Below are 72,089 nucleotides of genomic sequence, written 5' to 3'. Positions count from 1 at the left end.
CATTTTTTAACTAAATCAACATATTCTATGTCACCTAACAATTTAACATTATGTTTCCAGTAGCCCTTCCCTCTCTGACTATTATCAAGATTGATATCTAACAAAATACATGAATGGTCTGTTCGATAGCCTGGAAGAATTGATGATGATTTGGTCTTAGTAAATATGTCATTTGTTACCAAAAATAGTCTAACCTGCTTTGTTATAATTATATTATCTTGTACGGTAAATTATATCATCTTGTACGGTGAATTATGTTATCTTGTACGGTAAACTATATTATCTTGTACGGTAAATCAAATTATCTTATACGGTTTATAATATTATCTTATAGGTTGATTATATTATCTTATACGGTAAATAGTATTATCTTCTACGGTTAATTGTATTTTATCTTATAAGGTAAGTCGTCTTGTACAATAAGTCGTCTTGCATGGTATACTGTTATTCAAATCGGTTATAGTTCATCGCCCTTCTCATTTTCTTTGTTACTCATATTATTTTCCTTTTCTTTCCTGTCACTGACAGTAAATTCGCCTGTATTTGTCATTGCATAAGCATACACTTAAGAAACCTTGTGCGCGATACTGTATAAGGTGCTTGTATATTGTTACCTTCCGTTATTGATCGCCCACAGATGTGTAAATGAGGCAATTTCTATTTAGTTGGCGCTTTGTCTACGACATATTGCATATATATGTATATCTTTGTCATTATAATATTACATATGTCACAATCTGCAAAATCTAAGTTTAATTTAATGTGCAATCTTCAAACTGAAATGTGGTGGTTAACGCGTTCCTGTTCTGCTGTCTGACCACATATACTTCTCCTCTTCTTCCTTTTCTGACTACTTACCTACCCTACGTCTCTTTTCAAACCCTTCCTCTTCCTTATCCCCCATCTTTGGGTAAATACATCCTTCACATTTTAATATTCATATGTTAGGTCTCGATCAATACCGATCTACGATTGGCATTTGGGGCTCTCATGTCTATATTAATTACACCAAAAGATGCAAATCACGCTTCAACTCCTTAGATACTCTTACTCGCCCCGTATGTTCTTGCTTAATACTTTGCATATGTCATCTACTTTTCCTCCTTCTCCTCATGATCACTTGTTATGTGGAGATATTCATCCAACGCCCGGTCAACAAAATCACAAATATCTATCGTTTGGCCACATAAACACTAGAAGTATAATGGCGACTACAGATGAGACGAATAGTCGTTATTATAAGTTAGACGAAATTGAGAGCGTTCTTTGTAATTATTTCATGTACGACATTATAGCTATCTCTGAGACATGGTTATGTAAAGAAATAGAAAATTCATATTCGTTACTCTATGATGTTAACGTCGGCCAAATCTAGAATCACAAACATAGAAAGTCTAAATAACTCATCAGACAGAATGTTTTATTTAGTACAATGAATCGTCCTCCAAACCAAATTACCCGCACTAAAATGAATTCCTTACATACTTTTTTCAAACCATCCAATCCATACACGCCGAAAATCCATTAAATGTTATAATCACTGGTGATTTTAATGATAGATCCACTACCAGGCCAGAGTGCCACCAGTGAGCTTAGACGTAGTCTACTTGATATTGCCTTTCAAAATAACTTGTCACAATTAATCAATGAACCTACTCATGTAACTGAAAATTCATCATATATACTTGATCTTATTTTTGTCGATAGAACCCATTTTGTTGCAAGTATTGATGTTAAATCGCCTCTTTGTGACATTGACTATAACACAATTTCCGTTATGGAGATAAGCTGAATATGTTGAAGAAAGAACAGTATCGAGGCCCGTCAGGGCCAAGATCTGTTCTTTCTTCAACATATTTGTACAGTTTGAGGCTTATCTTTAACTTAAAACATAGCAAGTCTTTGTGTTAATAAAGTACACTTTTATTTCTAATATAAGCCAGTTTTTTTGCCTTTTTCTATGAGCTCAGGTAACTCTATTAATGTTCATTCAACCATGACAAATCCAATATAGACAATGGCAAAATAGAATTACCTTTGCCTGTGTTATATGTGATGAATAGCATTCATGAACGGAATACAAGAAGCATGCTTTTGGGTTGGACAACTATCTGTAATGTAAATTCACTTTAACCATGTCCACCGACAGTGATGGAGGGATATTACTTTCTTATATTAATTTAAGTGATATAATAAGGTGGCTTAAGTGACTTTTATTACTAAAAGGACATTTCTGTCCAATGTCTGATGTGGTCAAGAAATGACATATGAAACTAGACTTGCAATTTAGGCGTTTGTTTGAAAGCGTCTTGCTAAAATGATCGCATATAATAGTGATTTTCCAGGCTAGTTCAAAACAGTCGGTGCCCCCAGAACTTACATTGAATTCAGAGGATTTAAAATTTCGACCTCTCTAGGGACAATCTTGGATTTATTTATACCATGTGCAATTTCATTCAACAAGCCAATGGGATTTAGGTGAAATTCTGAAATATTGTTGAAACCAAATCAAAATAAGTGTAAAACTACAGTGTAGATGATTTGGAAATTTAAAAAAATCAAAAGTGGTGTACAAAAACAAGGTTTTCAGAAAGCGGAAATTGGAGTTAATGCTATAGATAAGTGTTAAATGGTGAATTCATAATAAGGAGGAAAACTCGATATTGGCTATATACAGAAATTCAGTGAATGTGTTTAATTCTGCATCAATAGAGGATTAAATTCTCTTCATATTCATTGTGTGGGATTTTATTCGTAATTTGGATTTAAAAATTATAGGTTGTGTGTTGTGTGTTAACATAATTATGAGATTATGCCCGGAGACATATACTCACCCTCATTGTGTAACTCTCCCATAAGTTACCTTTTACTGTCTTATAAGTGACTGTCTTATATTAGAGTCATATATAAGACTGTAAAAGGTAATATATAGGACAGTTACAGGTAATGATCCCATGATCCCGGAGTTAAAGTACAGAAACAACAATAGATGACATCACAACTATGTTTTAATGTTAGTTAAAATATCATGTTCCAAAACCTCATGCATAACTGCTGAAATTGACGGTTTGAACAACGCTTTTAACTATGCTCATATCGATATTTTTCTCTGGCTTATTTAATCTTTTAGATGATTTTATTGCAACTATTAACAAGTTTTGCATATGTGTGTTGAAACAGTTGACTAGTTCACAATGACCTTTTGGTATCATATTGAAGCTTAACATACTAAATTAATAGCTGCCAGCTGTTAACCGCGTAGATATCACATTTAAAAACGTGTTGACGGAACACTAATATATGTACATGTATAAATTTAATACGTTTATATTACTGCAAAAGAATAAAACAATCAATATGATGTCACATGATAAAATCATTGTTGGAGGTGTCAGTCATGAACTGTTTCTGGAAAGGCGTGGACAGCATATTACAAACCAAGGACTCAGAAAAACAGAAACTCTTAGGCGGAGCACACAAGTAATTTATTTTTTATTTATTTCTTACTGTTCTAGATTATATCATCCATTACTTAGCGTATTATCTCTTACTGTTGTTATGTGTACGGTATACTGATCATTGGATATCGAACTACAATATATTACATGTACGGTCTAGGAGTAAAAAACTTACTATATCCCGGATATTTCACTTAGTTTTATGTCTGATTTTACTGTTTATTTTATTATTTTCAACCAATTCCGGATAATGGTATCCAATTATTGTTTTTCTTAGTAGGATGCATCCTCAATAATACAGGGGTTACTCACTGACGTCATATCCATCCATGGACTACCTCATTATGCCTTTTTTCATGTCTTATCAGGGCCCAGGTTCATGATCATTCCTTAATTCTAAGGAATTCCTTTTAAAACTTAAAATTCTCCATAGGAACGCATTACACAAGACAAGGAAAATATCATAAGTTAGGGAGCCTTTTGCTTTCCTATTTAGAGCCTTTTGCTTTCCTATTTAGAATTTCAAGTTAAGGAATTCCTTAAAGATGCTCCACCACTGACAAATGGTATTTTTTTCACTATCAAAAACAGGAGCAAACGATTTAGTACTTTTTTAGTTGTAAAAGTTATTTACTTTACACCATTAGTAAATTGGCTTAATGTTCGTGAATTAGGCCCAGTCCACAGAAGGAGACATGCCGTGATTTTATTTTGGCCAGATCACCACAAGACAAACCCTTTCGCGAGGTTTTGGGCCACAGACCCCAAGAAGCTGTTTATTGAGGCAGAGGCCAAGGTAAATAGTCCCTAGGCTTGGTCCCAACACCGTTTGTTACCCAACTGTTTTGTTACCTGAATAGACCAAAAACATATGGTTATACCCCTATGAAATAGTTCCTATATAAACTCTATTGCCAAAAATGCCATAAATCGAGCGATCCAAAGAACTGTTAAAATCGACTGTTAAAATGTGCTGTTGGACCGGAGTGACGTCACACCTACAATTCGTGAGGTCAATGCATTGTTGTGAGTCAATGGGTATAACAAAACAGTTATCGACTGGGTTTTCGGGCAACAGATGATTTTTTGGACCCTTACACAAACTGTTACCCTCGGTCTTCGGGTTCAACAAATCATCTGTTGCCCTCAACCCCAGTCAACAACTGTATAATGATAAAGTGACCAATAAAGCTAGAAATGAACTTGACCCGAAGACAAGCTGTTGCCTGTGGCCGAATTCCGAAGGCAATCCAACGAATCATTTGTTACACGAAAAGTAGTCGATGACTGTTTTGTTATACCCATTGGCTCAAAACAATACATTGACGTCACAAATTGTAGGTGTGACGTCACTCCGGTTCAACATCACATTTTAACAGTCGATTTTGACAGGTCTTTGGACAGCTCGACAGAACAGTTCATTTACTAACATTTTAATTAATAAAGTTTATAAAGAAAGTGTTTTATAAGAGTATAACAATTTCTGATAATTTGCACATTGGTTATGATTTCCTGACGATTTCTTGTGAAGACAGTCGAAAATATTTTATTTACATTTATAAGGAGAGTCAAGTAACGAAAATGAAGACAACAGAAGACAAAGGTAATTTGATCTTTTGATGTACATGTACAACAAAGTAATTGTATTACAGTACACTTTGTTGCTTTGAAGTTTGGCGTAGCTCTATCTGTAAGCTTCAAAGGAAGTTTCTGCAGGCCTTTGATTGGTCAATTATTTTTTCCTGAACTGCCTTCAGTATTAATATGAGATAGTCCAGGGGTGGGTATAACGTCAGTGATAGCAACCCTTTGAGTATGGAGGATGAGTAGTTTAGAAACGAGAATAAAAATAGACGTCGAAAGACACCGTTTTTTTTATTGATATCTTCCTCTCACAGCTAAATGTTTTAGACTACACCTTCCATTACAAAACCATGAACCATAAGGCACCGATTCTTTGTAGCATAATGAATAGATATATAAAGGATTTTTATTACTGATACAAACTAAATGGCCTGATAACAGCCAAGGTAATTAAATAACTGAATTTCCTTTGTGCAATATGTTGCAAATGGTGTGTGTTTTAGGTCAACTAATCCATTTTATTTTTCTCTTGACATACAAAGCGTGTGTAACAGGAGGTCAAATATAAATTCAGTTTATTTTAGTGCAATGAAGAATGTACAATATAATTACATTAACGGTTTTCTCAAAGAAGTTGCATTATATGCTATTTACTCATCAGATTAAGTTCCTTTATCTTGGCCGTACTTTAAAGTTTGATTAATCTAACTACATAAGGCATTTTCCAATATTATTTCTTTTTAGATATCTTTCTAATATCTTGGTAAGTTGAACAATGAGGATCACAAATCGTACAAACGCTTCCATTTCTTTCTATATTTGAATAACATCCAGATTAAATACATAGACCATGTGCCCATAACCTTTTTTTTGTCAATAAATATTTTTTATTTTGGGATATATTTTGTCCAATAAATTTGTACAATAACTTTATTCACGAGGTGTTGATATAAATGGCACTAAGAAGAGTTTTCTTACATAGATGACAATTCTTAAAGGACTATATCATTATTTCATTTTGATTAATTATCTACCCAAACATCACCAAAATCGTGACTGTACAATGCAGTATATCTTTAATAAATTTTACACAATTAAATATATTGTTCGGAATACAATTAATTGAATTTATAATGTCCAACCAGAATTTTATCATACGATATCATGTGGTATAGGAAAGAGGGAAACATCAGAGTACACAGCAAACCATTACATTGCACGTGGATTTTATTTCAAAAATGTAATATCCTTTTATAGAATTCAAGCTGTATCTTTTCATTATCTAGAGCTTTACTGCCACCACAGACTTCAGATGTATAACTGAATACACTGTTAACTTAAGTTTCAAATAAATTCAAAAGAATAACAAAATTCATTTGCATAGACTTACTTTTTGAAATCAGGACAAAAACAGCCTTTCGTCATTGCTCCGACAATGTTTTTGTAATGCAATAAACTTGTTAGTAAATCTAAAAACAACTCGTAAACATGTAAATTGGTCTACAACTGCTTGCCATCATAACACCAACAATCATCGATTTGTCACAGTTAGATTCAATCAACCAGGAGATACCATGTTTGCTCCTCGTATCTGGTGTTTCCTTGCAATAGTGGAATTATGGCCCATTTCGTAGTGATGCCAACAATACCAAACAGATCGTCTTTCATATGATATAAACATCACATTGACCGCATCTAAATTGATTGTCCCACACTCTTCATGCTAAGCATCAATAGGATCAGAAACAACAAATGTACCACCTTATTGGAATATGTTGCGTCTTGCGCAAAGGCCTCCCTGTTATCATTTATCTTTTTTCACTGCAAAATGAAAAATGATAACAAACCCTGTAATAAATCATGTAGTGTTGATAGCAATTCCTATGGAGAAGTAGCTATCACACTTGTCACTATGTGGCAGGAGACCCGGGTTCGATTCCCAGTGAAAATTTCAACACAGTTGTTTTATCATAGACTTTTTACTCGTAAAGTCATATTCTCGAGTCATAAACAAAAACACCATCCTCACATAAGCGAGATGAAACTACGTAATACTGTTTTTTTGTTTTAGTCATGGAGAGATTCCCGTAAACGAGGTCGGACTTTTATCATATACAACAATACAATGGTTGACCCCTCTTATCCTGAGACTATTTAAAGACAGAGAAAAAGAAATCCGAGAGAATCATGTTTGGACTTGCTCAGAATTGGAAACCTGTTTTTTCAACACAGAACGGTAGTTAAAAATAGCTATTTAAAAACAAGAGTTCAAACATAACAGTACTGCGCAATATAAAATGTAAAATGAAAGGACTATGTATGGTTTGTACCCTCAGATTCGTCATTTGTTCGAACCTGTTATCATTAAGAGAATAAATAAATTGTTGAATGTCAAATATCTAGTACATTTTTTATCAATTCTGCAGATAAAGTTGCTATGATAACCTACTTTAATATGCACAGATTATAAAAGTGTTTAAAAATTGTAAATATTGATCGTTTTCGTTGCAAACTTCTTCGTCTAAAACACGGCATCCTTGAGTAGTACGGAAACGAGAATAAATTCACATATTCCTCCCGAAGCTAAATGTTTTAGTCTACACCCTCAATTACAAAACCTTGAACCAAAAGGCACTAATTCTTTGTAGCATAATGAATCGATATTTAAAAGTTTTTTTTACTGATATGTACTTAATGGCCTGGTAACAGCTAAAATAATGAACGAACTGCCTTTCCTTTGTGCAATATGTTGCAAATGGTGTTGTTTCAGATCAGATCAGTTTTACTATGAATAGTCCATGGGTGGATGTAACGTCAGCGATATTAATAGTCTTTATATTTTCATAATGTCAAAGATGTATCTTAAGTGCCTACATATTCTCAGTAAATATTAAGTTTATTATTACGCTTGACTGTTTCTTAGACTAAACTTGTCAAAGAAAAGGCAAAAAATAGCAAAAGGGTTGAAACTCTCTTAGCGATTTTGATGATTGTTATTGTAACTTAAGCTGCAAAATTTGAAATTTCCTCACAATTAAATCAAGGATGTACTAAATACTTCAACAACTGAAGTTTTAAAAGTTATTGATTTTGGGGGAGAAAAAGGGCACACACCATACAAAGTCCTTTCTCTTGATTTTTCGGTTATAAACATCAATTGTACATGATTAATATAATAATCAAACCATCGAGCCATTTGTTTTGATGATGACGAGGGAAATTATTTATCAGAAGATGCCACTTTGCTTTCAATATCGAATATCTATATTGATTTAATGTCTTATTTTTTATGTTTATTAAATTATAATTATAAATGTTCATATTTCTTCGATATATTTGTATTGTAAATACTGCAATCTGCTGAAAATCAATATTTCGCAAATGTTATCCCGAACTTTTTATTAGACTTGAGCCATTGTGGATTGCCGAATTACAAACTCACGGACCTAACAAGTGTTCGGTCACCAGGCTTTGGTTGAAGTTCATATGGTTTCGACTCCTTGTTGTGATAATTGGCCTGTGTTTCAATGCTGTTGTGACCTTTCTAATGACGGTATGTTTATAATTATGTAAACTGTTATTGTGATGGAGTCTTATGCTTTACATTTTACAAAACATCCAACTATTATATAAAAATAAGAGAATCCGGGAAAAATCAATGTGATTCAAAGGGGAGCTTATTCCGATGGAGACGGTAGGATGGAGCAATTAAGAAAGAGGCTAATTATTCCTAAATATATTTTTGGCTCTTACAATCATGCAATTGATAGATCACCAGAGAGTGTGTAGTCAATCCAAGTTTTATACAGGGACTGGCACGATTTTTTAAACTAAGTATTTTTATAATATATAGTTGATGAATGTCTCACGTGCAGGTCATTCTCGCACTGTCGCAGTGTGGCATGTGACGAATAGTTGTACTGTCGCTCTTCGCTGCCATACTGACGACCAATGAAGCTAACGACGCCACTCGTTTCGCCAGGGCTATATCACCGATGTTATTTCGCACTACCTGGAGGACCCAGATACCTCTATACCTTACGCCGTGGTACTGGTGCTAGCCGTGGCTTTGGGACAAATGTTAAGGTGTGCCTCCTACACATTTCTACGGACATACGGGACTCAGACAGGTACGCTGGTTCATGTGCATTTCGATAAAAATGAATGGTATGCCCAAAGTATGCGTATGTGAACCCTAAAATTCCCCAATTTTAGAGATTATACAAATAACTATCGGTATAAATCAGTTTATTTTTAGTTTTTGAACTCTCATTTTTAAAGCAGAAATTGTATTTCATGTGCATGTCGCTAATTCCCATTCCACACTGAATAGAATATGTGTAATTGTCTTCTAATATAGCTGGGAACAATAACGCCCTATCTTCATAGTGCTAGCACATTGAACCATCAGTCCTAAACATACATCCTCACTATATGACATGCTGGTATCTATCAAAATGCACGCCTGACATCGCAAACACAAACATGTCTTTTTCAACTGATGTAAAAATACATTTTTATTCATGTTCACTAACGTAATACAGTACCTTTAGAAAATCGTGTTTTCAGTAAAGCAACTATCAGCATATTTTTCTATGAATCTAAAGCCCCTCGGTTGGAATAACAAATTGTTTACAATTATTGTTATCACGTGTATCTAGATATATGGCCAACCATTCGATTGTTTTGCTTTTCATTATCTGTTTACAATCGTATTATCTTATAGTTATTACATTACACTTAATATATCTAAATATAGATGAAATACCAATCTTATTTTAGATATCTTATCCCATGTATCGCATCTAACAGTCAGTACTTAGCTAAAACGGCCATTCATTATGATGTAATTAAAGGCAATTGACAATCTAATTAAAATTAGACTTGTAATTCCGCTCCCACTACGAAAATCTACGTTACGCTTCAATACAAGCGTAACGTAGAGTATCGTAGTGGGAGCGGAATTACAAGTCTGATTTTAATTAGATTGAGGCAATTGATGTAAACAAAGTGTATCGTTATACTGCATCAAGGAATTGGATTGAACGGTAAGCTTCCATGTTCTCAGATTGAACTAACAGTGCGTTTGGTTTGATCTCCTATACGCTTCCAAGAGAGGGAACAGATCACATTCGCTTTACAAAGTGGATAATGCCGATGATCATAATGCATTTTATTTTAAATCCAGGAATAAGATTTCGGTCTGGTATGCTGGGAATGGTGTACAAGAAACTTTTAAAACTGAAGGATATGAATGGAAAGATTGCTTCTGAGGTATGTTTAACCCACTTCCATCAATCGATCGAATCTTTTAGATTGATTTTTTTTATTAATATTTGGAATTCTGATAAACAGACAAAAACAATGTCAAATTATAAGTAAATGTAGTGACATTACATGTACATATTGAGTCATCAGTGATATGTCAGTGTGACATTAGATAGCAGTGCGATTGGTCTGTTGAAATGTTGTAATGGTTGTTTCAGATAGTCACGATATTCGCGTCGGATTCCCTGAGGGTGTTTATGAACACCCAATTGTTGATCTACATTCTGTCGATGCCGATATATCTCATTATTGGAATATCCTACACCTACTACCTGATAGGAGTCTGGTGTTTCGTAGCACTTGGAACGTTTGCCATATTTTTCATCATACAGGTATTGTAGCGTTTACTTACTTATCGTATAGCCGGTTCCAGATAAATAAGTTCAAGCGATCAGAATTGGCTTTCGGATCGTTCAAATCACAAATCACATGACTAGGTTCAACCAGTCGTATGCGCGTTTATTGGCTGTGGAATCCTGTCAGTCAAAATGTGGGCGGAGTTAAGTTAATAGCGATAGTCTAACTGAGGGCAGAACTTACCTCTTTTGACTTCAAAAACTTGTGTACGGTTGTAATTTCAATCATTGTTACACAACTTATGGCAAAGGTTTGGTATATAAAAATTAAATAAAACAACAACATAATTTATAGTTATAATCTACATAAGTGTATTGTAATTTGCGTTTTGCTATCCTAACTATGCATACTAAGTAATGCATACTAAGTATTGAAATTCTCAAAACGGCGGTGTTTTTGGGTGGTGAATAAAATATTTAAAGCTCTTCTTGGTTCGTGAATATGAATCTTACGGCGCATAAAGCTTCAAACCACAATGGTTATTTTTGCAGACGGTTCTTATTGAAATAATGTCCATTTTACGTCACCAGACGCTGAGATGGACTGATAGAAGGGTAAGTTTCTGTTTCACACGCTGACATTCATTGTTATCGGATTCCTCAAACTTGTACGTGTTCTTAAACTAAGGGATTGATTTTCTCAAAACTAGGAACATATTATGGTTATCAATACAAGTATAACTATTTGTGTATTTCATTGCCAAAAGCAATCATAATTACTGCTTACAACTTCATTTATTCCAATAACTATACAAACAAAACAGGCACATGTAAAAAATGCCCAGGGTTTTTGTTTATCAAAAACTTCCAAGCTTTTATGAAATATCATAAATAGTTATGAAAGTATCTATAGTTCTTGGATGTACATTGTACCGATTAACTTCAATCTTAAACAAGATAAAACATACATTACAGTATTTTAGTCATTTGCGAGTCTCAAGAAATTTATGGTTTAAAAAGTAACATTTAATATGCATGCTTTCATTGATTAGATACGAAAAATGACTGAGGTGCTGACGAGTATCAAGTTGATAAAAATGTATGCATGGGAGGAAACGTTCAGAACATCTATAATGGGTAAGTTTATCTCTAAAGCACAGTTATAATGCAAAATATGCAACTACATGATGGCCAACAAATCTTTGCTCTCTCTCTCTCTCCTTGCTTACAATAGTTCTGCCTAACGTCTCCCCGACACCGCCTTACTTTTCACACTGAAGTTTAAGCCCCCGTGGAAAAGACTGTGCTGGGTTGTGCCCCCTGGCCGGGACACGTTGATCGTATTATTGCATGAAGTGTTTCTGCCCCTGCATGATACTCAGCATAAAATATTTTGGAAGGCTGAATAAAAGCCATATAATATTTAATATCATGGGTTAAGATGGCATACGTAATATGAGATAAGAATGTAAACAGATCAAGGGTCCAACTATTCCATACGAGTGACACGAAAAATACAGATCTGCTAAGCAGGAGCAGAACTACCAACTATAATCTATGGTGTGTCTCAGCCTGGGGACAGAACCGATATACCTCCTCACAGTGGCAAGGGCTCATCTCAATGCTTAGAGTATGCTGTGTCAATGGAGACGTTATGAAGAAGAAAATAAGTAAAGGCGTAAATATAAGATCTTTAGTCACCACTTACGGTCTTGCTATGGGACAGTAGACATGTATGCCATAAGAACAGCTATCTATGGTTTTCTATAGTCATATTTACGGCTCTCTGTGCAATAGGTTTTGATCGTAATTTGTGCCTGTAATTTGAGAGACTGCGGTGCGTTCGTGGTGTGATTTTTTGAAATCTAATCATTTTATTAAATCATTTCACTGAAGCAAACTGCCCAAGATACCGAAATGTATTTCTTAAATGTAAAGCTCTAAGTTTTTTTTATTTAAATGATTAATAATTAATTTGAAGACAGAAACGTGACTTCACAAAAGCTTCATGATTATGTATTACGACAATACTGTTAATGTATGCAATACCAAAATAATACTATTGCAATTAAAAAAGAAAGGCATTGACGTAAGATTACACTAGCTTGAAAATAAACCAAGATTGTCAATACATTTCAGTTTGATTACGCAATAAGAAAACATTATGTTTTACTCTTTTCATACTTGGAATAGATATTCGAAGCCAAGAAACGAAGCCGCTGATATGGTCTTCCATATTGAATTTAATTTTCAATGCTATTATGCCAATCACTCCATCAATTGCTTCTGTGGTCACCATAGCGCTGTATGTCCACGCTGGCAATGACCTGACAGTTTCAAAAGTAAGTGTCAGCACATGTTATTCTCCTATATACATTCTTGTAAACATAAATTTGAAAAAAAAATGTTGCGAATTAATTTCATGCTTTTACATTCCGCTCAACGACTGTGTTACGATAATTTAATAAGGCATAAACAACAAGGGAAATTTAATAACGATCTTCCATATAGGCAATGTGTTGTGAGTATGAATGTTTATATGATTTGGAAGGTTGTGGTATATTCATATCGTGTCTTCGTGTAGTAGTGGGACAATTTTGATACATTGTTATCTCAATGAAGCATACCGACAGCGGGAAAACCAGTCGGACCATTCCTCAAATTATACTGGTAGCAGAAACTACCACGTTCTTCACGATATTTTGAATTCATTTCTCTTGTCATATATTGTAGAACTTGAAAAATATATCTTATTGTTTCAAGTAGTATTATGCATTACATAATAGGTATTCTATATTACAGGGGTTTTCGGTTGTTGCAACCCTTGGGTTCATACGGAATGGATTGTTCTATGCTCCTTATGCTGCCAGAGTATTTGGAGAAGCCATAATAAGCTTTCAAAGAATAAGGGTGAGAATTATTTTTGCATCTACTTATGTCTACCTGTATTATAATAACAATTTTAGTTTGGATTGAACTCTATTAATAGCACCGAGGTTGCTGTAGACATGACTTCACATTTGAGCGATTTTACAAGACTTTAAAAACATAATTTTAATTTTTGTTCATAACACAGAGTTTTCTGTTGAAAGAGGAGTTCGAGCTGCCAACTAAGAATGTGGAAAATATTGGAAATGCAATTGAACTCCGAAATACAGTATTTATGTGGGAATCCAACTCAACTTTTGGAGACAACAGTTGTACAGCTAACAATACCAAAGGTAAGTATAGTTATTGTGATGATTATAACCAAGTTTTAGGATATTTGAAATTAATGATGTCATTATGTAAGATTTATTACGTCATAGATTGCCTTCTAGGCTATGATATATGTTATTGGACTAGCAGTAACATTCACTATAATGTTTACGGGATAAAATTCAGGTGTTGGGGCAGTTTCTGTTCCGGGCCACTGTTACTAGTCACAGTACGCTATTAGATATACATGTTTCCATGTTTTAATTGGTAACTGATTTATGTGACATAATGGTCGACAATAATTTCATTTATAGAAACGATAGATGATTCACCAATATCGACCATTATACTGCGACATGACAACATAGATATAGAAAAGGTAAAAGATTAAAGACACATGTAATATTTATAGTTCTATTATTCTGGCTTAAGATGATATAATAATACAGTGTCCTATATATATTCTGAAGTGTCTTCGACGAAAAAGAGACAATAAGGTTTAAAACACTGTTTAAACTAGTACTTGAACATATCTTGGTTGCAGAACGTATCAATGTGTCGGGCCTAACCTGAAATATTACTGTTGACTCGTACCGGTAGATTGTTGTGATGTTTTGCAAATGCAGCAGTTGAACATTTTTTCTCAAAACTAGTCTTCGTTTCATGTTCAGTGTTCCTTAAATTATATAATAGAAGTACTTGAGATTATTAAAATGTGTTCCTGATATATAGGCATAAAAAAATATCATATATTATAGTTTAAACAGGGACAAAAACATGCAAAAGTAAGATTGATATCTTTCATAATATCTGATGAAACTGAATTATTATAGTTATTATTACTACAAATCAAGTTTATATAGCGAATAATGCCCATTCATCTGTAATTATCTTGTTTAAATAGGGAAACCACATTGGAGTTTGTGGAACTGTCGGCTGCGGAAAATCGTCATTTTTGCAAGCACTTATTGGACGGGTAAATTCAATTTCTCATCAGTTTGGCAATCACAAAATACGCCTTTGGTTGTATGGTTAATACGGGGGTAACGAGATCCCAATACGACGCGGGTAAAGTACAAATTACCGTGGATTAGTCGCACTATCCGGTGATTATGACGTCATTATTTGGCGTGATTTTTATTACGTTATAAACACCGGATGGTACATATCAAACACCTCATTAGGAAATTATGACTTTAATATCTCGTGTATATGGTCAAAACGGTAAAATTCCCATAAAATCGAATACTTTGTCAATTAGGTATAGGAGTGACAATAGCTCAGAAACAAGCACACGAACATATGTTTTTTCCTCCATTTTCTTTAATGGTATAAACTCCTATTTCCAAACATCTATATGAGAAAAAAAGTTTAATACAAGAAAATTTTGACTTCTCAGAGGTGCTTAAATTTAATGCACCAAACCATCATGAAGAATATTGAGGCAAACAAATCTTGCTGGAGCACGTTGTCCCAGCTGAATCCTAGATACTTCAACTGTTGCAAATCTGTATACACACTATATACATATATGTTTTAATGAATATCTAAATCAATAGAATATGACCTTTAGGGCAACGACCTATCGGTGCATATTTCTAATGTTATATTTTAAACGGGGAGATTATTTATACGAGGTGAAAAATTATATGTCTTTGAATAATTTAACGTGTGTCAGTTATTGGACACGGAGAATGATTTCATATAAGATGTTTTAATCCCAGATTGAAAAAAAAGTATCATTCCGATATCGTTTTTCAATTTCCAAAACCACCCGAGAAGCTAAACTGCAAATGGTAAAATCACGATGAGCGGCCCTCTTTTGTCAAATCATAACAACAACGCTCACAGTTTTGCCATTTAGAGGCGGTTGTATGAAATGACGTATTCTTACTTTATTGTAAATTTATTTTCGAGTGCGATTACATTTCAAGTAGCTATAACATGATAAAATCCGCTAAAATGAAAACCACCAGAAATTAGTTGATACCATTGACCGGTCGCCGTGTACTTATGTGGTTCCCGCATGGACACGCGAGTGCATATGGTTATCCTTATGTATTTGTTTCTGTTCTCCAATGTTGTAGAAGGAAGTGTAGAATTATCATAATATTGGTATGGCAGCAAATGGGGTATTCTAAAATAGGTTGGGATGATTCCATGCTGTCTAACTATTTAGGCAAACTGGATTCAAAATAGCTACTCAGTAGTCATCTTAGATTTTAAAGGAGGAAAATTAGTTTTGTACATAACCAATACATGCTGCATGATGATTAGGATTTTCTTACTGTAGAGTCTAATTTCTGGGTGGGTAAGTCAGTATTCTAGTTTTTACATTGGAGCAATTGTCGTATCATAGACGATGCAAATTGAAAAATTACGAGCGGTACCAAATTGTTTTGAAGGACAGATGCTGGTGAAACGTAAAAGGGACTGAACAAAATCAACATGGAAAAAGTTATAGTAGAAAAAAAAACCCAAGAAAACAATCAATCATAAACTGTCTTACAATTGGTTTTATTTTAGATGCCGCTGATGTCTGGTCATTTCGCTGTGAATGGTTCAGTAGCATATACAGCACAACAAGCCTGGATATTTAATGGGACACTAAGGGAAAATATTCTCTTCGGACAGCCGTATAAACAGGAGTGGTAACCAATCATTCGTTACTTTAATTCATCCATCCATCCATCCATCCATCAATCCATCTATCCATCCATCTAATTGTCATTTCATTCTTCCATCCATCCATCCATCCATCCATCCATTCATTCACACATACATTCATTGATAAACATAAAAGAATATATACCATAGTTGATAGATAGATAGCTACCAACAATTTATTTTGCAAATATTAATCATTAATGAATGAAACTCGGAATGTATTAATGAATGAAACTCGTTTGCTGACTTTTTCATGTTTCTGTCACAGCATTCCAAAATCGAAAACACTCTTAATGTTCAGAAAATATAAATAACAAATAATGCTATTAAACAAAGATGGCACAAAGTCGTCAAGCTGATACACTCAATCTCAATAAAGTTCTTTTGCTGATTTCGTAATGGATCTGTTCAGGTACACAAAGGTGTTGCATGCTTGTAATCTAGGACCAGATCTTCGCACGCTACCAAACAGCGACAGAACAGAGGTAACTTAAAGATGCTCCACCACTGACAAATGGTATTTTTTCACTATCAAAAACAGGAGTAGACGATTAAGTATTTTTCTTAAGTTACAAAAGTTACTTACTTTACATCGTTACCACCACTGAAAAGTTTGAGCTTTCAATTTGACTTCAAGTTAAAAATATGAAAAATAATTAATTGCATCCCGAAAAAATTCCATGGCACTATATCCTATATGGAATGAAGTACTGGTTGCGCATGCACCAAAGGCGAAATAAATCATTTTATATTATTTTTTGGTTTAATTAGACATATATATATATACACAATTAAACACCAATTGTTCAAATGATGAATATCATTTATGCTCTGTTGGCGATGGAGCATCTTTAAGTGAAGAATTCTTACCCATTTTTCTATTAATAACGATTATTTGCCTCCTCAAAATCTCATCTCATAGTTAACATTTTTGCCGAAGATTACAAAATGTGAATATATTGCTCAATGCAATATACTATGATTTATAACATTTTTTTGTATATTCTTACACATGAGGAACTTTATTTTTGCATAATTGACTCCAGCCCGACCTTAATCATAAGTCATATAATGATGTCCTCACCACTGGGTAACTGTAAACAAAAATAATGTTTATCGATCATGGCCGCCAGAAGACCCAAATTGACACCCCTCTTTTTCATCTTTGCTTCGCATCATTTTTGAAGTATATGTAATTATACGTTGGTGTGTTTGCAAATAAGTGTAATTTAATAACTCAGACGATTAGACATGTACTGTATCCAAATTTTTGGCACTTTGGAAAGTAGGATTATGGTGCAATGGGGATTGAGCTTACTGAATGCTTTCAGAGTGATAATCGCTAAATAATAATTCGAATGGGATGATTATGAAATCGAGTTATGATATCTAAATTCTTCAGATTGGTGATCGAGGAGCTAATCTCAGCGGTGGTCAGAAACAGCGCGTGAGCCTTGCACGTGCCGTCTATAGCGACAGCGACATCTATCTCTTGGATGACCCACTGTCTGCTGTCGACGGACATGTTGGACGACATTTGTTCCACGAATGTATTAATACGCTGTTGAAAGATAAGACTGTTGTTCTTGTTACTCACCAACTTCAGGTAGATACTATTACGTTTCTAATTGATTACCTGCTGTGGTATTATATCTTTATTTTAAAGTCAATATTAACCCTTTTACCTCGAAATAACTGAGGTACCGTACATTGGGATATTTTATCGTCGGAAAATTTTGGCGTTTTTATATAAAAACCGAACATTTCAAATTTTGTTGCGTTTCAACGCGTTTCCCTATACTGCGTAAATCGCTAAGCTTGATCTGAACGAAAGATAAACATTATGAAGATTTACTTTGTCTACACACATAGATTACCCAACAATGAAAACCGACGTGATTCGTTTTGAAAACATATCGATACAAAGACAATCCAATGAAATACATGTACACTGTATTGATCTTCCACAGAAGTGTTTAATAGTTCAATATGTATTATATACATGCACGTATTTGCACAAACGATAGACTCCCACAGGTATCGTTGTTTTATCGGTTGCAGAACATACATCAAATTATGTTATGGAAAATTGTGTCGTTTTCATGCCAAATAGGCAAAAATATGACAACATCCAACATATCCCAATTTACGTTATTGTATGAGATGGTACAAATGCCGCGGAACGCTTACACTGTAGACTTACATATAGAGAAATTATGCAATAATCCAAGCTTAAACGTTATCCACATGGGAACAGAAATATTTTGTTTTGTTTATTTTATTTCAAATGCCACCCCCCCTAAGCCTGATGCACACATCCTAATCCATATTATTTACTTTTTATGGTCTGCGTTTAACATAATTAGGATAAAGACAAAACAAGTTATATTTAGAAATATGACAAACAATTGGCTGTATTGTTGACATTTGTGTGTTTATGCACTGCAGTATTTAGAGCATTGTGATGAGGTTTTCGTCATGGATGCTGGTGAACTAGTCCAGCATGGAACACACGAGGCATTGATGACTACCAAAGGGCATTACCAAAGTCTGATGAAACAGTTCAGTTCCAACAAAGATACAAAAGGCGTCATGGGTAACGTTATTCCTTAGCTGTGTATTATAGGCAACGTACACGTATATATGCATTTAGTAATTGTAATTTAATGCTAATGATACGTAAATAATCTATACCTTATTAACTGTAATAAAAATGCAAGTAAAAAAATCGATATGAACAATTGATGAATACGCATGTCGCCCATCTGGCAATCTTTTATTTTTCAGACATCTGTTTCTAATGACAAAGCCTTTGTGTAAATATGTATAACTGTTAAAAATTAATAATAAATGTAATAATGATACGTAATACATCTATATGCTAATGTAATTACAATGCTTAATGTTGATATGGATTCTGAAACACCATACATATATAATGACCTTTATAGATAATATATATGTAATGGATTTTTTTATTGCAGACGGCAAAAGCATTGATCGAGAGTTTGCTGTAAATTGTATCCCAACGTCACAGGATTCGACAAGCAGTTATGCTGATAAATATACAAAAGGTTTCATTCAGTTACTTTTTGGTAGGAAAAAACCTGATGCATAATGCCATTTTAATCTATACTGCTTTTAATTAATATCATAGAATTTACCATGTTCAACACCTATCTATTTAATTGAAACCTATAGACACATCTGTCACCGTCGTGTTTCGTCGATTATTCTGACCTCCAGTTCGCCACTCGTATAAAACTGCAAAACACCAAAAAAAAACTTTCTTCGACCGACATATGACAAATGTACGCAATCATCATATAATGATATGTAATTGTAAGCTGTCACTGACAACACGGGGTTGATTATCACAATCGTTCATGCCGATTGGGTACATACGGCTTCGCCTTAAATTGTTAGCTTTGTTTTCGATAATCCTCAATTCTATTTCTTGTTTATTTTTATTTTCAGTATCGAATCACTTTAAGCTGGTGCTTTTAACCAGTATTCCAATAGCAATTAACAGAATTCACTATAAATTGCTTGTTAATAGGTTCAACCCTCTCTCTCCCTCTCTTTATTTTGTTACAAATTTATGCATCCTCGATACTCCAGGGGTTTCTATTACTGACGTTACATTTACTCCTGGACTATCTCATAGAAAAGCTGAAGGCATTTCAGAAAAAAAAACTGACTCTGCCTGCAGAGACTACCTTTGAAGACTACAGAGAGAGTGACGCTCATGTTCAAAGTCACACAGCCAACTGCAGTGTACCGTTACGGTTCATTAGATGTACATTAAGGGACTACATCACATGTTCTAGTGCCTCCAGGTTTACTATGAGATAGTCCAGGGGTTGGATAAAACGTCAGTGATAGTAACCCATGGAGTATCGAGGATGATATTGATGAGGATATGCAGAAATTGAATATATATATATATATTTCGACAGGCGTTTTAACAGACAGAGAGACTTCGAAAGTAGGTGACATCAGTTTTGCAGCATACATGAGCTACATCCGTGCATCAGGTGGTACAATAGTGTGTTCATGTGTACTCCTACTATACATATGTGCACTGTCGGCAGTTGCTTTCACAGAATGGTGGTTTGGACTTTGGATAAAGCGAATGGTAGGTTTATTAATAACTTAAACTTAATGCATTTAAAGATGCACACCGCCGACAGCGCAAAGACGATACTCATCATTTGGAAAATAATTGGTGTTTTATCGTGTAAAAATATGCTTTTGGTGATTTTTTATCAGTACATTCCGCACGGGACAGAGTGTCGCCTTAAAGACGGTATGAAAAGAAAAGCGCTAAAATAAAAATACCATCAAAATAAAACTACCACTGAAATAAGTACGTTTACAGTAATTATTTTTGATACTTTTATCATATCATTTTTAAGTAAAATGTGAAGCTGAAACATTTCAATGGTAGCAATGGTGCAAAATAAATAACTTTTGCTAAATCGTCTGCTCTTGTTTTTGAAAAATAAAATTGTCAGCAGTGGAGCATCTTTAATGTACAGAAAATTAACGCTAAAATGTTTTCTCAGTTGAACATCTACCCCCTCGGTTGAATCACAAAATATAGGTTAATACTAACACACTTAAAAAGTTAAGAAAATATTAGGGACAGAGGAAGTGTAATGGTATTCTCTGCTGGAGAACTTGAAACGTACTGTTTTACTGGTTTGTTTATAAATGCATTATGGTTTACAATATTACTTTTCGCGACGATTTCTTTTCGCGAATTCTAAATCCGCGAAAGTCGCTCGCGAAAAACTTGTATTGCAGTTATTTCTATAATAGATTATCCATTACATCGTTTAATAAAATGTAGACTGATGTTTGTCATCTAGCGTTGGCATTCATAATATGCCTTACGCTAATGTGGCATTGTTGTACCTTGAAACGGGACATACATGTATTTGAATTCCATTGTTCCGACAATTTATCAAGACTATACCGTATTGTGAAATTGTTTATTCCAATGAAACATAACGGCTTTAAATTTCCTAAATTGTGAAAGTTTATATCTTTACAGAACGCCCCAGTACTAGATTCTTTTCCGTCTAATGACACCACAGTAGCCATTAAGAATATTGCATTCCCTGGCCAGTCGTATAACGTAACAACCAGCCCTCGGATGCTGAAAGAGGAAGAAGAAACTAATTGGTATTTGAGTATATATATTTATTCCACTCTTGGGATCCTTGGACTAGCAGTGTTGAAAGGAGTGGTTGCTGGGTCGGTGAGTAATATCTTGTAGACCCTTACTAAGATGTTTTCGGGTAGACAACTTTCAGTTTTTGAATGTATGTACTTTATAACGTTTCCGACAATTTTAGCGTTCAGTTTTTATGAATATCAATTTGATGCTTACGATGTATGAGATCGAGACACTTATTCGGCAAATACACACCTTTTATGCAATAATTTCAAAGTATTCTAATTTATGAATACATTCCCAAAGATCCAAGTCTAATGAATATATATTTGAGCTAGAAATTGTTTGAAATGTATCATAGACGTTGGATAGAAGGACAAAATCAATGTAGAACTTTGTTGCGCTCCGGAAATTGACACAGTTTCCCGCAAAACTGGATATGTCGTTACATTATTGAAATAGTTCTTAAGTATGTTCCAAACATGCGTATAACGTCGAAGAATATTACATATGTCATTGCGATTAAAAGAGTTGTTATAAAATTGTTGAAAACTAATGTTAATATTTGTTTTTCACTGGTGTATGAACGACATTTCATCATGACGTGCTGACGCGCGATATTTAATATATCTATGATAACAAGCGTGTTCATTTAAGGATTTAATATTGCTTTGGTCGCTTTCATGGGGTGATGAATTGAGTTGCTCTTGAAACAAATTGAATGAACTGTGAAGCAGTTAGAAGTTCATGTTGAATTTGTTTCAAGAGCAACTCTAAGCTTATATGTCTCGCCCTCCTTTGCTGACGACGTGAACAAAACTAATGCTTAAAAATGCAAATTGAGATTTCATGAATATGTTCTTAAAAATAAATTGTAGAAATATGTATCATTTGCACTTAAACAAAAAAAAAAAAAAAAAAAAACTGTTTAGATATGTGCAAGCCTACTGTAAGGCAAAGAGTAGGTCAAGAATATTCTTACGCGAAGACCGGTGTTAAAAGATACCAAAGTTCATGAGCAAATAAAATAGGATTTTCAAGTAGTTTCATTAAGTCCAACTTCAGTGAGAATTCAAATATATACCAGTGGACAGCATAAAATAACAATTATTTCTTAAATAAAGAATTTGTAAAATGCAAATTGTTAGCAATTAATGTTTGGAGTAGTTTCTGGTATATTCTCAAATATGCAGGTTTTGACAAAAGCTGCAGTAACATTACATAGCAATGTCGTTGGGAGGATAATGGGGGTCCCGATGCAGTTTTTTGACGCCAATCCTCCAGGACGAATTATCAACAGATTTTCGAGGGACATAGAAGAAGGTTAGTTATTCTATTTGTTAACCTTATTACCAAGGCTTTGTTTAAAAAAAAATCATGGTCACAAATTACATACACACTGCTTTGATAAACTGTAATAATTACTAATTACACAAATCCTCACAACTTTTAGACTTTAAGTAAGTTTGAAAACTCATTTGAATTGCATTAATTGGCAGAGTTTTGACACTTTAATGAAGAAAGTAAGGCGTTTTTGTCTCCGTGCAATAACTAACATATGCTTATCTTCAGGGCGGCTTGATAGACATTATATCATTATTGGTTTATCTGTTTATCACAAAACAACTTGTTGACATTTGACTTCTTATATTAAAGGCCAACTACTTACTAGTAACCGAAACAAAACATAAAGGTTTCTTAAAAACAATAATATGAAAAGAAATTGTATAACGAATTCCTAAGATAAGGATACAACACCATACAAATGCAAGTTTCCCTGAGTAATCTACGTTTATAGTGGAGATTCATTTCGCTGTTTTGCGTCTGGTACAGTGATACAACTAACGCGCCGTATTTAGGTCGACGGCGGGAAACATAAAAAAGACCCGCGTAATAAAATTAACATTTAATTGATTTTAATTCAATTTTTCAGAATGTGATTTTAAGTGTTGTGTTAACGGTTATCTTTTGTGCCTCTACAAAATTTTCAATCTCGTTTAACAATCTCATTTTTAAAATAAAAGGCGGTTTCGGTCAGGTAGTGGGCCTTTAATGCCCTAATAACTTACGATAATAATTACCATATATATGCCTTCAAAGCGGGCATATAAATCGTATGATTTTCTTTTATTTTGGATTGTAGAAAAAAATCAGTCGTTCAAATCGATGTGTCTTTATCATTATGATAATTAGTGCTTAGTATACTAATATTAATTGGTTTCTGTTCTAGCTGATATATTTATACCTCATCAGCTGGACATGGTTCTCCAAGGCATCATCATGTTTGTGATTTCCCTGATCACGATGGCGTTCAACTTCCCGTTGTTCCTCATCGCTGTTGTGCCAATTACATGTTACTTCTATACCATTAATACAATCGCGTCTGTGCCCATCCGAAATTTCAAGCGTCTTGAAAACATTGTTAGATCTCCACTCATTGGTCATGTGACCACAACATGTAATGGACTCAGTACTGTTGTGTCATGCTCTCAGCAAAGCTTGTTTATGCAGGGGTAAGTGGGATAGTCGAATGTTTAACCTAGACGTGCAAATAATTGTGGTGACTATATATTATAGTGTTCTTCCTACAGGATCTGTTTTGTTCTGTTGTGATGGTAACTGAAGGTCCTCTTGTGTTTGGGAATTCTAGAAATAGTTTTGAATAAAGAATATTTGTAAATAGAGACTAGAAATCTTATGAGAATAGGAGAAATAGCAAACTGGCAACAAAACAAATACAAATACAACTCAATGCACTTGAATTGCGTTAAATCCAGTGCAAGTCAATGCACTTTAGTTTTTTTTATCCCCCGCTATCTCCGAAATGGGGGGATATTAATTTGGGTTTGTCCGTCTCTCTGTCTGTAACACTTCGTTTCCGTGCAATAACTGTAACAAATGTAAACCGATTTTCTTCAAACGTTGTGACAAGGTTAAATGCCTTAAGGGCTCGGCCAAGTTCGATCATGACTGTCGATGGACCTTATTTCGAGAAGTTATGGCCCTTTGAATTACTAAAAACGTCATTTATTACCATTTCCGTGCAATAAGTGTAACAAATGTAAACCGATTTCCTTCAAACTTAGTAACAAGGTTAAATGCCTAAAATACTCGGCGAAATTCGTTCGCGACCTTCAACGGACCTTATTTAGCGGAGTTATAGCCCTTTGCTTAAATAAACAAGAGGCCCATGGACCTTAACGGTCACATCAGTTCAGATACAGAGTGAAACAAAGACATATACATATAAACACTATGTAATGGCCCATCAGGCCATTGAAGTCAGTCAGTGATTTTATAAATTTAACTTTTTAATCTATGAAAGAGTATTTGGTTCCACCAAATATGTGAATTCAGAAGATTTTTAAAATTTTAAATATTTTGACCACTTTTGGTCCCGGCCCTCTGACCCCTGGGGATCGGCCAGGACCAATATGGTTAAAATGCTACATATGTATCTCAGGCTAATAATTCTAACCCAGTTTTACTAATTTCCTATGATAAATAAGCAAATAATGTTCACAAATATGTTTTTCTATAAAAGCCATAGTAAACTTGACCCACTCCCCAGCGGGGAACACGAGACCCCAGGGTCATATAATTCACGAGTTTTGTAAAGGACCTTAAGAGCTTTCCATCTATGAAGAGTATTTGATTCTACCAGTTCCAGAATTTCAGAGGAAGATTTTTGAAGTTTTAGCCTATTTGACCCATTTTGGCCCCACCCCGAAGGCCCTGGGGGTCAATCATGGAAAATGTGTTAATAGGATTTAATGGCCATCTCGTAGAATAATTCTGACAACATTTGACTAATTTGTTATTATAAATGACCAAATAATGCTAAAAAATGGGTTTCCCTATATAAACTAAATAATATATACTATGTGAACTTAACCCCCACATCAGGGGGAAACCTGAGATCCCAGGGTCATAAAATTCACATTTTTGTAGAGGGCCTTGAGACCTTTCTATCTATGAAGAGTATTTGATCTACCACATCTGTGAGCGGAGAAGAAGATTTCTGTAACGTTAGCCAATTTTACCCCTTTTGGCCCCTCCAACAGCTCCCTAGGGGTAGGGGTGATATAATTCACAATTTTGATTAGCATTAAGCCGTAGAAGGTTTGTGCAAAATTTCATTGAAATTGCTTCAGCGATTTTGGAGAAGAAGTCGAAAATGTAAATTGTTTACGGAAACACGACGCACGACGGACTACGCACGACGACGGACAAAAGGCGATTAGAATAGGTCACTTGAGCCTTCGTCTCAGGTGACCTAAAAACAGTCAGTTTCTGCCGCTTGCGTACAATAACTGTAATAAATATGAACATATTTTCTTCAAACTTGGTAACAAGGTCGAATGCATTCAATTCCTGGTCAGGTTCGATCAACTCTTTCAGTGGATGTTATTTATCAGAGTTACGGACCTTTAATTTACTACAATGTCATTTTTCTGCAGTTTCTGTGTAATACTAAACTAACAAATGTTAAAACAAATATTGTTAAAACTTGGTAACAAAGTTAAATGCCTTAAGGGCTTAGCAAAGTTCGATCGCCACTTTTGGCAGATCTTAATTAGCAGAGTTATGGCCCTTTGATTGAATAAAAAGCCATTTTCTGCCATTTTCCTGCAATAATTCTAATTTTCTTCAAACTTGGTAATAAGCTCAAATGCCTTAATGGCTTGGCCAAATTTGGTTGCCTCGGCATGTTTCAACTAAGGTTTAACATAACCTCAATAATGTTTTATCTTAATATGTTCTGAGAGCGGGGTATGGAATTCCACGTATTTGCTTGTTTCATAGTGCGTTAATTGAGTTTGCACAATATTTAATGCACTCTGAAAACAAATTCAAAGTGCGTTATTTTTTCCACAGTGGGTTGTAACAATGCTACGGAATAGTAAGGAATATCTTTGTGGAACTATTTTGTACTCTTCCAATACAGAAAACCTTAAATATGTTATCAATCAATATGACACATGTATCATTTAAGTACACTATCTGAGTTATGCTTGTAGATGTCAGCAACACTCGGATATGACGTCAGTGGGGATGTTTCTGTTTGATTCGAGTATGCGGTGGATGAGTTTTTGGATGGATGATGGTGGAAGTTTGCTGGCCATTATCTCCACTATTATTGTTGTATCTACGAAGGGCGCTGTTTCTCCAGCTTTGGCTGTCTTATCACTGACAATGTGCATTAACGTAAGCCTAGTTCAATATGATTACTGCTTTGGCTGTCATTTCACTGACAATGTGCATTAACGTAAGCCTAGTTCAATATGATTACTGCTTTGGCTGTCATATCACTGACAATGTGCATTAACGTAAGCCTAGTTCAATATGATTACTGCTTTGACTGTCTTATCACTGACAGTGTGCATTAACGTAAGCCTAGTTCAATATGATTACTGCTTTGGCTGTCATATCACTGGCAATGTGCACAACTGCTTTGGCGGCCCTATTACTGACTATGTGCACAAACGTAGTCTAGCTCAGTATGACTACTGCTTTAGCGGCCCTATTACTGACCATGTGCACAAACGTAAGTCTAGCTCAATATAACTACTGCTTTGACGGCTCTATTACAGACCATGTGCACAAACGTAGTCTAGCTCAGTATGACTACTGCTTTCCGGCCCTATTACTGACCATGTGTATTAAAGTAAATCTAGCTCAATATGACTACTGCTTTTGCGGCCCTATTACTGACCATGTGTATTAACGTAAATCTAGCTCAATGTGACTACTGCTTTGGCAGCCCTATTACTGACCATGTGCGCTAACGTAAGTCTAGTTCAATATGACTACTGCTTTGACGGCCCTATTACTGACCATGTGCTTTAACATAAGTCTAGCTCAAATATATGACTTATCACACTGTCTAGAACATTCCGCTAAGAATTTCCGAAATATTTTTGAATTTATTAATTGTACATATTTGCTGATAATACCGCATTATGTCACAAAATTATCGAGTTCATCGAGTTCAATGATACCGCATTTGGATGCATGGAAATATAATCAGCGTGCAAATGTGTTGATATAAAAGGATATTAACAAATGCACGTTTATGTCAAATTCTTTTGATAATGTCCACGTGTTTTGTATTGTCATTACCCTTATAACATTTCTTCTGATGGTCTTATTTCAGACGACGTCTCTGATCCAGTTTTTCACCCGTAGTATCAATGAAGTAGAAGGCAGATTTACATCAATCGAGCGGATCCATGAATATGAGGTACAACTCTACATGGGGGATACATGTTAGTAGCCAATGGGGAAAGTCATGTTACCAGACAATGTGAAAATTCATGTTAGCGGACAATGAGAATATTCATGTTAGCAGACAACGGGAAAATTCATGTTAGCGGACAATGGGATAATTCATGTTAGCGGACTGGGAAAATTCGTGAAAGAGGACATGTTAGAGGATAGTGGGAAAATATATGTCATGGCGAGTCAATTCGCAGAACGGGGTAGAACTTCGGATAATTCAATGTGACCGACGACGGTAGAGAGCAATAACATACAAGTATGTGCCTTTGGTTGGCTGGTTAATCATATTTAACGCCCCATGAACGAATGAGGACATTTGAGGACCGTTGTATTCAGTGTGTTGTACAAACTGTATATGGTGCCTGCTGGTATGTGTTAGGAGTATGTGCTATATGTTGGTGTTGTACTTTATAGTGGTAGTAACCCATGCAGATCTTATAGTGTTTTCCCACTAAATCAGATTATTACTTACAGAAATTCAACAGCACACTCACTCCCAATCTGGTCACATTATCCCAACAACAAAGTTTTGCGTTATCCAAGGCGACCTTTGAGGTCTTGTCAGGGGAAACGTTAGAAAAAATGAATTCTGTTAGGAAGAAGAGAAAAGTTCGCATTCAGTCGCCTTTTAAATGCAATATTGGCAGCAGGTAACATTCTGGCGCCGTATCTGCAGGGCAGGGTATACCCGCCGACGAAGTTCTAAACTGTTGATTAAACAATATCAGCAATACACATCGTAACCCTATTCAAAATCTTTCAAAATAGTGGTCTTTATCATGACAAAAGATACTTTCTTAAGATTATAAGTCACTTATATGTGCATGGTCACACATTATGCAATTTTAATATTATGAGCAGAATTTAATATTTCAACAGATTCATTTGGGCCACAAATTAAATTGTGCATTCTTTTATATGGCGTTTTTGTCAACCTTGTAGTATACAAAAAGTGTAGATGTAGTGGTATACGTGTCATTACTTCGAGACTACAACATTTAAGTTTCGTCAAATACCACATTTACCAACTTAAAAATCTGCTTCACCTTTTTGGTTTTAAGGCAGTGTCCATAGCAAGCTATCCTTTGTGTGTTTTTTTGTTTTTGTTTTTATTTTTTTTTTATTTTTCAATGTTGCCATTTCATTCTTATAATTTAATCTGCAGAAATGCAATTATATAATTATTTCTAGAATCTCGAAATAGAAAAAGATGCTGGGGATTTACAAACCGACACGGAATGGCCAAATCAAGGGATGATTGTCTTTTCAAATGTTGAGATGAAATACCGGATTGACATGGACCCTGTACTTAAAAACATCAGCTTCTATGTTTTCCCAGGCCAAAAAGTCGGCATTGTCGGCCGTACAGGAGCAGGTACGTGACGCTTGTGTTTGTCGTCTGCCAAATTTACGTCTCGCTTTATTATATATATTGAAATGATGATTTAAATCGTGTTAAAAACCAATGTCATAACTATTTGTTTGAAAAATATTTATATCCATTTAAATTATTTATCAATCATTAATTCATTAATTTCTGTCTTAATTAAGTTATTCGTGTTTATGCTCCATCAATTTAAATAAATTGTATAGTTAATCATAATGATTCATGATGATCGGCCCAGATTGCTCGAAACAAAAGTGCAAACTTAACTAAAAACATAAGTTTTTCTCCCAAACTAATATATGTGAAAAAAATTGACTTAAGCGCATTTTTTTGTTTCGAAAGTTTTGGGCCAGGGCCATCAATGTTGTTTTGAGTTATTTTGGGTGTTGTAGCAAAGATATGTTTTTATGTTGATGACCAGGCAAGTCGTCACTGGCCACTGCACTCTTCAGGCTAGCCGATCTATCTCGAGGACAGGTGTTGATTGATGACATCGACATTACAAGAATTCCTCGGAAATGGTTACGGTCGAAACTCTCCTTGATTCCACAAGATCCCGTCCTATTTGCTGGTACTCTCAGGTAGTAACTTCTGAAAATTCTGAAAACAAGAAAACTACAGAATATCCAAATTGTAGCTTTTTTTCTTAGAAGGGCATTTAAGTATACATTTATGTGTAACTGGTCATTTTCAAAATATAGTTTGTATTATCTACATAGATATAATCTGGACCCTTTTAAAAAGCATACGGACGAAGAAGTATGGAAGACGATAGAGCAGGTCCATTTGAAAGAAAAGGTAAAAACACTGTAAGAACAATACACAATGCACCTTATTCTCGCAGCCTTTACAATAATGTTATTGGTGACGAACAGTCTCGTTTATGTTTTATACAAATATTTTAGAATACAGCTTTATTCCATAGTCTTTTTTAAATGCAACGAGAAATGGTAACTTACAAGAATAGAAGACATTATACATGTATTTAAATCTCTTGACTAGTCAGCGAGTCACCTGTGAGGAAGTACAGTACAGAGAATGAAAACAATAGCAGAATGGTCGATATGATTTTAAGTAACAATATATTATACACAATTCTGATTTTATTGGATAATTGCATGGTTTTTTTTAAAAATAAATGTCTGTTTTTGTTGTTGGTTTTATATATTCATATATTTATGTTTAGCATTTGTATGATTATAAGGTTACTATTATGATGATTCAATCAATAGATGAAACCTCTGGACCTGACACTTGACTTAAATATCGAGGAAAACGGAGAGAATTTCTCGGTGGGTGAACGACAACTGATTTGTCTAGCCCGTGCTATATTACGCCAAAACAAGGTAGGACAGATGTCTTTTCGCCTTTATAAAGGCTAACTGAATGACGGGCGTATGTTATCCCAAACTCTTTATTATTTCATACCGATGAAATCGTTATAAGGTTTTTTTTATTGTGTTCTAGATTCTAGTTCTAGACGAGGCTACAGCGTCCATCGACACGACTACAGATGCCTTAATTCAGGAAACCGTCAAAGCCAGCTTTTCCAGCTGCACCGTCTTAACCATCGCTCACCGTCTTAACACCGTCCTGCATTGTGACGTCATACTCGTCATGGAGGCCGGAAGAGTGATAGAAATGGGCAATCCGCAAACCTTGCTGAAGAACCCATCTTCATATTTCAATGATATGATTCGTGCTCAAACCACACAGTCACACGACATCTAGGAATCTCGTTGGCTAACCGGTGTCCTAACTTTCTACTTCTTGGTCCATGTACTGGACTTTATGAGCTATTGAAATGAGCAGTGTTTGTTGATCATACATCTACCTCAAACGAAAGATGGCATGTCGTTTCTTTTTTTATTTCTTTTCATGGCAAAATAGTACAAATACTAAATGTTGATAAACCCTACATATTCAGAATATAAGTACATATAAATTTTGTATATTATCTTAAGGTCACTGTGTGCAACAATAATGCTTAATGTGGAATAACTGAACCATGAAAGAGGAACTTAGGAATCCAACTATGTGAATTGTTCTGCAATTAGTTCCAAGGACATATGATGTATGAAACATTCAAATGAATTTGTAAAGATCACGTTCACCAAAACATTCGGCCATCAGAGGAGAGGTGTAATGAAATCACTTCTATGACATTTTAGCATTCTGTCCACAAAAATAAACTAAACTACTGAATAGGTTCTTTGATTTTTGGCGGTGAGAAAGGCGAACATTTCATTATTTCCCATTTGATACTAATTCGGGAGTGTCGATTCTCGTGCATTAATTTCTAATCTTTCTGATCAATCTTGCCATTGTATTGGCTGGTATTTCAGTTCACTGAGATAGCTTTGACTGTATATCGAAATTTCTTTCCGCGAAAAAAAACAAGTATACTTTTACGCCAATGTGCAAGAAATAAATTATTTACATGAAAAACCTTCACCGAAATTGCAACATACAGATACGTTCACGAAACCTTGCCATTAACTTAACTTCAATCAATCCCGTTAACACAAATATCTCTATCAACTAAAGAAACTAATAAAATACTCTGCGATTTTCTTGACATAAATCTTATAAATGCAGTTTGCATCCTTGTTGGTTGTTCAAAGTGAATTATGTGGGCTGTGGAAATGTTTCGTTTTCATTCATTGGCATCCTCGATACTAAAAGGGTTACTATAATTGACATTATATCCATCCTGGACCATCTCATAGTAAAACTGAAGGCAATTTAGAAGAAACAATCTGACCCAATCACAAGACTGCAGATTTCTTTTTAAAGACTACAGAAAGAGCGGCGTCTAGCTTCAAAGCCACACAGTCAATCAAAGTGTACGGCTCTTCAAACATTCTCTAAAACCTATTAACCATATATCTCATCCTTTCTTAGGCATCGGTGACAGCAAAATTTATATTATTCATGCTAAGCTTAGGCACCGGTCTTGTTCCTAAATTATCATTTATTTAGAGAAACATTCTTGTTCATAAATTTAATGATTTAAACTTAAATGTTCACTTAGATTTAAACTTACTGTTATTTGGTAATCAACAACTATCTTCGATTACTAATTCGGAGACATTCACATATGTTAAATATGTTATAAATGGTAGAGCAAGTCTCGCCACCCTCGCTCGCCCACCTTCAGCCCCCCGCACTCACGCTAACCCGCTTACACTCTAGCCCTCACTCTCACCCCGCTCTCCCATCCTTTCGCCCACTGACACTCGTGTTCTCTCGCCCTCCAACACTCTCGTCCTCTCACCTGTCTGCCCACGCTTTCGTTCTCTCGCTCACCCACACTCTCGCCCGCCACACTCTCGCCCCACCCGCCCACCCTCACTCTCTCACTCACCCACACTCTCGCCCTCTGGCCTGTCCACACTCTCATCCTCTCGACCGCTGACACTTGTAGTCAGGCATCGAAGAGAAAAAAAGTTTGGCAACTATTTGTTCAAATAACTGGCGAATACACCTGGTTTGACAAACGCCCTCGAAGCTCGTGGTATATAAAGCTACCATGCTGACATAACGGTTAGCGGCGTCTGGAGATAGTATCCGCCAGAACTTCAACCTACCTGGAAAATAATAAACTGCATTTATTTTCCTAATAGAGAAGAAGAATACGGATAGCGAGGGCAAAAAGGACGCGAGACTTTGACCCCCTATCTCTCCTGATATAAGACAACTGACATAATGGCTAGCGGCGTCTGGAGATAGTACCCGCCAGAACATTCAACGCTACTACCTGGAAAATAATAAACTGCATTTATTTTCCTAATAGAGAAGAAGAATACGGATAGCGAGGGGCAAAAAGGACGCGAGACTTTGACCCCCTATCTCTCCTGATATAAGACAACTGACATAATGGCTAGCGGCTACACAGATGCCTTAATTCAGGAAACCGTCAAAGCCAGCTTTTCCAGCTGCACCGTCCTAACCATCGCTCACCGTCTTAACACCGTCCTGCATTGTGACGTCATACTCGTCATGGAGGCCGGAAGAGTGATAGAAATGGGCAATCCGCAAACCTTGCTGAAGAACCCAATCTTCATATTTTCAATGATATGATTCGTGCTCAAACCACACAGTCACACGACATCTAGGAATCTCGTTGGCTAACCGGTGTCCTAACTTTCTACTTCTTGCCCTGTACATCTTGGTCCATGTACTGGACTTTATGAGCTATTGAAATGAGCAGTGTTTGTTGATCATACATCTACCTCAAACGAAAGATGGCATGTCGTTTCTTCTTTTATTTCTTTTTCGTGGCAAAATAGTACAAATACTAAATGTTGATAAACCCTACATATTCAGAATATAAGTACATATACATTTTGTATATTATCTTAAGGTCACTGTGTGCAACAATAATGCTTATTGTGGAATAACTGAACCATGAAAGAGGAACTTAGGAATCCAACTATGTGAATTGTTCTGCAATTAGTTCCAAGGACATATGATGTATCAAACATTCAAATGAATTTGTAAAGATCACGTTCACCAAAACATTCGGCCATCAGAGGAGAGGTGTAATGGAATCACTTCTATGACATTTTAGCATTCTGTCCACAAAAATAAACTAAACTACTGAATAGGTTCTTTGATTTTTGGCGGTGAGAAAGGCGAACATTTCATTATTTCCCATTTGATACTAATTCGGGAGTGTCGATTCTCGTGCATTAATTTCTAATCTTTCTGATCAATCTTGCCATCGTATTGGCTGGTATTTCAATCACTGAGATAGCTTTGACTGTATATCGAAATTTCTTTCCGCGAATAAAAACAAGTATACTTTTACGCCAATGTGCAAGAAATAAACTATTTACATGAAAAACCTTCACCGAAATTGCAACATACAGATACGTTCACGAAACCTTGCCATTAACTTAACTTCAATCAATCCCGTTAACACAAATTTCTCTATCAACTAAAGAAACTAATGAAATACTCAGCGATTTTCTTGAAATAAATCTTATAAATGCAGTTTGCATCCTTGTTGGTTGTTCAAAGTGAATTATATGGGCTGTGGAAATGTTTCGTTTTCATTCATTGGCATCCTCGATACTAAAAGGGTTACTATAACTGACATTATATCCATCCTTGACCATCTCATAGTAAAACTGAAGGCAATTTAGAAGAAAAAATCTGACCCAATCACAGGACTGCAGATTTCTTTTTAAAGACTACAGAAAGAGCGGCGCCTAGCTTCAAAGCCACACAGTCAATCAAAGTGTACGGCTCTTCAAACATTCTCTAAAACCTATTAACCATATATCTCATCCTTTCTTAGGCATCGGTGACAGCAAAATTGATATTATTCATGCTAAGCTTAGGCACCGGTCTTGTTCCTAAATTATCATTTATTTAGAGAAACATTCTTGTTCCTAAATTTAATGATTTAAACTTAAATGTTCACTTAGATTTAAACTTACTGTTATTTGGTAATCAACAACTATCTTCGATTACTAATTCGGAGACATTCACATATGTTAAATATGTTATAAATGGTAGAGCAGTCTCGCCACCACCTTCTCGCCCACCTTCTAGCCCGCCCGCACTCTCGCTAACCCGCTTACACTCTAGCCCTCACTCTCACCCACCCGCACTCCCATCCTTTCGCCCATTGACACTCGTGTTCTCTCGCCCGCTAACACTCTCGTCCTCTCACCTGTCTGCCCACGCTTTCGTTCTCTCACTCACCCACACTCTCGCCCGCCCACCCACACTCTCGCCCTCTGGCCTGTCCATACTCTCATCCTCTCGACCGCTGGCACTTGTAGTCAGGCATCGAAGAGAAAAAAAGTTTGGCAACTATTTGTTCAAATAACTGGCGAATACACCTGGTTTGACAAACGCCCTCGAAGCTCGTGGTATATAAAGCTATCATGCTGACATAACGGCTAGCGGCGTCTGGAGATAGTATCCGCCAGAACTTCAACCTACCTGGAAAATAATAAACTGCATTTATTTTCCTAATAGAGAAGAAGAATACGGATAGCGAGGGCAAAAAGGACGTGAGACTTTGACCCCCTAATCCCTCCTAATATAAGACAACTGTTATGATGTCTGTAGCATCGAATCTTCCGAAAAGTCTACAGAGACAACAAAACAGTCCTCATCTCCAGCACGTTAATTTGCTCTGAAAGCTGTTCCCTAAACCACTCCACCAACTGGCTATGACCATCATGGTAAGCCTTCTACCATGTCATGGACGCATCCGTGAACAAGGTCATAGTGGGATCTGACTTGCAATTGGACAAAGGATCCCTACAGAGTAAAATCCAGCCAAGCATCAAATTCCCTGCCGGCAGGGACCAAGTGCGCGAGAAGGAACATCTAGAAAGGTTTGTTGTGAGGTCTTCCCAGGGGGGTCAGATCAGCCAGAGCGTTTAGGTAGCCCAGAAAATTGAGAAACAAACGAACCTGGACCTAGAACCAACCGATTACGGTCAGAGCAAGACATTGTCGAGAGCAAGATAGGGTCTCATTTCTAAACAGGTGGGGTCAAACTTGAAAACGGGTTGAGTCTGTATGTTTTGGAGGTCATATTTGAAAACGGGTGGGAATCTGTACACTGTGGGGTCAGACTTCACATCGGATGGGGCCTGTACTATAATATTATGGGGGTCACACTTGAAAACGGTTGGGGTCTGTATAGTGGGGTCAAACTTGAAAAAGGTTGGGTTTGTATATTGTGTGTGTAGGTTTGGGAGAGGGCAAACTTATTTACTTTTGAGGCCATACTTTACAACGGTAATTGTTATTTTCCTTAATGTAAATCTTTATATCATATATATTTATATCTCGATCTTTATTACATTAAATATAATGTAGCTTATGTATAAATTAAGTGTTACATAGTATTGCAGTACGGATCGATAAAAGTATCTGTGCGTTCCATTTGCAGATTTATACCAGTTGTATCAATAATAATCTGCTGTCTCAAATGGAATCTGTATAAGTTGTTCACTTTCAGTAGTCTGGTCCCCTGCTGTGAATGCTCCAATAACTCTGTGCTATGATCTATGATTAGCGCAGAGCTATTGAAGCATTCGCAGCAGGGGACCGGACTACATGTTGTTGTGAACGTGAACTGGTCTATATTTGTTTCTGATTATGTCATTAGGGTTATTGGTAGCATATAAGGAATCATATACATAAATTGTTGCTATTAAACTTAAAGGAAAATGATTTGACCTGAAGGGTAAAAAAAGGGATGCTAAGGTCAAATCTTTTGCCCTTAAGTTTAAATGTACATAATGGCAAAAACACATTTTTTGCACTTAAGGTCAAAAGATTTGACCTTAGTAATACGAGTATGTGTATTTTATGACAAAACAGTGTGCCTGTTTCAAGGTTATATTAAGCATTTATATGTTAATTATTTAATAGTCACAAACTTTGCAATTCAAAAAATATCTATTGAAAGATACAGATACAGGAAAATACCATTATCGTATTTGTTGCTGCACTCCTCGACAAAAAATTCTTAAAACTTTCTGTGTGAATTTTACTTTAGGATTGCATGAAAAAACCTGCAATTAGCACAAATTAAAGTATTTGAAACACCGAATTCCACACTTTTAATTATTCACATTAGAAACAAAGTTATTGTATGATTAACTTTCACTCAAAATTATCATGTTTTTACAGATCAATGAATACAATATGAAAAAATAAGTAATGGTGATCATTTCTCCAAGGTTTTTCCATAATGCAGAAAGAAAGTTCAACTGAGAGTATTAATGCTAAAGTTAAGTTTCTAAATCCTATTCGATCACATTTTTCATCATCATCTCGACAGCGTCCTTCCTCTTCAGAACACGAGGAGCTTTGTACTGATTGGTTGAGGCAGAGGTTGTTGCTATGGTAATGTCCCTGAGTTTCTGGAATGTACCAGGTTTTACCACATGTATCCTCATTGGACGAATACTGCCCTTCTTCCTAAATGACTGGTAGACATACGACTGTCTGCATAGGGATTCCTCAACCTGTGAGGGGAGATAACTCAAAATTTTAAATATGACATCTTATCTAAATCTATTGAGTAGCAAATTCAATTTCACTTCAGAGTATATATATTGAAACTACTTGTATGAATCCACACTCTTCTGATATTATCAGCTGTTACTTAATTAGTTAGATTCATAAAGTAAAGCTTATTTTTATGTCAATAAGAAAACTGCAGTACAGTAGCTAGTACTCAAGATTTTATTTCATCTGGTACAGAGCCCAGTGTATCAGTATGATTAGCTATTCATGATTATGTAATTTCTCTTCTGATTGTTTTGCTTCTGTTTCATTTTCTGAATGTTAAATTAAGATAGATAATGTAAAATGAATGGTAAGAAATGAAATGATTTACTTACAAGGTTTTTTTGATCATTTGACAGGATAAAGTCCTCGGTTTCCAGTTCTAATTCTACAAACACATGGTAAAATGGCACATAGCTGTCCTTGTTCCTTGAATCTGTAGATGAAAATTAAATCACATATCTTATAAATGACAGGGCAGTATTTCGAGAATTTTCAATCACTGTCAGATGTATCCTCGATACCCAAGAGGTTACACTCACTGACATTATATCCACCCCTGAACTGTCTCATAGTAAAGTTGAAGGCAGTTTAGGAGAAATAAAAAAGACAAATCACAAGCCTGAAAAGACTTACAGAGAGAGCAAGGCCAAACTTCAAAGTCACAAAGTCAAACAGTGTACCGTTATACGGCTCTTTTGGTGCACATCACAAAAACAAATTACCTATTTTCTGTTGTCTTCAGTTTTACTTTGAGATATTTCAAGAATGTGTTAGATGATAAATTGATGAGAATGTGTTATACCAGATATTGTTTTTTTGGTTTTGCCTTACTTTAGCTATACAGATACATATCACAGCATCATAATACAACCTAGAAAAAAATTTGGGAAACAACTTTTAGAATTTGATAAAGATCTTGAGTTTTATAATTTTTGAAGAGTTGTCTAACCTTGGTACCAGGTATTTATTGTTCTGTCATTATCACTGAAGAGAATGACATTCCCAGCACCAAGGGGCAGATAACTTTGTAAGGTGGAAAGATCCATTAAGTTATCAAAAGATTCTTATTTCATTTCTATCCAATAAAATAATAATCCTGGTCAATACAAGTCAAATTTAGCTCTCAGGTAGTTATTAATTTCTCTTTAGATTCAGATCAGTTGTGCGCTCAGCATAACCAAGAGGTCTGGAGTTTGGTCCCTGAAGGAGGGAGCTAGTGTTCAAATTTAAATAAAATCCTGCACACTGTTACATTTAATTGGCCATACCAACCTTCCTCCACCAGTACGCTCTCAGCACAACAGTAGTCCAGCAGATTGGCTCCCGTCCACTGCGCCACGCTCTCCGACAGAGCTCTGAAGAATGCTACTTCAGACGTCTTCTCACCTCGAACATTCAACAGCTGACCCTGTCTATAACAAAATTAATCTGATATGTTTTCTCAATTTTTCAAGAAATTCCACATATCAACAACACATAATATTATGCATTTTATCATTTTTATGCAAAAGCACATATATACTGTGCATGTCTAGTTGATAATATTTGAGGGTATTTCAATTTCGTTAAATGTATATTCATCCAAATTTGGGAAATTCATCTAAATATCTCGCAAAATTTATTAAAATCATGGATTAACATGTCAGAGTCTGTCAAGTGAATGACAATTTAAATAATTCAGTAACAATTTGGGTTATTAGTGTTCTTAATCTAATATCACACTTAGAGATACATTTTAGTTGGAAAATACTGATCATGGGTTGTTGCTGTGTTCAAACACTCCCAGGACAAACTAAATTTGTCGATGATTAAAAGCTGTGACATAATTCACAATCCTTATTTTCTTTAACCTAAAAAGATACTAGTTACACAGTGTACACATTGTCATTACTGACTTTTATAAATGTGCTGGGACACTTGTACTACAGTAAAACACGATCATAATGAACACTATACCTATACATGAATTCTATCACTGAATTGGTTAACCACATTCCTGAACCTGTACCTCATCTAAAGTCTGAGCACTTACTCTATACTTACCTATATATGAATTCTATGACTGGACATTGGTTGTAGAAGTCCACAACTTTAACCACATCCCCGAACCTGTACCTCATCTAAAGTCTGAGCACTTACACTATACTTACCTATACATGAATTCTATGACTGGACATTGGTTGTAGAAGTCCACAACTTTAACCACATCCCCGAACCTGTACCTCATCTAAAGTCTGAGCATTTACACTATACTTACCTATACATGAATTCTATGACAAGACATTGGTTGTAGAAGTCCACAACTTTTAACCACGTCCCCGAACCTGTACCTCATCTAAAGTTTGAGCACTTACACTATACTTACCTATACATGAATTCTATGACTGGACATTGGTTGTAGAAGTCCACGACTTTAACCACATCCCCGAACCTGTACCTCATCTAAAGTCTGAGCACTTACACTATACTTACCTATACATGAATTCTATGACTGGACATTGGTTGTAGAAGTCCACAACTTTAACCACATCCCCGAACCTGTACCTCATCTAAAGTCTGAGCACTTACACTATACTTACCTATACATGAATTCTATGACAAGACATTGGTTGTAGAAGTCCACAACTTTAACCACGTCCCCGAACCTGTACCTCATCTAAAGTCTGAGCACTTACACTATACTTACCTATATATGAATTCTATGACTGGACATTGGTTGTAGAAGTCCACGACTTTTACCACGTCCCCGAACCTGTACCTCATCTAAGGCCCAAAGCACTTGCACTATACTTACCTATACATGAATTCTATGACTGGACATTGGTTGTAGAAGTCCACAACTTTAACCACATCCCCGAACCTGTACCTCATCTAAAGTTTGAGCACTTACACTATACTTACCTATACATGAATTCTATGACTGGACATTGGTTGTAGAAGTCCACAACTTTAACCACATCCCCGAACCTGTACCTCATCTAAAGTTTGAGCACTTACACTATACTTACCTATACATGAATTCTATGACTGGACATTGGTTGTAGAAGTCCACCACTTTAACCACATCCCCGAACCTGTACCTCATCTAAAGTCTGAGCACTTACACTATACTTACCTATACATGAATTCTATGACTGGACATTGGTTGTAGAAGTCCACAACTTTAACCACATCCCCGAACCTGTACCTCATCTAAAGTTTGAGCACTTACACTATACTTACCTATACATGAATTCTATGACAAGACATTGGTTGTAGAAGTCCACACACTTTTAACCACATCCCCGAACCTGTACCTCATCTAAAGTTTGAGCACTTACACTATACTTACCTATACATGAATTCTATGACAAGACATTGGTTGTAGAAGTCCACAACTTTAACCACATCCCCGAACCTGTACCTCATCTAAAGTTTGAGCACTTACACTATACTTACCTATACATGAATTCTATGACAAGACATTGGTTGTAGAAGTCCACAACTTTAACCACATCCCCGAACCTGTACCTCATCTAAAGTTTGAGCACTTACACTATACTTACCTATACATGAATTCTATGACTGGATATTGGTTGTAGAAGTCCACGACTTTTACCACATCCCCGAACCTGTACCTCATCTAAAGTCTGAGCACTTACACTATACTTACCTATACATGAATTCTATGACTGCATTGACATTGGTTGTAGAATACTTCTTGCATGAATCTGACGAATGGTGTAGAAGTCCCAACTTTAACCACATCCCCGAACCTGTACCTCATCTAAAGTTTGAGCACTTACACTATACTTACCTATACATGAATTCTATGACTGGACATTGGTTGTAGAAGTCCACAACTTTTAACCACATCCCCGAACCTGTACCTCACTAAATCTCAGCACCTGCACTATACTTACCTAACATCTAAACATTTCCACAACTTTAACCACATCCCCGAGCCTCATCTACACACTATACTTACCTATACATGAATTCTATGACTGGACATTGGTTGTAGAAAATCCACAACTTTAACCACATCCCCGAACCTGTACCTCATCTAAAGTTTGAGCACTTACACTATACTTACCTATACATGAATTCTATGACTGGACATTGGTTGTAGAAGTCCACCACTTTTACCACGTCCCCGAACCTGTACCTCATCTAAAGTCTCAGCACTTGCACTATACTTACCTATACATGAATTCTATGACTGGACATTGGTTGTAAAGTCCACAACTTTAACCACATCCCCGAACCTGTACCTCATCTAAAGTTTGAGCACTTACACTATACTTACCTATACATGAATTCTATGACTGGACATTGGTTGTAGAAGTCCACAACTTTAACCACATCCCCGAACCTGTACCCATCTAAAGTTTGAGCACTTACACTATACTTACCTATACATGAATTCTATGACTGGACATTGGTTGTAGAAGTCCACAACTTTAACCACGTCCCCGAACCTGTACCTCATCTAAAGTTTGAGCACTTACACTATACTTACCTATACATGAATTCTATGACTGGACATTGGTTGTAGAAGTCCACAACTTTAACCACATCCCCGAACCTGTACCTCATCTAAAGTCTGAGCACTTACACTATACTTACCTATACATGAATTCTATGACTGGACATTGGTTGTAGAAGTCCACAACTTTTACCACATCCCCGAACCTGTACCTCATCTAAAGTCTGACAGCACTTACACTATACTTACCTATACATGAATTCTATGACTGGATATTGGTTGTAGAAGTCCACGACTTTAACCACATCCCTGAACCTGTACCTCATCTAAAGTCTGAGCACTTACACTATACTTACCTATACATGAATTCTATGACTGGACATTGGTTATAGAAGTCCACGACTTTTACCACATCCCCGAACCTGTATCTCATTAGACCTGAGGCTGTAGTGATGACTAGTTCATAAACACTTCCCTTCTCCACCTGTTAAAATCATAACTGATTATCAACCTGAATGATCATCACTAAAGATCTCATTGATATAATGAATATGTTAAAATACTAATCGAGACAGACTATTGATATAATATTGGTATTCAGTCTTTACATATTAAAGAGTTAGCTCCCTTACAGGTTGGTATCGATGTCATTACTTTGTGAGCGCAATTCATGTTGTTTTCTTCGAAAGGTATGAAGTTACACTTACAAACACATGATGTCACAATCAATACCTACCTGCAAGTGCAGATAAATCTGTAATATGCAAATATCGGAATACTTTACACATAAACATCTATCTTTCAGTCCACCTATGTAAACCAACAACCTACATAATCAGACCATTCTCTTGAGGTCTTTAACCCAACCTTACCTGTGTATAAAGATCACTTGGCTACAAAGACCATTTCTTGTATCTAGTTTCAACAGTACAAGATGTATACAGTTAATGTAATTCTAAATTACATTTATATTTGGTCTATGCCAAAATAGCAAAAATGACATTGCACCAATCCTAGAAATTGAAAGACATGTTGATGTACAATTTTAAGTATATGTGTACATTGTACCATTATAACTGGATTAACAATTACATGTTATTTATAATCATCATAATGACTATATACTACCAAGTAACATATTCAGCAATAACCAAAAATTCATTTATCATTAACCTTAATTGTATTTGTGGAATTACACACAATAAGGCATCTTGGCATTGAAGACAGCTTACTTTTGACCCACAGTTATATCCCTGTTAAAGTATATTGTGTAATCAATGTTTTACCTGATCCATGAAATATGTTGTCGGTTGACTTTCTTCACTTTTCTCCACAGGAATGAATTCAAAGAACATTGACTTTGGGGCTAATAGGTAACGACTTGGCTGCTCCTGGGGCCAGATATTGACCCCTAACAGTCCTTCAGAGGCAGCATACAGAGGAGAGTAAAGGGGCACTCCTTTACAGAATGTCTCCCTCAACATGTCCCCCTGGAGAGCAAATGTCCCTGTGTCAGCCCCTAAAACAACATTACAATTTGGCCATAATCTTTTCACTAAACCTATGCGTCCATCTTTGAATGATTCTCTGATCTCATCAGCCCTTTTCTTGTCTGGATTTAAAGCTTTCTGCAGTTCCATTCTCACTCTCTCTTCAATATCAAGGGATGTTTTGATAGAACCATTCTCAATGTCGTCTGCTAGAGTTTCCCAGTTGCATTCCAAAGCACGGAGTGAATTGTACACTATAGAGCTAAAATTTGCTTCCAAGATTCCAATATTACGATCCCTTAATGCAAACAGCAAATGGATGTATAAGGCCTGTGGCTCACTCAGAATTTCATATCCGACACTTGGAGTAGAATACATCCCCAATGTAGACTTGGAGTTTGATGGGGATGAGGAGTTTGGACCAATAGGTATTCCTGAGGGCGATTCTCTCATTTTAGGATTGTAAAACAACTTGAGAGATTTTTTAAGAGCCTTTGTTTCAGGATATGCGTTTACCATACAGCTATAGGCCACAGCTACTCCTTGTAGGAAAAACAGAAGTCGCTGTTCCTTAATCATGGGCAGTATACTACTTACACCCGAAGTACCAGATGTAACGGCATATATGATTGGTTGAGAGCTGGTCAGAATATTTTCCTCCCCGGCCATCATTCTTTTGATATAATCCTCGTAATGGCTAATCCTTGTCAAAGGATGAAACTGAACAAAATCCTCCCTGGTTTTAATCTCAGAAAATTTATACTTTAAGCCATACTCTGTATCTTTATTTTGTCTCATTCTCTCAAAGAGTATTTCGTCTTGTATCGCTTTGATATCTTTGGTGTATTTGTCTAACTTCCGTCGCTGATAATGACCAATCAAAGCCAGAGCATTATTGCCAATGTAGTGATACACCTTATTCCCTGTGGTGTAGAATCTAGAATCATCAACATCTTTTCTGTAGAAGTCGAAAGTAACGGTAGCTGTCAACATACCAACACCAAACATGGAAGCTGGAATCAAAATAGGACAAGGAATAAAATAAACATGGGTGAAGATTGATTCTCCACATTAATTTGTTGAAGTGAAATCATTTTTCATTACACAACATACATAACACATCACTATAAGAAGAATCCACATATTTTCTGATCATTTAGTAATTGTCTTCTGGCAAAAGATAATAAAAGTTAATACTAAATATTAGTGGTGGATCGATCATCGCGGTTCTTGTTTCCTGTAACCGATTAATCGGATAAAGTTCTCGGCCAGAGGACAGAACCCAGAGCCTTCCTCACAGGGGCGAACGCTGATCATGAACTCAAGGCCAAAGTAAGGCGGTGCCAAGGGAGGCATTAGGAAAGATGATGTCAGTTTGAAAGAAGAGAAAAGATAAGATCCTAAATTTAGTCGCCTTTTATGATCATGCAATAGGGGCAGCAGGTACAATTCTTATGCTCTACCTGCAGGGCCAACTACTGTCTACCACAACACTACTGTACTATAGGATTATATAAAACATAGTGTGCAAGTTCATGCAAGTGTTTTTAAGTACTAGTGGTACTTAAATTAACAAAAGTGAGTTAGGATTTCATATCGATATACAGTTTATACACAGTAACAGAGTAACACACAATATCAATAATGATGTAAGATATATATGAAAAAATGATAGCAAAATAAGTGAGAAACACGCACACAGCAAATTAAGCAACTTTTAGTTGTTTGAGGGCAATCAAATAACAATGCAGTTTGTTGTGGAAGATAATTCTTGTAACCGATTAAATAATCCTTAAACGATATCGGCAGCATTAACCGATCCTATCATCGGATCGGTTTGAATCCCCAACCGATGTCCCACCACTACTAAATATTAAAACAGGTATAATACATATATAAAACATGTTTCATACAGATAAAAAACATATTTCATACAGATAAAAAACATGAAACATATTTCATACAGATATAAAACATATTTCATACAGATATAAAACATATTTCATACAGATATAAAATTAATATATATATATATATATATAATAAAAGACAGCTAAAACAGGTTTTAAATATAGTAATACACATGTATGTAATATATATTGTATACATACATTACAGATTTATACGTCCTTGACATACATGTATATATACGTAATATTTTGACAGGTGATTTAACAAACTTGTAGTACTTTATACATGTGCCGAATGACCTTAGACTAGTTGATAACTATGGGTCATTCTGTAGATTGTTTAGCACCTGGGATGGCCATATCTGTTCTTGTACCATTTGTTATAACCCTGTCAGTTGAGTTGTCCCCCATTTGACATTATTGTATGATTGAAACATGGTTTTTTCAACACACAAATTTTATCTGTTATCTTTAGCTAAACTTTTTACATATCTCTTTGATTGATATCACTTTTAATATACACTAATCTGTCAATTTTTACTTTTCGCCATATTGGCACATATGTATATTACACTCTTGCAATGTCAATACTCTATAGCAACACCAGTGTGATATACTGGTGTTCAATTTTAACTTACTTTTTTACTCGATGTGACTATGCTTACTTCAAATGTTATAATATTTTCTGTGTCATTGCCATTGTATAGTTTATCAATGTATTTATTTTACAGTCACAATTACAATTGTGTCTGTGATATTTTGCCAGCCTTTTCATTGTTAAATTACAATATATTTATGTTTGTCGCAAGAATAGCACTACAGTGCTAATGTTGTATTTGTTTCTGATATCAAAATAAAATTTCTTGAAGCTTGAATGTCCATACTTTTGAAAATCGGGCCAATTCGTCGCATGATGCTACCCCTGAAGCTTCGATGGTTGTTTTGAATTCCACTAATGTTTCCGATTATTACATGCTACGAAGATATTTTTTCAACACGTGAAACCTAGCCGGTAGAGGTGACTATCCCCTGCAACCAGACAACGTTAAGTAACTAAATTATATAATGCCTCCGGAATTAATCATGGAAAAAATCCGAGGGGTCCGAGTGTACTCAAATAAACCGAAAGTAACACCCGTACATATTTATAGCACCGTTTTCAATCTTTTTAGATCAATATAAATCAAATTTTAATATTTCACACATCTCACTGTGATCAAAAGGGTCATTGTATATACATATATAAAATTTAAAGCAACTTGTTCGCGGCAGATGATAAATTGTAACATCATGTATTCTTGAATTCCGGAATAGCAGTTCAGTCATTCTAATCTATTTTTATACATTTTACTTTCGGTTTGGTGAATATATTATTGATCACTGTGAAGAGTTCCCAGTGTGTGAACAAAAGAAAAGATGGTATCATAATTCTCAATACGAGGGGGCAGGACTACAATAACATATAACTATTTAATAATTATCAAATCAGTGACACCATCCTGTAAAAGAATCATAGTTAATATATGTCCCATACAGCTGCATACTATTGATCCGTACTCTAATATTGGTCTTACTCATCCAACATATATGCGCTACGCCTAGCTACTAGATAGCGGACAGCTGCGTAGTTTCCTTCTTAAGCAGCCAAGGGTGGAGTTTGCTCTTTTGGATATGTTGGTTATATGTTGGTGCCATTTCATGTACTCGGAGATGGTAATGCCTAAATATGGATTTGATCGCACCTGTTGGAGGATGGTATTGTCCAAGTTGTAGAAGTGGGTGGTCTTTTGTCTACCTCCTAAGTATTAGAGCGTATACAGCACCGTGCAGCAAGATTCATCACGGGAGACTATAGATCCAACACGGGGGGAGACTATAGATCCATCACGGGAGACTATAGATCCATCACGGGAGACTATAGATCCATCACGGGAGACTATATATCCATCACAGGAGACTATAAATCCATCACGGGAGACTATAGATCCATCACGGGAGACTATAGATCCATCACGGGGGACTATAGATCCAACAACACAGGCTGTGTAACAACAATGCTGAACAACCTGGACCTACCACCATTAGAGGTCAGACGTTGACACAACAGACTCGTATATCTATACAGGGTCGTGGAGGGGTTAGTGCCAGCTATAACTCCATTAGATTACCTTATACCAAAAAATAGGAAAGCCTAATTACTGCTAAGAACCTAAGTGACTTTAATTCCACCAACATTGTTCATAGATCTCTATGTAACAACGACAGAGGCTTCAGAGTTCAATCACTAAAGACTGACCAGTACAAGATCTCATTCTTCACTACAACTATACTAGATTGGAACCACCTGGAAAATAGTGTAGTTTATTGTAGCAGTATAGAGGCATTCAGATCAGCACTCGAAACGCACGACTAAATCACCTCCTGCACTCTCTCTCACCCGCTGCAAGATTACCAGTTTCAGGATATAGCGGCGTAATCCATACAGATACAGATGCAGTGCGACCCACATTATTCTTATTTATACATATATACATAATGTACGTAACTGGATTGCATGCATCTTCATCTTTGCCTGAGTGTTAGTTAATTTGCTGGTTTTGAAAGAAAAAAATCTTAACATTTCATGACAGTAGTTTGTTTGTGTCATACATTTAAGTATATGGAAACAATTATCTTTGTTTTTATTCATCTTATATATTCATAAATATAGTTAATTATATCTACTGCACATGTACATGTATACTGATTCATGCGGAAATACAGATTCAGTAGATCATGCAATTTTATTTTATTCATATCATCCTAACTGATGTGTAGCACGTTTTAATCGTAAATAATGATACTGTTAAATTACCTTCTAGCTTCATGCTACAGGGAGTTTCCCTTTAGCTCATACACAGTCGGTAAAGCGGTGGACTACTAAAAATAAATAAATACACTCGCCATGTTGCAAATCTACCTTATTATACAGATGATTTCCAAATTGTATTCAATTAATTTCATATTATCTTATCATCAGGTGGCTGATCAATCATAAATCTAAAGAATGAAGTGGAGTGTGTATATTGGTGTGGGGGCCTCTCTCCTTGTGTTTTATTGTCTCCATTTCCTTGTGACTGCCACATGGACTCCCATTCTAGCCAAGCTGTGGGCAGGTAAATATTGCATAAAAGATGATGAGGATTACTTATAATGGATTTATAAGGCAAAAATGTAGGGCCTCTATACTTTACAACGATTTAAATTTATATTAATAAAGATGTGAATTTTTCTGTTACTAGTAATTATGGGTGTCATGAGTGTTGATTTCACTACAACGAATTGATGTGGGGTATTAATCCTCACATATGTTTATTATATTGCTTGTCCCCTTTTCCAGCTTACATCTTCGTGTTGGTAATTGTTGACAGCTGCAATATTAAACTTTTGATGTGGAGTATTAATCCTCACCCATGTTTATTTCTCATCCTCTTTTCCAGCTTCCCTGTTTGGTGTGTGTATATTGACAGCTGCAGTAGCATTTGACTTCCACAGAAAAGATGTTGACGATTCCAAATTCTACACCGTAAAGATCAAAGTTTATCAGTACACTGCCAATAAAGCCCTAGCTGTGATTGGCTATTATCAGCGGCAGAAATTAGACAAATACACCAAAGATATCAAAGTGGTACAAGATGAAATACTCTTTGAACGAATGAGAAAAAATAAAGATACAGAGTATGGCTTAAAGTATAAATTTTCTGAGATAAAAACCAGGGAAGATTTTGTTCAGTTTCATCCTTTGACAAGGATCAGCCATTACGAGGACTACATCAAAAGAATGATGTCTGGAGAAGAAAATATTCTGACAAGCTCTCAACCAATCATATATGCTGTTACATCTGGTACTTCGGGTGTAAGTAGTATACTGCCAATGATTAAGGAACAGCGACTTCTGTTTTTCCTACAAGGAGTAGCTGTGGCCTATAGCTGTATGGTAAATGCATATCCTGAAACAAAGGCTCTTAAAAAATCTCTCAAGTTGTTTTACAATCCTAAAATGAGAGAATCACCCTCAGGGGTACCTATTGGTCCAAACTCCTCATCCCCTTCAAACTCAAAGTCTATGTTAGGGATGTATTCTACTCCAAGTGTTGGATATGAAATTCTGAGTGAGCCACAGGCCTTATACATCCATTTGCTGTTTGCATTAAGGGATCGTAATATTGGAATCTTGGAAGCAAATTTTAGCTCTATAGTGTACAATTCACTCCGTGCTTTAGAATGCAACTGGGAAACTCTAGCAGACGACATTGAGAATGGTTCTATCAAAAAATCTCTTGATATTGAAGAGAGAGTGAGAATGGAACTGCAGAAAGCTTTAAATCCAGACAAGAAAAGGGCTGATGAGATCAGAGAATCATTCAAAGATGGACGGATAGGTTTAGTGAAAAGATTATGGCCAAATTGTAATGTTATTTTAGGGGCTGACACAGGGACATTTGCTCTCCAGGGGGACATGTTGAGGGAGACATTCTGTAAAGGAGTGCCCCTTTACTCTCCTCTGTATGCTGCCTCTGAAGGACTGTTAGGGGTCAATATCTGGCCCCAGGAGCAGCCAAGTCGTTACCTATTAGCCCCAAAGTCAATGTTCTTTGAATTCATTCCTGTGGAGAAAAGTGAAGAAAGTCAACCGACAACATATTTCATGGATCAGGTAAAACATTGCTTACACAATTTTTTTAACAGTTTATTTAACTCTGACTAAAAGTAAGTTTTCTTTTATTAATGCCAAGATGCCTTATTGTGTGTAACTCCACAAATACAATTAAGGTTTAACTTTATTTTAATGACCATATGGTTATTGGTAATATGTTACTTGGTAGTATATAGTCGTTATGATAATTATAAATAACATGTAATTGTGTTAAGCCAGTTATAATGGTACAATGTACACAGGAACCATCCTTAAAGTTGTACAACCTTTCCGGAGCAAAATTTAAAGGTTTCTTAAAAACATTAATAACAAAAGAAAACATATATCGATGGCTTAAGATGAGGTTACAACACCAAACATATGCAAGATTTCCTGTCTAATATACGATAACAGTGGAGATTCATTTCGCTGTTTAGCCGTCTGGCGCAGTGATAGTCAACTACCGCGCGGCATTTAGGACGACGGCGGGAAACATAAAACGACCCGCGTTATGAAAATTAACATTTTATTTATTTTATTAAACAGTTCTGAAGGTGATGATAAGTGTGCTAGAAAACGTATAGTTGATAACTTCTGCGACTCTACAAAATTATTGATCTCGTTTTACATTCCCATTTTAAAAATTAAAAGCCGTTTCGGAAAGGTAGTGGCCCTTTAAAGTTGTACATCATTATGTCATTTAATTTCAAGACTTGATGCAATGTCGTTTTGGCATACACCAAATTTAGATGTAATAGAATTTCAGTCATACATCTCGTACTGTCGAAACTGTCCATTGAGATCATCCATATACATTGAAATATTGTGATCATTCAGGTTGATAATCGGTTATGATTTTAACAGGTGGAGAAGGGAAGTGTTTATGAACTGGTCATCACAACGGCCTCAGGTCTAATGAGGTACAGGTTTGGGGACGTGGTTAAAGTTGTGGACTTCTATAACCAATGTCCAGTCATAGAATTCATGTATAGGTAAGTATAGCGCAAGTGCTTTGGGCCTTAGATGAAATACAGGTTCAGGGATGTGGTAAAAGTTGTGGACTTCTACAACCAATGTCCAGTCATAGAATTCATGTATAGGTAAGTATAGTGTAAGTGCTCAGACTTTAGATGAGGTACAGGTTTGGGGACGTGGTTACAGTCGTGGACTTCTACAACCAATGTCCAGTCATAGAATTCATGTACATGTACAGGTAAGTATAGTGTAAGTGCTCGGCTATAGATGCGGTACAGGTTTGGGGATGTGGTTAAAGTTGTGGACTTCTACAACCAATGTCAAATCATAGAATACATGTATAAAAAACACCTATCAAAATTAGCATCTGATCTATACAGTATATGCTATTGCATAAAGATGATACAATACCTAATATAGATAAACTGTCTTCAAAGTGTGGAATCTCTTCAGAACAATTGAGAATACATGTTGCTATAACATATCAGATTAATTTTGTTATAGACAGGGTCAGCTGTTGAATGTTCGAGGTGAGAAGACGTCTGAAGTAGCATTCTTCAGAGCTCTGTCGGAGAGCGTGGCGCATTGGACGGGAGCCAATCTGCTGGACTACTGTTGTGCAGAAAGCGTACTGGTGGAGGAAGGTAGGTATGCATGGCCAATTAAATGTAACAGAATACAGGATTTTATCTAAATTTAAAGACTGCCTCCACCAGGGACTGAACTATGGACTTCTGGATCGCAAAATCTTAGGCTATAGTCAAGTTTGTTCAAATGAATGACCTTGCCTTTATTTTAGGTCATAGGAGCCAAAATAACTAAAATCTTTATATACTTCTTTTGCATAGCTAAGAGGATTATAAACCTGTTATTGGATTTGTAGCATGTTGGCAAGAGATACCATGTTTATTAAAATACAAATGTCCTTGACCTTCATTCAAGGTCTTATTCATCAGATATTTCAGACACTTCTTCTGTTAAAAGAGTTCTTTGCATAAAAGTATTTCATTAATTGTTTGTCACTACAATGTTCTTTGAGGTGTTGCATTGTGCAAATAGTCAGATGACCGTTAAGACCCATAGGCCTCTTGTACTATGAGATAGTCCAATGGTGAATATAACGTCAGTGACAGTAACCTCTGGAGTATCAAGGATGCATGTGACAGTGATATTGATAATTCCCGAAATGCTTCCCTGCCATTTATAAAATATGTGATTTAAATTTTCATCTACAGATTCAAGGAACAAGGACAGCTATGTGCCATTTTACCATGTGTTTGTAGAATTAGAACTGGAAACCGAGGACTTTGTCCTGTCAAATGATCAAAAAAACCTTGTAAGTAAAATAATTTCATATCTTACCATTCATTCTATATATCTATCTTTATTCTATATTCAGAAAATGAAACAGAAGCAAAAAAATCAGAAGTGAAATTAAATTATCATTTAGCTATTCATAGTTGGACATAGGGTTTTGTAACAAGTGAATAGGATCTTAGAGTTATCAGCTATTGTACTGCATTTTTCTTATGGACATAAAATTAAGCTTTAATTCATAAATCTAACTTATGAAGAGACAGCTGATAATATAAGAAGAGTGCGAAGTCATACAAGTAGTTTCAATATATATACTGAAGTGAAATTGATATTGCTACTCAAAAAATTTAGATAAGATGAAATGTATAATTTTTTGAATTATCTCCCCTTACAGGTCGACGAATCCCTATGCAGACAGTCTTATGTCTACCAGTCATTTAGGAAGAAGGGCAGTATTCGTCCAATGAGGATACATGTGGTAAAACCTGGTACATTCGAGAAACTCAGGGACATCACCATAGCAACAACCTCTGCCTCAACCAATCAGTACAAAGCTCCTCGTGTTCTGAAGAGGAAGGACGCCGTCGAGATGATGATGAAAAATGTGATCGAATAGAATTTAGAAACTTAAGTATTAATACTCTCAGTTGAGGTTTCTTATTTCATTATAAAGAAACTTTGGAGAAATCTCAATTATTCTTTTTATTTACATATAATATTTATTGATACCCTAATTACAATGTTGAAGTAGCATGTCTTTACTGTTGGAACTTTATTGAATCGATGTGTATAGTAATATATTATAAATTGTTCATTTTTTTTTTCTGCTAATTTAATACGAATACGAGTGTTCTTTGTAGGTAAATATATTCAGTTATTCACCTAAAAATTATACATCAAAGAAAATACTCATAATTAAACCTCATGCTGTTAGAGGTCAATTACATTTAGAATAGGACCACAACTATACAAGTGTACACGAAAAATACCTCTCCACCATCTACAGTAAAAGTGTATACCAAGAAGTTTACATCTAATTCCTTTGCACTAGCTAAACCTACTACTGTTCACGCATTCATAACCTCAGTTTTACAATTTTTACAATTTAATTATCTGTCTCTTATACATGGTAATTCATACAAAATCTTGTATGTCCTGTCTCTGAAGGGACTATGTGGTTGTAAACCTAAGTTAACATCTGATTCTTTGAAAGTCCACTCTCTCTTATTTGTGAACTTTTTATTGCACTTCATGTGTCCTCAATATCAGTAACACACAGGAAAGAAGTGTAATTGTTATAATGAAATAGGGAGAATAAACAGTGACTCCTGGGCCGTTTTCCTTTATTCGGAACAACCGGTTCGACCGTTTGTAAAAGTAATTCAAGTATAAATCCTAACGGACCTGCAGTTTTTTATAGAGGCTTGCGAGGGCTTTGTCAAGGCTCGCCTGAAAACAATATAAAATCACCAGGTCCGTCTTTAATTCATATACGAACAACTAGGTCCAACCAGTCAAACCGCATAATCGAAAACGGCCCTGCTTGTCCATCCACCACATTCTGTCTTCTGTCTCTCTTTGATACATTGTACATGTATATGGAATATTGTCTTTATTATTTACATTTCTAGTTCTAATACAGGTTATTCCTGTGCTGGCAATATTTTCTACATTTTTTAATTTTTTTTTGTATTTGTTCTGAAGATGTGTTTATATTTATTTTGAGTGCTCCACTGCTGACAAACCGTATTTTCTCTCTATTAAAAACAGGAGCAGACGATTAAGTATTTTCCGTTTCAAAAGATACTTACTTTACACCTTGACCACCATTGAAAAGTTTGAGCTTCTAATTTTACTTTAACAAATATTGAATATAATTATTTGCATGCCAAAAAAATCTGTGGAACTATGTCATATATAGAATGAAGTACTGATTACGCATGTGACAAAAGTACAATAAATTATTCTATATTATTTTTTGTGTAATGTAGACTTATATATACACGATTAAAAACCAATTATTGTTCAAATGATGAGTATCGTTTATGCTCTGCTGGCATAACCTGTTAGGTTATGTTCATTGAACATGAAGACATTTTCCAATCATTTGCTGAATTTCTGTATATACATGTATTACATATGTAATGTAGACTTGGCTAATGCAGAAGTACAAGGGTACAGGTATCCATTGTATATAGCCCGAGATACTCTGGCCCTACACCAGATATCTACAGATGTATCTGTCTCAATGTTTAGTCTGGCGTCAGGGCCATAGTATCTCGTGCTATATTACTCGGTATATATAGCCAGGTACTGTATAGTACATATTTCGTATCAATTGAAGGTTCTTTTATAAAAGTGTTCTAAAAAAAGGTAAAAAAGACTGACAAAATAACATCAAAAGAAACAATCTTCAAGAAATACAAGTTACAAAGTTTGACAAATATTTTAAACAATAGGTTTGTAGTTCTTTTGTCTTGGATGAGGCAGACTTAATCCATTCTACAAATCCATCTACGCAGACTACCTTTAATAATGTAGGCCATTTGCATTCAGATCAGGATGTTTTCAGGTATGTGCAATGTAATATAAAATCAAATATATGTTTGACAAATAAATCTAAAGCATGAGAAAAAGTTTTACTCATTTTTTTTTATTATTTCAACTTGCAATTGTGACAACATCTTTTTTTTTTGTTTATTACATAGACCTGTACATAGGAACACACAAAGAGTCTTCAATATCAGGATAAAAAGCAAGCAAACGGGATGAAAGTGTGAGAGAGAAAAAAAATCTAAATTCATATAAATGTAGCAAGGATTTGCACCAAGTCACAAACAATACAGTGAACCTTAACACATTATACGGAGACAGACAACAACTGCTTAAGTTATATAGACATATTATTATCTACAAAAATGGCATCAAGAAATATCTCTCCATAATAATGACAAAATAGGATTAATGCTTTATAAATGATAGGTTTAACCATTGAATGTAAGACACAAAATTAACCACTTTGAACTTTATGATTGATCAATAGAAGAGAATTCTCAATACAAATGTAAGTAATGGGACATAGTACATGTATCATAATCACATTCCAAAAATGTGGGGCCTGAATTTGAAAATGACAATTAACCTGGGTTTTGTCTGAAGCATTTATAATTATAGTAGTTTTCTGATTAAAATCTCAGTTCACAGCTTGAACATGTTCATGAAAGGGCAACATTTCTCACAGTGAAAAAGCAATGGACAGATGGTTTTAATCATGATGATTATATTGGGTCCCTAAAATCGTTTATAAAACAACAACAAAATATCAATTTAATATGAAGTATTATCTTGATGAATGTTAATTCTAATTATAAGTATAGCTACTAAAGTTATAAATAATTCACAAATGGAAGGACTTTGAAGGTTATCATTTAGCCAAGCAAAATTAAAATTAATTTACCTGAAGAAAAAAAAAATTAATTGGTATAATCTAATACCTGAGGAAAGTGTTATTTTCATTCATTTTATAAAAGAATTTCATGTCTTCATGTGATTTACTTCTTTATGCTGGTCTACTTCTGATGTTCAGGAAATTTCACTTGCCTCAATCCCAATAGTTTGTCAGATTAGATCATCTAAGATGTTTAAAATATTTTTGGAAGACAGGCGAGTTGACAATTGAAGCTCGCAAAGAAGACATGCATCATTTGAATGATGAGGATAGGAGTATTGGTCATTTTTTTTTATTACAAAGAGAACTGTGACTGCTGCGAAGCTGTGAGTAAGGCAGTAATTTGCAAAAGGAAGACAACTTGAGAAGCAATGCAGAATAAACAGATAACATTTCACCTGTTGATAAAAGTAATCACAGAATAATGAAATGAAAATGTCTTGATATATATAATTTGTCATAAACATTCAGAAAAGGTAACATTTTTAACAGTTTTACAACAGTTTCTACTTAAATATCCACTAATATACCTGCCGAACCATTCAGTATATCTGTAAGGTCGCCTCCATCCCACAAAGTGTCTAGTCCGTCAACTTGATCCTGGACAAAGTCTGACCTGTCGATATACAGTGTCTTCTGTACCAGGGGACAGTGTCTTTTTGTCGCAGCTATGGTAAATATCCTTGAATATTGATGAAGAAAAATATTTTCTGCATAATGTCTTGCTTAAAATCTTGTGTAGAAATTAAAAATTTAACAAATACATATTAATGTAATTAAAAACAGAAATTCACAGTTTGTACGTTGACCAGTAGATTAATAGATAGCTTTGAAATTTTTGAATCATGTTTAAAGTGAATAGTCGTGCAAAGAAAACCAGTCTAAATATGTTCATTGGCCTTCCAAATGTCGGACATATCAAAATGATGGTCAAGCTCTGTTTTTGTTGTCCAGTATTGACCATTGAAATTATGGAAGAGCCCAGTGTAAATTTAGCATAGTTCTAAATATAAATTCTCCCAACTCTTTGAAAGCGAGGCCGCGTGGGAATGTCGACGCCGGCATAGCCAGCCAGGAGGACATGTTAGTATTCCTTTAATAGACATTAATATCTTTGTATGTAAAGTGATTTTGATGAGAACTTCCATTTTTCTTTTATACTGGATATCTTAACACAATTTTTAATGACTTCAGTCTTCCTATACCTGACTATTTACGTTAAGGTTTTATTGGAATTTTGATTGACACAAAATACACACCATCAATTTTGAAGGATATTTGTTACACATTTAATATATATATAGCTTATATTTGACCAGTTATGGCAACACAAGAAAAAAAGTTTTGGAAATGACATCAAATGAAATATTTGATGGGGTTATCCATTTGAAAAGAAAGTTGATTCCGAGAAACATTTATAATGCTATGTTTAATTAGGACAGACTTTAAACAAAGGTAAATGTATTTTTCTGTCCGACTTTGACTTCCTGGCATTTACTAATTTACAATTTGATCTTCCATCAAATATCTCTGTGTATCGGTTAATAATTGGGAAAGGATAAATACATACACACAACAACAACAGAGGAGATATGATATATCGAGACTGATCTAGTAAACACCAGTACAAGACTGATTATTGTCAACGATAATGACCCTACATAAACTGTACAATTTATAGTTATAAAACAACATCTTAACGCCAAAACGTCATGAAAGTCATATTACTACATAGCACGATATTGGCACTTAATGTCTACAATAAAAAAAAACATTCGTATTTTCTTAAAATGTACACCTTCAACATGCATCAATAATAACTGTACAAAATTCAAATCATTCTCACTGGAAAACTGACTGTGTTATTAATAATATTCTGTATTTTTATATCACGATAAATGCAGTTATCTTCCCTTGCATGTAGTATTAATTGACATGTGCATTATATTTTTTCAGAGAAAATGACGCTAGTTTCATGAAAAAATGTCACAATAGATGACCTACCCAAAGGGCAGATAACTTTGTAATATGCAAAGACGGAATATTATCGTGTTGTAAAGTATCCTGTTAAGTATTTTACAGAGTTACCTGCCCTTGTTGTAGGTACTGTTTACAAGTTTATGTGTTTGTAAGCATCATATTTTTCAGAGAAAATGTTTCACTCATCAAATATCAATGGCAAAATCAAAATACCCACAGGGGCAGATAACTCTGTATTACGTGAAGACAGAATAGCAGTATTACATACATATTAGTTAGTAAATAGATTCAGATACAAGAAAGTTTCTATTAATATCGACTACATAGATTTTATTTCTAAATTTTGAAGTTTTATGAACAGGAATTTATCTTGCTTTGCTATTAGTTTCATCTTTGATATCCCAGTAATGCTAATAGCCCCGATATGGATGTCAACGTTACTGTATATACCGTATATCGCCTGGGTTACTATAAAGACGTACCAGTTCTTACCACTGAGCTGGTATTACTATTCTTCAGGTTGTAATTACATAAATCCTGCAGGTATATGTACAGAAAACTAAAAATATTTACATGTACATTTCAATGGTGATTCAATTTCTCGTGGATGGACAAAAGGATGGACTGAGGTTTATATTTCAATAAAAAACATACAGAATAAAAATATCAAATTTCCTACAAACAGAATGAATCAATATCATGACATATCATTGATCTGTACAAAATTCTATTTTTAAGAAGCAATGAAAAATTATTAAGCACTTATAAAAATAGCCCTGCAATAAATAAAATAAAACCTATTTTACTTTAAATTCGGACCTATTTTACTTTAAATTCTAGATTAAATTGATGAATTGTCTATGTAATATTATGTAAAATTGTCTTGTTTAGTCAATATTTATATTAGTTATTAATTCTCTTGAAAAACAAAGGCAAAATTGGTGCAATGCAAAACTGATATGTATATACCAGTACTATTGTGTATTCCTAATTAACATACAGGTTCGAAGTATTTTATCTTACAAACTATTTGCTTTTAAATTAATACATGTTTTCAAGAGAGGAAAAATGTCCAGAAAAGATGGAAGCTTTCAGTAACTGAAATCTAATTATATATATTTTTATATCAATTTCATCGGGACCTCTAGCATTTAATTGTGTTGAAAATTTGGAATGTTATGCACTTAAAGTGCGAACTACCGGGTGGTTAATCACATGTGTGTATAGTAACTCTTTAAAATACTGAACGTCAGTAAAGCCAACAGAATAGACTATATATGAACAAATCAACCATAACGTACAAAATCTTATGGTGTCAATAAAAAAGTAGACACATATTAACAAGCTTGGTATTTACTGTTATAATCTAAATGTGTTATCTAACTTCAATTATAGTCAGTGTAAAATCTTTAGAATAACTGAATTCTGGATGAAGCAATATATGATATCTTAATACAACAAGATGAGCTTCGATAGAGTATTATTTTAGCTTGAACACATCCTTCTACTACCAAATTAAAGCAACTAAACAACCGAGTTCATCCTTGATATTGCAGAGATATCTTATAATTACTTGTACTTACTTACATTACAAACATCTTCCTCAGGACCAAGAAAATTTTTACGACAACTATCAATTTGTTGTTTACTTAATATTTTTACGCCATGCAGATAATAAGGAATCATTAGTACACTTTTCATAAAATATATATATACCAAATATGAAGCATTTGGCTTAAAGTGTGAAGGTGTGTCTAGAAAAAAAAAAGATTTAAAATCTAAGATGAATAAGTAAATCATTAGATGGCAAATCGATGATGTACATTGTAAGACATTCAGTAATACCAAGAGGGTCTCATTTCAGTGGCTATATGTGATATCATCAATGACATTTGTTAAAATCATTTAAGAATTTGATACACAAGAAGCCTATATATATGCCAGTGGTATTCAAATCAATGACACATTTTTATCACTAGAATGTACGCATCTCTTGTTATTATATAGTGGCTCTATGACAAAATAAACACTACCTTAATTATACAAAATTAACAAAAACGAAAACAAAAAAAATCACTGTGGAAGACTAAACTTTTCAAAATATATTGGTTTTGATGGAATTAAAACAAGACCAAGTTCATTTTACAAACAAAAAGTCCACATTTGCTATTTAAGATATTGGATAAAAAATAACAACTTCTAGATGCCTAATATCAACATGTTAAATGCATGATGGATCCTGGGTGAAAAAGTCTGGTTGATTTCATTACAAACAACGTCACTCAAATATTTAATATGTAAAAAAAAAAATGGTACAATGTGCTAGGTGAAGTGGGTTTTTGCCCACAAATAGACAACACTGATCCTTGAGATTTGATATTGGATGGTTCATCTGAAACTTACTAGAGATTTGGTGAGCCTGACTATGTAACCTATAGACCCGACCAATTTTGCTAGCAAATTAAAGTGTTTCATACGCGATGTGCTCCCGATCATTCAGTGTCAAAAAGAGAGTCAGATTTGTATAGGCTATGCTAGCAATGTTGGGATTTTGCATGTTGCTGAATTTACTTACATCATGAAATGAATCTAGTACTATATCATTATAACACATATCGGATTTAAATATGTTGACTATTAATTTCAACACATACAATAGTCATACAATAGTTTAAAACTTAGAACTCAACACCTTACAAAATTAATAAAAACCTAGACACACATCACCCAGTGATAGATTATAATCTACTCAGGTTACAAATAACATACATTAATATTTCATACCATTCACAATGCAGGGTTTGATCCAGTATTATATTGTGTCCCTCTGGGTGTGCTGCGAGGTATTTCTTGATACATGTATATCAATTATCGTGCCCTCACTTACTAAGACATTAATGCTATTTACTTACATTGGAACTTCCGCTATTTTTCGTTAGGGATTATCAGCATCACTGTTCTTTGACTTATAATTTTATTTTAACATTTAATACTTATCTTAACCCTTTCACCCCTATGTAACTTTTGTAGACTCTACCATCAATTGATCTGGATGAGTCCATTATAGCCTACAGTGGTGAAAGGGTTAACTATTGAAATCTTTTCTTGAAGAATATTTCACTTTATAATTTAAAGTATATTTTTAACAGCTTTTGATACTAAATCAGTAAATTAAAGCTCAAAACGTCATTAATTGCCCTTAAACTTCAGGATTTGTTATAGGTAATTTTTCAATCTTCAGGTTTGTTTAAAGGACAAACTGATAACTAAGATGACTTAAATTTTGATAACTGTTGTTAGTATATCTTATTTTATTGAAATACATTTTAGAAGTAGCATTATTTTACTTTACTATGATAAAGTTTCTTGATTACTGCATTCCAAGAACGTATGTACTACACAGCAAGAAACAAAACAATACCCTCGGTATTTGGGTAACTGTCTACTCAATACTGTAAATCATATAAATATGTGGCTGTGTATTATGGTGCATATATCACAATGTTACAGACTAGAGCTCTGATCGTCAATTGGTAAAGTTATAGGGGTGACTAGGAAATAAAATTAGGAAACTATAAATTTTATTTGTAAGTGTACAAGGGTATAAACAGTCTCTGGTTAATATATACGGGTAGATATCATTTCTCCGTTACCTATAGCTAATTTACATGCAAAGTGAATAAAAAGATGGAATTAAGTAAAGATAGATACAAGTTTTTTTTTTTATAGACTGAAATAATTTCTTGAATATTTAAGAAACCTTCCTATTGTTATTACCTTGTGCACTAAATTAACGAAAATATTAATTAGATATCTAATACAATACAGTGTTATATTAGTAAATCAATTAGTCAACGATCAAACATTGATCTAAACAGGATTACACTGATCCAATCACATCTTATCACAGAAACCTACTCTTGTGTACAATCTATCACTATTAGCAATCTGGTAATCTACAACTACATGTCCAATAACACTTATGGCCAATGCTGAAAAATCAAACCAAATCTTAGAGATAAGAAAACCAACAACAAAAATATACAAATTACAGACTGAAATTTAACACAAAGTGCGATTCGGACGGCCAGTATTGTAAAGCAGACTAGTACTGATTTCATATTATATAGTAATACAATATTACTGAAAATGAGACAGGATTTAGTGTAGAGCGCACAGTGTAAATAACATAACTGTTTCTGATTTTGTGGGATTTATAGTAAAAGTTTCTATCAGATATTAAGTTTACATGACATTTGAAAAACAAAAATATTGATGTCCTGTTAAGTAATAATTCTAAGTAAAAAACATGGAAGAATATTTTTTATGAAATATCAATTAAAACATGTACCTGAAATATTTTACAAATCAACAAGTCATAATCCTCTTTTCTGAAAGAGACTCAAAGATTCTTAAAATAGCTATCAAAATCTACAACGGATGTTGAAATGGAAATTACATGTAATTATCACGGTCGTTTTCTTCAATGGGTGTAAAAATGTTTACATAATAATGTACACAAACATTCTTAAACCAAAATTACAAATAAATTCAGATTTAACTTTCAACAAATAACCAATAACAATTCAAAATATCTTTACTGGGTCGTACCAGGAAAATAAATGAACCGTCATAAAAAATATCTATTAATCACAGATTGTTGTTTTGCAAAATCTACAAAGAATAAATAAAAAACTCTGTCATTTTATATTACTTCTTAAACTTACCACATACCTAGACATTTTGAGGACAAAATGCTACAACTGAAATTTTTTCACACAGCTAGAAATATCAATTAAAACATCTAGAAATAACCTTCCAATTTCATAAACGGCCATTAAATGGTTTTACTCAAAACAAATTGTTTGATTTAAATTGAAAATTTAACAATTATCAAACTAAAATTATCAGATTTAAGTTTGATTACATTCAAAGAAAAATTGTTTTCTATGATGAAGGGACAAGTTATTGCTGGAGTTCCGTTTGATGGTTAAGTATCATTTAAGATCCACACGATTGTAGCTAGCCTGGTAACTAGTAAGATGTGCTGTGGAAGCCCCTCTGGCACCAGGCTTGGCACATTTTTTAATCAAGTCATCGTAACTCTGACCGAACAGGAAACAAACCAATACAACAGTCATATTATCACACCCGAGTCCTCCCATTTGACAGTCAGGTGCTAAACATCTTGTCATCAATTCTTCACAAATCTGGAAAAACAATTTTTTTTTATTGAAATCTTCTTTTCTCCTTATATTATGACTTGTACAAACTTTCATCAATATTCACAGTGATATGAGTTATACACCTGGGTACAATTATGCAATAACAGAGGCCACAGGGCATACCCTGAGGTCAATATATTTTATTGTAAAAAAGCAATATAGCATCATAACATCCGAATCAAACTTTTTAATATCTAAAATGCAGTTTACTCTTGCACAAAATGATGACAGTTTTTGTAGCAAGGTACCCATAGTAATTAGTTTCTTGTTTGAAACACAATATTTATTGATTTTCCTACAAAAATATCTCTCTCAGAAGCTCGGATTGCTGATGGTAAAAGATGGTAAAAGCCAAACTACATATGTGCATTGAGAACAGTAATCTTGATATTGATCTGTTTGCAGTATTTCAACACTGTATCCCACATTTTACCATCACAAAACTTACAATGTCTGGTTCCATTCCTTGTGCTATCCGCGATCGAACAAAATCCACGACTTCCTGACTAGTTAGAACGTCCCAGATACCATCACAAGCTAGCACAATGAATTCATGATCTGGTGTGATGCGGTTCTCAATAACATCAGGATACGCTTGCGAAAAAAAATGATCATTATCAACACAACTTAATCATAAGTTACTCTTTGTCCAGAAAACAAAACTTGTTGTAATATATATTATACACAATTTTGCATTGAAAGAAAAACACAGTGAAACCTGTGTCAGTGACCACCTCTGTATAAAGACCACCTGCTTACTAAGATCACTTTCTTTGGGTCCCAATGTGACTTTTATATATACAATTAGACCTGTGTAAAAAGACCACTTGGCTATAGAGACCACTTATTTCTCTTGTCCCTTTAGTGGTCTTTATAGACAGGTTTTACTGTCCCTTGGCATGGATGGTCTTTATAGACATGTTTGACTGTCCTTGGTGGTCTTTATAGACAGGTTTGACTGTCCTTGGGTGGTCTTTATAGACAGGTTTGACTGTCCTTGGTGGTCTTTATAGACAGGTTTGACTGTCCTTGGTGGTCTTTATAGACAGAATTGACTGTCCTTGGTGGTCTTTATAGACAGGTTTGACTGTACTTGGTGGTCTTTATAGACAGGTTTGACTGTTACTTGGTGGTCTTTATAGACTTTGATAGACAGGTTTGACTGTCCTTGGGTAAATTTATAGACAGGTTTGACTGTCATTGGTGGTCTTTATAGACAGGTTTGACTGTCCTTGGTGGTCTTTATAGACAGGTTTGACTGTCCTTGGTGGTCTTTATAGACAGGTTTGACTGTCCTTGGTGGTCTTTATAGACAGGTTTGACTGTCCTTGGTGGTCTTTATAGACAGGTTTGACTGTCCTTGGTGGTCTTTATAGACAGGTTTGACTGTCCTTGGTGTCTTTATAGACAGATTTGACTGTCCTTGGTGGTCTTTATAGACAGGTTTCACTGTAGTTGCATTAACAAAAGTCTATGTGTTCATTCTATCTTTAGAAATAGTTTACTGGAATTGCATTTTAAATCAAGAATATTATAATGTTATTGAAATACATGTGATGTGTGATATTATATAATTTAATTATGTAGCTACAATTCTTACCTGTTACTATTTGTTCTTCTGGACCCTTCTTCTCATTTTTCTTAAACACAAAGTCACCTAATGCCCTTGAGAGTGCTAAATTACCTGGAAAGGATTTGTTTCAGCCATTAGGAATACATTAATTACAAGGTAGGTATGGAATGCAATTCTTTAATTTGAAATTTTTACATATAACAGTATCTACAAACTCTAACTTGTCGGTAAGCATCTATTATGACGTCGTTAGTTTGTGAGTGAACTTAATGCTCACAAACATCATCACATAATAATGAATACACCTATCACATCTATCCTCGAGGGCAGTTCACTCTGTAATATGTAAATAAGATAGCAATAACTACATTCAATTTGTATTTATGAACTTTAACTCGACTACGGTATGTCTTTTGTCATATACATGTCCACACATAAACTTTAGTCTGTAATTGATAAACATCCTCTTGGCGCCAGGGTCATGTCAGGACGTGCCAGGTTATGATGGTGGAGAAAAGTACCTGGAGGACAACCTCCGTCTTTACACTCTAGGAACGGCCCCACAATGTTCTCAAACTCATGATGTGGAGATGGTACTTCTCTATATAGCAATTTACATCAACTAATTTCCATTTTTACAAAATATTGATAATTTTTTTCTTCATTTTCATTTCCCTTTGGGATTTTATGCCCAAGTGTTGAGATGATTTAGACTCCATAGAAAGCATTAGATTTTTAAAGGCTTACCATTCACCCTGTTAAATTCTACCCAGCCTCCAGCAGAAATGATCCTCTTTGTTTCGGATTCATTGCCTGGTTTGTGGTCATGTGACAGTTGTTCTGCCGTTCCTTTTATGCTAACTACAGCTCTTGAGTCTCCAACATTACCCTGCAATGATAAAATCTCAGACTGATTTTCTTTCTTATTGTTTAAACATGAAAATCCAAATTATCTAGTCTCCATCACAATTCAAAATTCAATTAGGTACCAGGTAATGCAATTGATGATGAAACAATACATCAAATAATCTTGCAATTCATTCTTCTAAATAATAATTTAATTACTGCACAATGACAATGAATAATTTGTATTGTCTCCATCAACAATCAGTGAGTAGTATGCTTTATTTTGAGACTTCACTAATTATTTACGCATTAAATTGCTGATATTGTTGGGGTTTTAGTTATCTGGAGGAAATATACACATGGTGTTAAAAGAATTTTCACCGTCAGTCACTCTTAATAAACGTAAATGAAATCTAGCATCACATGCAAAATACAAAAGTTACATACACAGTAAATGGTATTGCCTTTGAATATTGTTATCACAGCTGTAGTTCCTGCTAATTCATCTTTCATGGCCTCATCTGTAATTAAACATTTTGATAATTTATCATACACACTAATTTTCATATGGCTCTGAAAATGTTTTCCAGCAGCTCTTCTTCTCCTATTTATTACAAATTATTTTTAATAATATGCTTGAAATCTTTAATTTTTGTCAAAGTACCTTTCATATCACCAATTTCTTAATAAATACATATACAATGTTTAATGTCAAAAAGACTTTGATATGAGGCATTCAAAACCAACCTTTAATCATTTCATCATCCAGTCCTAGAAAGCCCTGTCTAATCGCTTCAGGCACATTTCCCTGAGCTAAAACAAATGGAAAAGAACAAGCTCTAACAACTTTACCCAACAAACACTGGCTTCATTGGCCTCAATGGTTCATGTATCACCACCGTTGTGACCGATCTAAATGAAAGGGAAGAGGCACTGATGTTCCAAGTCTCATCATTTTACAGAACAATTGCACAAATTGTATAACTATTAACTCTAACTTGTAACTCAATCAAATACTCTGAATTGATCAGAAGTATTTTGTTGGACCCAGTTTTAACTGCTGTATTCAACCCAATAATTGCCCCTCCCCTATTTGGAGGCCTTAATTTCATTTACACTGCCTTAAATACATTATGAAACCTGTGAAGATTTCTCAATGTGATTTCTTTTGTAAATTGGTTTATGACTTATGCTGTGAAATAATGTTGGGAAACCTTAAATGAAACTTTATCCCTTGAAGTGCCCTACTGCCATTTCTTTTTTAATTTTTTCACCATATAGGGCATGTACGCTTATTGGGTTTAATATGGTATACATGTACATGTATATCTTTAAGCTCAGCTTGAATACTCAAACTGCTACTGAGGTGCGACCAGCTAATTTCAGATTTAGAAAATATTATAGGGAGACAAAGATCTTCAATTCAAACACAGTCTGTGTTATAATTATCTAGAATCTCAAATAATATACAAATATATTGAGATATTGTTTTGTTTATCAAAAAGAAAGCAGAATTGTGCTGAGAGTGTCATATTATTTAGGTGATAGACAAATGTTTTTTCCCTACCTACACCCTATATTTTTGTCAAGGAGGCAGGAAACAACACAACTATTTTTGGCGTTTTAATTACCTACCTCAGAAAGATGATAAGACTCGATAGTTGTTCAGTCAGTACTTTGGCGTGAAAAAAATATTTTCTTATAAAAAGAAAATCAATGCTTCACATGGTAGAACAGAAGATAATTGAATCAGAATAATCCGTTATCATAATATTCTGTATTTGCATATATTACCACCCAGGTACAGAGTTATCTGCACTTTTGGGTAAGAGTGATAAGAATTGGTTTCATTTCTATAATTGATAATCAGAATGTCAAAATTGATCGATTATCAATCATAATCGGTTTTCAAATTCAGGAAATAAATGCTCTTTTTCTTGGAATTCAAAACTATTCCAAAATTAATGTTATGTATAACTATTTTTATAACAGGGTACCGGTAAGAAATAACTATGAATGTCACTTGAATCACAATTTAATAGTGTGGTAAAAAAGCATGTCCAATGCCACGGACTAAATGAGTCATGATGGATTACTGTACATGTACTGTATCGGAACAATGCATATGTCTGAAGGGTAATTAGGGTAAAAATGGGCTAATTATTCAGTTGATTTATCATAAACAAAAGTTTCATGACACAAATCTAAAGATTTAGGACTACTTTCAAAAGATTCTGATTTATTGGTTTTACAAATTCTTAATCGATTATTGGTTTTGATTTATTTTTCGACTAATTGTCAATTTTTTTCGATCATCGGTCCACCACTAGTGGGTAGGTATTGATTGTGACGTCATGTGTTTGCGAGCATAGCGTCATACTTTTTGGAGAAAATGATATTAATTGCGCTCACAAAATAATGACGAACAATTGATACCTAGCTACCTGCAAGGGAGCTTATTCTGTAATATGCAAAGATGAAATATATCATCCAATGATAAATAAGACTTACAGTATGCTGGATGTGAGACTATTTTCTTATGAAGATTGATCCCTGCATATTGAGCTATTTTGGCACCTGCAACATACAAAGTGATAGCATAATCTTAAAATCCACTACTTAGAATTTCACTCACCTGTCAAATGCACCTAATTATAATATTCTGTTGATTTCTACTGAAATTGAAATGACCAAGATATGATATATTATAATGGGGTTGAATTTTAAATAAAAATACTTAATATTAGAAATTGGGATGTTCATTGAAATAATTATATATACATGTAAATTCTATGATTCATTTGAAATGGAATATTATTTTTTTATCCTAAAAGAAATACATTCTTTTTAAATATATATGTATTGTTTCATTTTTTAATTTAAATTGGTTTTTAACCTCATAATTTGAAGGAAGACATATACATTTGTACATGTTGATACATGTGCAAATTTGAAGTATTTTTCAATTCCCCAAAGATTTTATCCAGGAAGAACTCAAGAACTATATGTTCTGCTTTGTTGAACCCTTTTTAAATAGGATATATCAAATTTCAGTAGAAATTAAAATGCTAGCTACAAAACAATACACTGCACAGTAATTAAGTCCAAACTTACCGCCATGTCCATCAAAAACACCAAAGAACTGAGCATCCTTGTCCCCTGGCAGAGACAGTAGATGGGTGTGTGCATCTTCCATGTCTTCATAAAGTCAAGGATATTTGTAGGACTTCTTAAAATCATGCAAACAAATAACTGAACATATGTTTTCTATTACAAACAAATTGTTGGATTGTGTGTCGCCATATAACAATACATACCACCATGACCAAACATGTTTCCCCTTCTCACTAAGTCTGATAAGAATTGGTCTTTTTATCAAGCAGACAGTGACTTTTCAACAACAATTTAAGTCAATGATATATCTGATTTTGCCAGCAAGACTGAATGCATCGGTCAAGAGAATCTTTTCACAATACATCGGTATCTGAAACAGTTCAAATATAATCGGTCAAGAGAATCTTTTCACAATACACCGGTATCTGAAACAGTTCAAATATAATTCTAAGATAATCTATTATAATTAGACATTACTAGACCTTCATATATTTCAGTCAATTTTAGATGGATGCTGAAGGTACATATATAGCACATACATGTACCGGTATATATGATAGAAATTATTCTGCTATACATAAAATATCAAAGTTTCCATGTCACAAGATCTAGATGAATAACTGGTATTCATGCAGACACAAGGAATATCCTAAGTATTACATTTTTGTCCCACTTCCATTTATAGAAGACCATCAATACTATTTCTGCAAAAAGTTATTCCACCATTATTACATCATATTTCTATACTTTTATACAAAAATATGACATAATTTTCGCACAAAAACTACCGGTAATGAGGTAACAATCGAAATGATATTTTCACTGGAGTGAAGTATATATATATATATGGCTTTTATGTGGTTGTGAAGCTGATTATAGTCTCACTTAATAAATTCCAACCCAGGACAACTGAACATGTAGCCTGTCGCTCAACTGACCTACTTGTCGACCCTCAGCACGCCCATTGTTTCAGCCTGATCTGCACCAATTCTTTACCAAGACTTAACCCACAACCTTGGTTTATAAAGTTAGCTCGTCTAGTGTTCATCTCGCTTAAAACAAGGCTTGGTCGCAAACCCCAATTGTGGTAAGAGCGCAAAATGCAAAAGACCAAGTTTTGAACCAGCCGGGTCCTTCAACATTGGCCAAATGCACTATATACTGGTCAGGAAAGTTACCATATTCTAACCAAGTAATGGTACAGTAAAAGCAGGATTCAGGTGTAGACAACCTAAAACTTGTAGAAATTCAAGAAATAAATATAGACTTATTTTGTTTGAAAAAAAAGTAAACAGAAGACGTATGCACCAGATAAAAACTACCTTCTGTTTTACGATACTGGCCATCCATGCCTCATCACTAACTTGCTATATATATACCCATAATTACAAACTTTCAAAAGTAAAGCGTAGATTTGTTAGCAATATTGGTTGCAAATGCACAATTTTTTTTAAAGAACACTTTCACAGATATTGTAACTTAGATAGAGCGTGCGCAGAAATCACAGTAACTGTTACATCATGGTAACTGGTTGTGACCCAGTATACAGTACTGTATCAAAATACAGTATCTGTCTATTCTGTATCGTAAATCACAATCTGCATGGATGTTCTGATACATGTCCTTGGTGAGAAAAAGGATACTTATTCTCCATCCCTGCATGCATGATGAACCAACCTTGAGGAACTGGTTCTGACATCTGGACGTTTCTTTAGTAGTAACAGGTTCAGACAGAGTCTGACCCATACTTCATCTATCAAAATATGAATAGAAATAATCGTTTTAAAAGACATTAATGTTTACTGTACGGTATCATTTGATTCCATATGAAATACCATTAATTATAAAACTTATAAGAATATGGGTGAAGTTTCTGTAATTCAAAACAAGATTCATCAACGCAAGTGTGAGCAAATTAAATGGTAAAAAGTTAGCATGGCATTGTATAAACATGTAGCCCAAAACTAAACACCCTTCAAAGGTAGGGTATACCAAAACAATATTCGTAATCAACATCAGACATGTCAAAATTTCACTGGCAACGGAACCAAATTGTTTTGACGCATTGGTATATCAGAAACGTTGTAAATAAACGTTAAATCGCATTCATCATAAAACAAAACTAAAAAGAGAGACGTATTCTCAAGAGAAACGTACCTAAGAAAGAAGTTTCCTTCAAATTTCACGAATTTCCTCTCATAAGTTTTGGAAATATTGGTTTCCGTATCGTGACCTTACAACTGAATGACCATAACAAAGTTCATCCGCAGAAAAACATAGTTTCAATGAAATATCCTATATTGAAAATTCTATGATAACATACAATTTTATTGTGTGTCAGTTAATGATTTAATAATTCTGTTCGCCACAACATTTTTGTATGTATCTTTATATCAATTTTACAAACTTAACGCGTCACCGCGCAAGAATAAAAAGCGGAAGTGCGCGTTTCTGCGGAGGGACACTGTGTACCTTCCGGGTAGCAGTGAACCCTAGATTTTGAAAAATAAGGCTCAATAGACTCCATTACCTATGTTGTTATGTAGAACTGTACACGTGGGTATTTTAATAAAACTAGCATAAGTGAAGACGAGATGGTAGCAATAAATTCATAAGGCATGTTGATGTTCAGTTTCTAGAACGTTCGTTTTAGCTGTCAAAAACATAATGGGAATTCAGTCTGTATTTTTTTTATCCTACCGAACTGGGATTCAGTCTGTATTTTTTTATCCTACTGTACTGGGTGGCAGAGCGAAGCAAGCTACTTTTCTATGTTATTTAAAGATGCTCCACCGCCGACAGAGCATAAATAATCTTCATCACTTGAACAGTAATTAGTGTTTAATCGTATATGTATATGTCTAATTAACACAAAAAAAGTATATAAAATAATTTATTTTGCTTTTGGTGCATGCGCAATCAGTATTTCATTCCATATAGGATATAGTGACACGGAATTTTTTCGGGATGCAATTAATTATTTTTTATATTTTTAACTTAAAGTAAAATTAGAAGCTCAAAATTTTCAATGGTGGTAATGGTGTAAAGTAAGTAACTTTTGTAACTGAAGAAAAATACCTAATCGTTTGCTCCAGTTTTTTATAGTGAAAAAATACTATTTGTCAGCGGTGGAGTATCTTTATTTTAAGTAAGTGAGGATACTGAATTCCATTCTTGAGTTACTTAATGTCTAAGGAAATAAGTAAGTCACCTTTATTGTCTTAATTGTATGAAAACAAAAACAAAACAGTTCATCCTACTGCCATTGCTATCACGTTTTCACTGAAAGTGAGTGATTTCTAATTTACCCGCTCACCCGTTTATTTTAAACAATATTTTCTTGATGAATACTAATCTATATGTGCTATATTTTGTACCATAATGCAATGGACTGGTGCTTGTATAGTGGCAAACTTATTAAACTTATTTAGGACTGGCAACTTTGTTGTTCACAGTATAGTGTGTAATTGCTGAACACGTTTTATATTGTTGACATTATAAGATGCATCAGGACATTTTTGGTTTCCTAAGTTTTGAAAAACTGAAAAAGAAAAAGAAGAAGAAAAAAAAAACATGATATATGTTAGTATATACCAAAATGAACGTCAGGGTATGGTGTTCATCCCCGCATTAT

General features: G+C 34.7%; 4 protein-coding genes across 10 annotated transcripts; 2 read left to right on the top strand and 2 right to left on the bottom strand.

The window, feature by feature from the left end:
• Window positions 1–18,037: 18,037 nt before the first annotated feature.
• LOC138328396 (ATP-binding cassette sub-family C member 5-like) lies at window positions 18,038–31,943 on the top strand. The gene is made up of 14 exons (XM_069275187.1): window positions 18,038–18,137; window positions 18,980–19,127; window positions 19,516–19,605; window positions 20,491–20,669; window positions 21,591–21,797; window positions 22,907–23,036; window positions 23,944–24,226; window positions 26,735–26,921; window positions 27,871–27,957; window positions 29,187–29,370; window positions 29,804–29,963; window positions 30,102–30,180; window positions 30,615–30,728; window positions 30,850–31,943. The coding sequence occupies exons 2-14, from the start codon at window positions 19,010–19,012 to the stop codon at window positions 31,111–31,113; spliced, it is 2,082 nt and encodes a 693-aa protein (XP_069131288.1). The 5' UTR covers window positions 18,038–18,137; window positions 18,980–19,009; the 3' UTR covers window positions 31,114–31,943.
• A 5,104-nt stretch (window positions 31,944–37,047) lies between these two features.
• Window positions 37,048–46,398, bottom strand: LOC138328394 (GH3 domain-containing protein-like). 5 transcript variants are annotated; one of them, XM_069275184.1, is made up of 7 exons: window positions 46,187–46,398; window positions 43,189–44,405; window positions 42,325–42,386; window positions 41,829–41,894; window positions 38,707–38,846; window positions 37,767–37,867; window positions 37,048–37,388 (listed from the first exon to the last, which is right to left on the bottom strand). In XM_069275184.1, exons 1-7 carry the CDS (start codon window positions 46,212–46,214, stop codon window positions 37,167–37,169), a joined length of 1,836 nt encoding a protein of 611 aa, XP_069131285.1. In that variant the 5' UTR covers window positions 46,215–46,398; the 3' UTR covers window positions 37,048–37,166. The 5 variants fall into 5 exon arrangements, with proteins under 5 accessions (XP_069131285.1, XP_069131287.1, XP_069131284.1 ...); XM_069275186.1 differs by lacking the exon at window positions 41,829–41,894 and adding an exon at window positions 41,510–41,575; XM_069275183.1 differs by lacking the exon at window positions 41,829–41,894 and adding an exon at window positions 40,121–40,186.
• A 449-nt stretch (window positions 46,399–46,847) lies between these two features.
• LOC138328392 (GH3 domain-containing protein-like) lies at window positions 46,848–54,905 on the top strand. Of its 3 annotated transcripts, none has more exons than XM_069275179.1 (7): window positions 46,848–47,439; window positions 48,322–48,457; window positions 48,782–49,998; window positions 50,842–50,969; window positions 51,457–51,596; window positions 52,188–52,288; window positions 52,664–54,905. In XM_069275179.1, the coding sequence occupies exons 2-7, from the start codon at window positions 48,349–48,351 to the stop codon at window positions 52,883–52,885; spliced, it is 1,917 nt and encodes a 638-aa protein (XP_069131280.1). In that variant the 5' UTR covers window positions 46,848–47,439; window positions 48,322–48,348; the 3' UTR covers window positions 52,886–54,905. The 3 variants fall into 3 exon arrangements, with proteins under 3 accessions (XP_069131280.1, XP_069131279.1, XP_069131281.1); XM_069275178.1 differs by having other exon boundaries at window positions 46,848–47,839; XM_069275180.1 differs by having other exon boundaries at window positions 46,848–47,839; window positions 51,457–51,600; window positions 52,664–52,803.
• Window positions 54,906–60,005: 5,100 nt separating this feature from the next.
• LOC138328393 (probable protein phosphatase 2C T23F11.1) lies at window positions 60,006–70,738 on the bottom strand. Its single transcript, XM_069275181.1, has 10 exons — window positions 70,613–70,738; window positions 70,099–70,208; window positions 68,456–68,539; window positions 67,853–67,918; window positions 66,089–66,154; window positions 65,789–65,862; window positions 65,243–65,384; window positions 64,523–64,606; window positions 63,371–63,516; window positions 60,006–62,907 (listed from the first exon to the last, which is right to left on the bottom strand). Exons 2-10 carry the CDS (start codon window positions 70,199–70,201, stop codon window positions 62,695–62,697), a joined length of 978 nt encoding a protein of 325 aa, XP_069131282.1. The 5' UTR covers window positions 70,202–70,208; window positions 70,613–70,738; the 3' UTR covers window positions 60,006–62,694.
• Between the last annotated feature and the right edge of the window lie 1,351 nt (window positions 70,739–72,089).

The sequence above is a fragment of the Argopecten irradians genome, chromosome 7 (genome assembly GCF_041381155.1).
Source record: "Argopecten irradians isolate NY chromosome 7, Ai_NY, whole genome shotgun sequence".
Taxonomy (NCBI): domain Eukaryota; kingdom Metazoa; phylum Mollusca; class Bivalvia; order Pectinida; family Pectinidae; genus Argopecten; species Argopecten irradians.
The sequence above is the reverse complement of the archived record's forward strand: the minus strand, read 5'-3'. Positions and strand labels throughout refer to the sequence as shown.

Bases quoted from the DNA above. Each gene is read 5' to 3' on its own strand.
- LOC138328396 (XM_069275187.1), top strand. From the start codon at position 19,010: ATGGATGCTGGTGAACTAGTCCAGCATGGAACACACGAGGCATTGATG. The intron at 27,958-29,186 runs GTACAACTCTAC...AATTATTTCTAG, and splicing joins AGCGGATCCATGAATATGAG to AATCTCGAAATAGAAAAAGA. The intron at 29,371-29,803 runs GTACGTGACGCT...GTTGATGACCAG, and splicing joins TGTCGGCCGTACAGGAGCAG to GCAAGTCGTCACTGGCCACT.
- LOC138328394 (XM_069275184.1), bottom strand. From the start codon at position 46,214: ATGCGACGAATTGGCCCGATTTTCAAAA. The intron at 42,387-43,188 runs GTAAAACATTGA...TGATTTTAACAG, and splicing joins CAACATATTTCATGGATCAG to GTGGAGAAGGGAAGTGTTTA. The intron at 41,895-42,324 runs GTTCGGGGATGT...GATGAGGTACAG, and splicing joins TCAGGTCTAATGAGATACAG to GTTCGGGGACGTGGTTAAAG.
- LOC138328392 (XM_069275179.1), top strand. From the start codon at position 48,349: ATGAAGTGGAGTGTGTATATTGGTGTGGGGGCCTCTCTCCTTGTGTTT. The intron at 50,970-51,456 runs GTAAGTATAGCG...ATTTTGTTATAG, and splicing joins GTCATAGAATTCATGTATAG to ACAGGGTCAGCTGTTGAATG. The intron at 51,597-52,187 runs GTAGGTATGCAT...TTTCATCTACAG, and splicing joins AAGCGTACTGGTGGAGGAAG to ATTCAAGGAACAAGGACAGC.
- LOC138328393 (XM_069275181.1), bottom strand. From the start codon at position 70,201: ATGGGTCAGACTCTGTCTGAACCTGTTACTACTAAAGAAACGTCCAGA. The intron at 66,155-67,852 runs GTAAGTCTTATT...CATTTGTTTTAG, and splicing joins AGTCTCACATCCAGCATACT to CTCAGGGAAATGTGCCTGAA. The intron at 63,517-64,522 runs GTAAGAATTGTA...TTTTTTCGCAAG, and splicing joins AGAAGAACAAATAGTAACAG to CGTATCCTGATGTTATTGAG.